This window comes from Oncorhynchus clarkii, chromosome 16, assembly GCF_045791955.1.
Source record: "Oncorhynchus clarkii lewisi isolate Uvic-CL-2024 chromosome 16, UVic_Ocla_1.0, whole genome shotgun sequence".
Taxonomy (NCBI): Eukaryota; Metazoa; Chordata; class Actinopteri; order Salmoniformes; family Salmonidae; genus Oncorhynchus; species Oncorhynchus clarkii.
This window is the reverse complement of record NC_092162.1, coordinates 3,962,874-4,034,962: the sequence shown is the minus strand read 5'-3', so window position 1 is coordinate 4,034,962 and position 72,089 is coordinate 3,962,874. Positions and strand designations below refer to the sequence as shown.

The following is a 72,089-nucleotide window of genomic DNA, read 5'->3' as shown; positions in this document are numbered from 1 at the left end:
GTGCATTATATAGGGAATAGTGCATTATATAGGGAATAGTGCATTATATAGGGACTAGTGCATTATATAGGGATTATGGTTCCTTATTTAGGGAATAGGGTGCATTATATAGGGACTAGGTGTCCCAATCCCATCAATTACATGTGTATTTAACCCTCAGTTCCTCCTCATGTCCTTGTCAGATATTGTTTGATTGTATGTTATGTGCACGTTATGTTCTGGTGTGCAACGGGTTCTGTACCCACTTTTATCAGCAGATGTATCTCACTGATCATCCCTAAAGCCAACACCCCCTTTGGCCGCCTTTCCTTCCAGTTCTCTGCTGCCTGTGACTGGAACGAATTGCAAAAATCGCTGAAGTTGGAGACTTTTATCTCCCTCACCAACTTCAAACATCTGCTATCTGAGCAGCTAACCGATCGCTGCAGCTGTACATAGTCTATCGGTAAATAGCCCACCCAATTTTACCTACCTCATCCCCATACTGTGTTTATTTATTTACTTTTCTGCTCTTTTGCACACCAATATCTCTACCTGTACATGACCATCTGATCATTTATCACTCCAGTGTTAATCTGCTAAATTGTAATTATTTGCCTACCTCCTCATGCCTTTTGCACACAATGTATATATAGACTCCCCTTTTTTTCTACTGTGTTATTGACTTGTTAATTGTTTACTCCATGTGTAACTCTGTTTTGTCTGTTCACACTGCTTTGCTTTATCTTGGCCAGGTCGCAGTTGCAAATGAGAACTTGTTCTCAACTTGCCTACCTGGTTAAATAAAGGTTAAATAAAAAATAAAACAATTATTTTGTTTTTCAGAGTTTTGTGAGCACGTATTAAACGACTGTGCATTATATAGGGACTAGTGCATTATATAGGGAATAGGGCATTATATAGGGAATAGGGCACTATATAGGAACTAGTGCATTATATAGGGAATACGGCACTATATAGGAACTAGTGCATTATATAGGGAATAGGGCACTATATAGGAACTAGTGTATTATATAGGGAATAGGGCATTATATAGGAACTAGTGCATTATATAGGGAATAGGGCACTATATAGGAACTAGTGCATTATATAGGGAATAGGGCACTATATAGGAACTAGTGCATTATATAGGGAATAGGGCACTATATAGGAACTAGTGCATTATATAGGGAATAGTGCACTATCTAGGAACTAGTGCATTATATAGGGACTAGTGCATTATATAGGAACTAGTGCATTATATAGGGAATAGGGCATTATATAGGGACTAGTGTGCCATTTAGGACATATAATATCAGTGGGGCATTGGTTATGTGTGGTGTGGAAGACAATAGCGGCTTTTGTTAACAGTTAATTAAACCACACCAGCAGTTATCTAGACTCCCTGATTCCTCATTGACTTAAACAGTTACATTTCCCCGCACTCCTCTCTAGCTTTCACTTAAATATTCATGTTGAAACAGCACCGAGCTCAGATTCAACAACACCCAAAAAAAATCAAATCAAATTTTATTTGTCACATACACATGGTTAGCAGATGTTAATGCGAGTGTAGCGAAATGCTTGTGCTTCTAGTTCCGACAATGCAGTAATAACAAGTAATCTAACTAACAATTCCAAAACTACTGTCTTGTACACAGTGTAAGGGGATAAAGAATATGTACATAAGGATATATGAATGAGTGATGGTACAGAGCAGCATAGGCAAGATACAGTAGATGGTATCGGGTACAGTATGTACAAATGAGATGAGTATGTAAACAAAGTGGCATAGTATAGTATAAAGTGGCTAGTGATACATGTATTACATAAGGATACCGTCGATGATATAGAGTACAGTATATACGTATGCATATGAGATGAATAATGTAGGGTAAGTAACATTTATATAAGGTAGCATTGTTTAAAGTGGCTAGTGATATATTTACATCATTTCCCATCAATTCCCATTATTAAAGTGGCTGGAGTTGAGTCAGTGTCAGTGTGTTGGCAGCAGCCACTCAGTGTTAGTGGTGGCTGTTTAACAGTCTGATGGCCTTGAGATAGAAGCTGTTTTTCAGTCTCTCGGTCCCAGCTTTGATGCACCTGTACTGACCTCGCCTTCTGGATGATAGCGGGGTGAACAGGCAGTGGCTCGGGTGGTTGATGTCCTTGATGATCTTTATGGCCTTCCTGTGACATCGGGTGGTGTAGGTGTCCTGGAGGGCAGGTAGTTTGCCCCCGGTGATGCGTTGTGCAGACCTCACTACCCTCTGGAGAGCCTTACGGTTGAGGGCGGTGCAGTTGCCATACCAGGCGGTGATACAGCCCGCCAGGATGCTCTCGATTGTGCATCTGTAGAAGTTTGTGAGTGCTTTTGGTGACAAGCCGAATTTCTTCAGCCTCCTGAGGTTGAAGAGGCGCTGCTGCGCCTTCTTCACGATGCTGTCTGTGTGAGTGGACCAATTCAGTTTGTCTGTGATGTGTATGCCGAGGAACTTAAAACTTGCTACCCTCTCCACTACTGTTCCATCGATGTGGATAGGGGGGTGTTCCCTCTGCTGTTTCCTGAAGTCCACAATCATCTCCTTAGTTTTGTTGACGTTGAGTGTGAGGTTGTTTTCCTGACACCACACTCCGAGGGCCCTCACCTCCTCCCTGTAGGCCGTCTCATCGTTGTTGGTAATCAAGCCTACCACTGTTGTGTCGTCCGCAAACTTGATGATTGAGTTGGAGGCGTGCGTGGCCACGCAGTCGTGGGTGAACAGGGAGTACAGGAGAGGGCTCAGAACGCAACCTTGTGGGGCCCCAGTGTTGAGGATCAGCGGGGAGGAGATGTTGTTGCCTACCCTCACCACCTGGGGGCGGCCCGTCAGGAAGTCCAGTACCCAGTTGCACAGGGCGGGGTCGAGACCCAGGGTCTCGAGCTTGATGACGAGCTTGGAGGGTACTATGGTGTTGAATGCCGAGCTGTAGTCGATGAACAGCATTCTCACATAGGTATTCCTCTTGTCCAGATGGGTTAGGGCAGTGTGCAGTGTGGTTGAGATTGCATCGTCTGTGGACCTATTTGGGCGGTAAGCAAATTGGAGTGGGTCTAGGGTGTCAGGTAGGGTGGAGGTGATATGGTCCTTGACTAGTCTCTCAAAGCACTTCATGATGACGGATGTGAGTGCTACGGGGCGGTAGTCATTTAGCTCAGTTACCTTAGCTTTCTTGGGAACAGGAACAATGGTGGCCCTCTTGAAGCATGTGGGAACAGCAGACTGGTATAGGGATTGATTGAATATGTCCGTAAACACACCGGCCAGCTGGTCTGCGCATGCTCTGAGGGCGCGGCTGGGGATGCCATCTGGGCCTGCAGCCTTGCGAGGGTTAACACGTTTAAATGTCTTACTCACCTCGGCTGCAGTGAAGGAGAGACCGCATGTTTTCGTTGCAGGCCGTGTCAGTGGCACTGTATTGTCCTCAAAGCGGGCAAAAAAGTTATTTAGTCTGCCTGGGAGCAAGACATCCTGGTCCGTGACTGGGCTGGGTTTCTTCCTGTAGTCCGTGATTGACTGTAGACCCTGCCACATGCCTCTTGTGTCTGAGCCGTTGAATTGAGATTCTACTTTGTCTCTGTACTGGCGCTTAGCTTGTTTGATAGCCTTGCGGAGGGAATAGCTGCACTGTTTGTATTCGGTCATGTTACCAGACACCTTGCCCTGATTAAAAGCAGTGGTTCGCGCTTTCAGTTTCACACGAATGCTGCCATCAATCCACGGTTTCTGGTTAGGGAATGTTTTAATCGTTGCTATGGGAACGACATCTTCAACGCACGTTCTAATGAACTCGCACACCGAATCAGCGTATTCGTCAATGTTGTTATCTGACGCAATACGAAACATCTCCCAGTCCACGTGATGGAAGCAGTCTTGGAGTGTGGAGTCAGCTTGGTCGGACCAGCGTTGGACAGACCTCAGCGTGGGAGCCTCTTGTTTTAGTTTCTGTCTGTAGGCAGGGATCAACAAAATGGAGTCGTGGTCAGCTTTTCCGAAAGGGGGGCGGGGCAGGGCCTTATATGCGTCGCGGAAGTTAGAGTAACAATGGTCCAAGGTCTTTCCTCCCCTGGTTGCGCAATCGATATGCTGATAAAATTTGGGGAGTCTTGTTTTCAGATTAGCCTTGTTAAAATCCCCAGCTACAATGAATGCAGCCTCCGGATAAATTGTTTCCAGTTTGCAGAGAGTTAAATAAAGTTCGTTCAGAGCCAGCTCATATTCAACAACACCCAGCTCAGATTCAACGACACCCAGCTCAGATTCAACAACACCCAGCTCAGATTCAACAACAACAGCTCAGATTCAACAACACCGAGCTCAGATTCAACAACACCCAGCTCAGATTCAACAACACCCAGCTCAGATTCAACAACACCCAGCTCAGATTCAACAACACCCAGCTCAGATTCAACAACACCCAGCTCAGATTCAACGACACCCAGCTCAGATTCAACAACACCCAGCTCAGATTCAACAACAACAGCTCAGATTCAACAACACCGAGCTCAGATTCAACAACACCCAGCTCAGATTCAACAACACCCAGCTCAGATTCAACAACACCCAGCTCAGATTCAACAACACCCAGCTCAGATTCAACAACACCCAGCTCAGATTCAACAACACCCAGCTCAGATTCAACAACACCCAGCTCAGATTCAACAACACCCAGCTCAGATTCAACAACACCCAGCTCAGATTCAACAACACCCAGCTCAGATTCAACAACACCCAGCTCGGATTCAACAACACCCAGCTCGGATTCAACAACACCCAGCTCAGATTCAACAACACCCAGCTCAGATTCAACAACACCCAGCTCAGATTCAACAACACCCAGCTCAGATTCAACAACACCCAGCTCAGATTCAACAACACCCAGCTCGGATTCAACAACACCCAGCTCAGATTCAACAACACCCAGCTCAGATTCAACAGCACCCAGCTCAGATTCAACAACACCCAGCTCAGATTCAACAACACCCAGCTCAGATTCAACAACACCCAGCTCAGATTCAACAACACCCAGCTCGGATTCAACAACACCCAGCTCAGATTCAACAACACCCAGCTCAGATTCAACAACACCCAGCTCAGATTCAACAACACCCAGCTCAGATTCAACAACACCCAGCTCAGATTCAACAACACCCAGCTCAGATTCAACAACACCCAGCTCAGATTTAACAGCACCCAGCTCAAATTCAACAACACCGAGCTCAGATTCAACAACACCCAGCTCAGATTCAACAACACCCAGCTCAGATTCAACAACACCCAGCTCAGATTCAACAGCACCCAGCTCAGATTCAACAACACCCAGCTCAGATTCAACAACACCCAGCTCAGATTCAACAACACCCAGCTCAGATTCAACAACACCCAGCTCAGATTCAACAACACCCAGCTCAGATTCAACAACACCCAGCTCAGATTCAACAACACCCAGCTCAGATTCAACAACACCCAGCTCAGATTCAACAACACCCAGCTCGGATTCAACAACACCCAGCTCGGATTCAACAACACCCAGCTCAGATTCAACAACACCCAGCTCAGATTCAACAACACCCAGCTCAGATTCAACAACACCCAGCTCAGATTCAACAACACCCAGCTCAGATTCAACAACACCCAGCTCGGATTCAACAACACCCAGCTCAGATTCAACAACACCCAGCTCAGATTCAACAGCACCCAGCTCAGATTCAACAACACCCAGCTCAGATTCAACAACACCCAGCTCAGATTCAACAACACCCAGCTCAGATTCAACAACACCCAGCTCAGATTCAACAACACCCAGCTCAGATTCAACAACACCCAGCTCAGATTCAACAACACCCAGCTCAGATTCAACAACACCCAGCTCAGATTCAACAACACCCAGCTCAGATTCAACAACACCCAGCTCAGATTCAACAACACCCAGCTCAGATTCAACAACACCCAGCTCGGATTCAAAATCCATACGAATGGTCCTTGTATTTGCATTTTCGTTGCATTTGTGGCAGTTTAGTGAGCTGGTGGGTGGGGGGTGGGGGGGTGGGGGGGGGGGGGGGCTTGAATTACTGGTAATAAGTCAGGAGGGGATGGGATGAAGAATGAAATGAGGATGGGAGTGTAGAGAGAGGCAAAGGGATGGAACAAGGCTCGTCTCTTCCAATCAGCTGCTCCCGTTTTCACACATGGTAATGGTGAAAGGATAATGCTGTTATTATCATTTCTCTCTGAGTAAATTATTCAGCTTGCACATGGCTCTCCGGGGTAGAGGATCGTGGGTTTCTGTTTCACACACAGTATATAGCCCAGTGTTTTCACATGCATTATACTCTCTTACACTAACGGCCAGGAAGGCATTGCCCTGGAGATATATTATATTATAGATAACATATTTGGTTTTAATAAGAAAATGTGAAATAATGAAGACGTCTGCCTCCTGAAGGGGAGTCAAAAAGAAAAGTCTTCTTCTAAAGGAATGAAAAAATATACATCTACACTCCTCTGTATAACACCATCTACACTCCTCTGTATAACACCATCTACACTCCTCTGTATAACACCATCTACACTCCTCTGTATAACACCATCTACACTCCTCTGTATAACACCATCTACACTCCTCTGTATAACACCATCTACACTCCTCTGTATAACACCATCTACACTCCTCTGTATAACACCATCTACACTCCTCTGAAAAACACCATCTACACTCCTCTGTATAACACCATCTACACTCCTCTGTATAACACCATCTACACTCCTCTGTATAACACCATCTACACTCCTCTGTATAACACCATCTACACTCCTCTGTATAACACCATCTACACTCCTCTGTATAACACCATCTACACTCCTCTGTATAACACCATCTACACTCCTCTGTATAACACCATCTACACTCCTCTGTATAACACCATCTACACTCCTCTGTATAACACCATCTACACTCCTCTGTATAACACCATCTACACTCCTCTGTATTACACCATCTACACTCCTCTGTATAACACCATCTACACTCCTCTGTATAACACCCTCTACACTCCTCTGTATAACACCATCTACACTCCTCTGTATAACACCATCTACACTCCTCTGTATAACACCATCTACACTCCTCTGTATAACACCATCTACACTCCTCTGTATAACACCATCTACACTCCTCTGTATAACACCATCTACACTCTATATAACACCATCTACACTCCTCTGTATAACACCATCTACACTCCTCTGTATAACACCATCTACACTCCTCTGTATAACACCATCTACACTCCTCTGTATAACACCATCTACACTCTGTATAACACTATCTACACTCCTCTGTATAACACCATCTACACTCCTCTGTATAACACCATCTACACTCCTCTGTATAACACCATCTACACTCCTCTGTATAACACCATCTACACTCCTCTGTATAACACCATCTACACTCTGTATAACACCATCTACACTCCTCTGTATAACACCATCTACACTCCTCTGTATAACACCATCTACACTCCTCTGTATAACACCATCTACACTCCTCTGTATAACACCATCTACACTCCTCTGTATAACACCATCTACACTCTGTATAACACCATCTACACTCCTCTGTATAACACCATCTACACTCCTCTGTATAACACCATCTACACTCCTCTGTATAACACCATCTACACTCCTCTGTATAACACCATCTACACTCCTCTGTATAACACCATCTACACTCTATATAACACCATCTACACTCCTCTGTATAACACCATCTACACTCCTCTGTATAACACCATCTACACTCCTCTGTATAACACCATCTACACTCCTCTATATAACACCATCTACACTCTGTGTAACACTATCTACACTCCTCTGTATAACACCATCTACACTCCTCTGTATAACACCATCTACACTCCTCTGTATAACACCATCTACACTCCTCTGTATAACACCATCTACACTCCTCTGTATAACACCCTCTACACTCCTCTGTATAACACCATCTACACTCCTCTGTATAACACCATCTACACTCCTCTGTATAACACCATCTACACTCCTCTGTATAACACCATCTACACTCCTCTGTATAACACCATCTACACTCCTCTGTATAACACCATCTACACTCCTCTGTATAACACCATCTACACTCCTCTGTATAACACCATCTACACTCCTCTGTATAACACCATCTACACTCCTCTGTATAACACCATCTACACTCCTCTGTATAACACCATCTACACTCCTCTGTATAACACCATCTACACTCCTCTGTATAACACCATCTACACTCCTCTGTATAACACCATCTACACTCCTCTGTATAACACCATCTACACTCTATATAACACCATCTACACTCCTCTGTATAACACCATCTACACTCCTCTGTATAACACCATCTACACTCCTCTGTATAACACCATCTACACTCCTCTGTATAACACCATCTACACTCTGTATAACACTATCTACACTCCTCTGTATAACACCATCTACACTCCTCTGTATAACACCATCTACACTCCTCTGTATAACACCATCTACACTCCTCTGTATAACACCATCTACACTCCTCTGTATAACACCATCTACACTCCTCTGTATAACACCATCTACACTCCTCTGTATAACACCATCTACACTGCTCTGTATAACACCATCTACACTCCTCTGTATAACACCATCTACACTCCTCTGTATAACACCATCTACACTCCTCTGTATAACACCATCTACACTCCTCTGTATAACACCATCTACACTCCTCTGTATAACACCATCTACACTCCTCTGTATAACACCATCTACACTCCTCTGTATAACACCATCTGCACTCCTCTGTATAACACCATCTACACTCCTCTGTATAACACCATCTACACTCCTCTGTATAACACCATCTATACTCCTCTGTATAACACCCTCTACACTCCTCTGTATAACACCATCTACACTCCTCTGTATAACACCATCTACACTCCTCTGTATAACACCATCTACACTCCTCTGTATAACACCATCTACACTCCTCTGTATAACACCATCTACACTCCTCTGTATAACACCATCTACACTCCTCTGTATAACACCATCTACACTCTGTATAACACCCTCTACACTCCTCTGTATAACACCCTCTACACTCCTCTGTATAACACCATCTACACTCTGTATAACACCCTCTACACTCCTCTGTATAACACCATCTACACTCCTCCATATAACACCAAAAGCATTCCTCTACGTGTAAGCCATGAGTATGTGAACTTGAGTAATTGTTCTGTAAAACACTTATTAAAAACCAGTAGTACCTGTTATTTACAATCTCAAGAAGTGGCTAGCAGTTGCTGGAACTAGTCAAGCACTGCATATCTAGACCAACCAATAGAGACACATGTAGCAATAAGACTGGCCTTTCTTTCAGGTTTCTCTGTTTGGCATTCCTAAGGCACAGAGAGATTAGACCAGGACGTATTCATGAAGATGTCTTCAGGATATTTAATCAGTAGAGAGGTCTTCCAGATCTTTAATCAGTAGAGAGGTCTTCAGGATCTTTAATCACTAGAGAGGTCTTCAGGATCTTTATTCAGTAGAGAGTCCTCAGGATCTTTAATCAGTAGAGAGGTCTTCAGGATCTTTAATCAGTAGAGAGGTCTTCAGAACCTGTAATCAGTAGAGAGGTCTTCAGGATCTTTAATCAGTAGAGAGGTCTTCAGGGTCTTTAATCAGTAGAGAGGTCTTCAGGATCTTTAATCAGTAGAGAGGTCTTCAGGATCTTTAATCAGTAGAGAGGTCTTCCAGATCTTTAATCAGTAGAGAGGTCTTCAGGATCTTTAATCAGTAGAGAGGTCTTCAGGGCCTGTAATCAGTAGAGAGGTCTTCAGAACCTGTAATCAGTAGAGAGGTCTTCAGGGCCTGTAATCAGTAGAGAGGTCTTCAGGATCTTTAATCATTAGAGAGATCTTTAGGATCTTTAATCAGTAGAGGTCTTCAGGATCTTTAATCAGTAGAGAGGTTTTCAGAACCTGTAATCAGTAGAGAGGTCTTCAGGATCTTTAATCAGTAGAGAGGTCTTCAGGGTCTTTAATCAGTAGAGAGGTCTTCAGGATCTTTAATCAGTAGAGAGTTCTTCAGGATCTTTAATCAGTAGAGAGGTCTTCAGGATCTTTAATCAGTAGCGAGATCTTCAGGATCTTTAGTCAGTAGAGAGTCTTCAGGACTCTTTAGGACCTACAATTGGATCTCTGTAAAACCACAGGGGAGATTCTTCATTCCATCCCCTCCTGACTTATTCCCAGTAGTTCAAGGCTTCGCTCAGGACACTAAATACCAATGGGCGGAGTCAGGGAGCCCCTCTCTTTCTTCCCTCAGGACACTAAATACCAATGGGCGGAGTCAGGGAGCCCCTCTCTTTCTTCCCTCAGGACACTAAATACCAATGGGCGGAGTCAGGGAGCCCCTCTGTTTCTTCCCTCAGGACACTACATACCAATGGGCGGAGTCAGGGAGCCCCTCTGTTTCTTCCCTCAGGACACTAAATACCAATGGGCGGAGACAGGGAACCCTGCTGTTTTGACAAGTTAAACGTAATGATGATGATGAGCTAGCTCTTGGATGTGTCCCAAACGGCACCCTAAGGTATTGCACTATAAGGTATTGCACTATATAGTGAATAGGATGTTATTTTGGAACACAAACCTTCTCCTCCCAAGCCGGTCTGTAGGCAGGTCTATGTGGTCTTAGTCTGTCTCTCCTCTTTCTCCCTGTCTGTGTCTGTTGTTGAATCCCAAGTGGCCGCCTATTCCCCAGTGCAATACTTTTGACCAAAGCCCTAATGTTGAATAGGGTGCGTTTAGGGCACACACAGTGTCTACTACTGCTGTTTCTGATTGCTACCACAACCCTATCTTTCAACGGCACCATCACCATCACAGTTCCCTCTCTTGAGGCTACATTTAAATGGGTTGTGTTGTTCAGTATTTTATTGACAGCGACTTCACAGAGTGTTGCTACAGGGACACCGGGGATAATTATTCACAGCAGATTTATTTCCCCCCCGACTTTCTCTCTCTCTCTCTCTCTCCCCCCCTCTCTCTATTTTTCTCTCTCTCTCTCTGCCTCTATTTCTCTCTCTCTCTCTCTCTCTCTCTCTCTCTCTCTCTCTCTCTCTCCTCTCTCTCTCTCTCTCTCTCTCTCTCTCTCTCTCTCTCTCTCTCCCCCCCCCCACTCGCTCTCTCTCTCTCCCCCCCTCTCTATTTCTCTCTCTCTCTCTCTTTCTCGCTCTCCCTCTCTCCTCCTCCTCTCTCTCTCTCGCTCTATTTCTCCCCCCTCTCTCTCTCTCTCTCTCTCTCTCTCCCAATCTTTCTCTTTCTCGCTCTCCCTCTCTCCTCCCCCTCTCTCTATCGTTCGTTCCTTCCTCCAAACCATCCTTCCATTCCTGTAGAGAATTAGTTCAGCATAAATTACCCAGTGGAATATTAAATTAGTCTCCAAAGGCGAGAGGTGAGTCTGTGTTGCTGGTTACTGAGGAGTGAAAACACACACTCATGGAGACAAGCAGCCTCCAAGCGAAGGGCTGACACAATTGCAGTAAAACAGAATCGGAGGGGGGGGGGGGGGGGGGGGGTAGAATCATCAGTATATCTGGTTCTACATGGACAGACTCAGTGGAGAGACCCATTCTAATTCCATGATAATAGATCCTCTAGAAACGCCTGCGGTCTACTCATGACCTAATCACTAGGGCGGCCATGGCTTTAAGAGAGCAAGCAAATCATCACAGGTGAATGATCCACCACCAACCTTTATGAAGCCAGTGTGCCTCTGTATATTGTACGCTAATTACTCAGGTTAATTACATAAATGGAGAAGCCGCATTGATCTGAAAATATATATTTTGTATTACGTAGAGGTAACAAAAGAAAACGTCAACATTGTTTCCACGTCTTTTCTACCCCCGAAATATATATATATATATGTGATGATATTGAGTCAACGTGGAAAAGAAATGGTGTTTGCACAAAAGTCAACAACATGAAAGGCATTGTATTTTTTTTCACCCAACTTTTAACCTAAATCGAATGAAATGGTGAAGTGTTATGTTGATTTTAAGTTGAATACACGTTAGTTGACAACTCAACCAAATGTCAATCAAAACTAGACCAATCCACTGCTTCTATAGATGAAAATGTATTGTTCTGCCCCTGAAACAAGGCAGTTAACCCACTGTTCCCCTGAACAAGGCAGTTAACCCACTGTTCCCCTGAACAAGGCAGTTAACCCACTGTTCCCCTGAACAAGGCAGTTAACCCACTGTTCCCCTGAAACAAGGCAGTTAACCCACTGTTCCCCTGAACAAGGCAGTTAACCCACTGTTCCCCTGAACAAGGCAGTTAACCCACTGTTCCCCTGAACAAGGCAGTTAACCCACTGTTCCCCTGAACAAGGCAGTTAACCCACTGTTCCCCTGAACAAGGCAGTTAACCCACTGTTCCCCTGAACAAGGCAGTTAACCCACTGTTCCCCTGAACAAGGCAGTTAACCCACTGTTCCCCTGAAAAAGGCAGTTAACCCACTGTTCCCCTGAACAAGGCAGTTAACCCACTGTTCCCCTGAAACAAGGCAGTTAACCCACTGTTCCCCTGAACAAGGCAGTTAACCCACTGTTCCCCTGAACAAGGCAGTTAACCCACTGTTCCCCTGAAACAAGGCAGTTAACCCACTGTTCCCCTGAAACAAGGCAGTTAACCCACTGTTCCCCGGTAGGCCATCATTGTAAATAAGAATTTGTTCTTAACTGACTTACCAAGTTAAATAAAGGTTACATTTTTACAATAATAAAACAAGTTTTAAAGAAACAACGTTCTTCTGTTGGATTTTTAGTACTTGAGCATAACGTTTTTTTTCTGCCTGTTTCCTCATGGTTCTATTTAAGAACATTGTCATCACTGTTCTCAGAACATTAAGAAAACGTTCCATATAAAAACCACAAGACAACTTTAGTAAACGTTCAAAGAACGTTCTAAGAATGTTAATTTTAAAACACGTACATTCCGTTCTCAGCGTTACAACAAACTCTCTCTCTATCCTCTAATCTTGTTAATTAAGTGTGTTCAGGTGTGTTGGCCGTAACCCACTAATTGTCCACAGCTGATCTTAATGAGTCCTTGTTTCCGTTGAAATGGGGTCTGTTTGAATAGACAAAAAATGAACAGCTTCGTATGAGTTAACAAAAAAAACACAGCATTCTATCTCCATCCTGGTGGTACAGTGGACTCAATCCATGGACAGAGAACAGATGATCATTGGTTTGGATCTCACTGATGCCGCGCCACAATGACAAATACATGTGGTCTTAATTGTGCTTGGAGTTCAAAACAGTTAACCACTGTTACTAACAGCCGTATTGAAACACGTTATCAGAGCGTTAACACAACCTTCAAATAATAACCTAGAATTTACGTTCTCGAAACGTTCATAAAATCTCCCGTGAAAACTTCCAGGGAACCATAGTGAATTCATCTTAGAACATCTCTGCAACCAAAAATGAACGTTCATGCAACATTTCTAGTTCCGTTCTCAGCATGTTTAACCAGTCAGGAAACCTGTGGCTTTGTTCCCAGAACCAATGGGGAACCAATGGGGAACCAATGGGAAACCAATGGGAAACCAATGGGGAACCAATGGGAAACCAATGGGAAACCAATGGGGAACCAATGGGAAACCAATGGGAAACCAATGGGGAACCAATGGGAAACCAATGGGAAACCAATGGGAAACCAATGGGAAACCAATGGGGAACCAATGGGAAACCAATGGGGAACCAATGGGAAACCAATGGGAAACCAATGGGAAACCAATGGGGAACCAATGGGAAACCAATGGGGAACCAATGGGAAACCAATGGGAAACCAGAGAACAAAAGATCATAGGTTTTGGATCTCACTGATCTCACTGATGTCGTGCCACTGTAACAAAATGAATGTGTTTGCATGATTAATACCTAAGGAAATTAATTCCATCTGTCCTATCTATTCTTGGAGTTAACCCAAACTAAGCTAGCCGTGTTATTACAAGTATAATTTAGGTGTGCTTGCTGAACTCAACATTTATTCTTCTCATATTACGTAGTGTATTGTTCTGTTTCTTCCTCCCGCTCTAGAGCTTTAAACACTTTCACGCCATTAACACGAAAGCAACTTTAAAATTGTGTAGACTGCCCCAATTTAGATTGCTTGAGAGAATATTTGATAACATTTATACTTTTTTTTGTACTACAATAATATTTAAATGAGCTCCCATTTCAATGGAAACGAAAGTGCCTTAGAAAAAGTTTGGACCGTAACTAGTCTTCAATCGTGTAAGCTACAAATGCCACTTTAAAACGTGCAGACCGGTCTGGAATCGTATATATTTGTCAAATTTAAAAATGTTAATAACAAACTCTGGTTTGAATTGGAAGTGTTTGTTTACTCCACCGCTGTCAAAACCAAACCGACGTTAAAAACTTATTCGGGATCGCTGTCCCTTCCACTGAAAATTAACAATTTTATCTCTCTCTTTCTCTCTCTCTCTTTCTCACACACTCTCTCTCTCTCCTTCCCTCTCTCTCTCTCGCTCTCTCTCTCTCTCTCTCGCCCCCCCTCTCTCTCTCTCTCTCTCTCCCTCTCCCCTCCTTCTCTCTCTCTCTCCCTCTCTCTCTCTCCCGTCCTTCTCTCTCTCTCTCTCCCTCTCTCTCTCTCTCTCTCTCTCTCTCTCTCTCCCTCTCTCTCTCTCTCTCTCTCTCTCCCCTCCTCTCTCTCCCCACTCCTTCTCTCTCTCTCTCTCTCTCCCCCTCCTTCTCTTTCTCTCTCTCTCTCTCTCCCCCTCCTTCTCTCCCTCTCTCTCTCTCTCGCCTCCCCCCTCTCTCTCTCTCTCTCGCCTTCCCCCCCTTCTCTCTCTCTCTCTCGCTCTCCCCCCTTCCTTCTCTCTCTCTCTCACTCTCTCGCTCTCCCCCCTCCTTCTCTCTCTCTCTCTCTCTCTCTCTCTCTCTTTCTCCTCCTCTCTCTTTCTCTCTCTCTCTCTCTTGCCGTCCCTCTCTGTCTCTCTCTCTCTCTCTCTCTGTCGCTCTCGCTCCCTTTCTCTCTCTCTCATTCCCTATCTTCCTCTCTCACTCTCATTCCCTATCTTCCTCTTTTTCTCTCTCTCTCTCTCTCTTTCCCTATCTCTTTTCTTTCTTTCTCTCTCTCTCGATCCCTCCATATTTTTCTCTCTATCCACCTTCCTCTCGATCTCTGATTTAATTTCTCCTCTGGGAGCAGGCTGGGTGTCTCCTGATGATCAGACAGACTGTGTCTGCAGGCTGTATCCCAAATAGCAACCCATTCCCTATTTAGTGCAAAAATAGTGCACCACACTAAACAGGGAATAGGGTGCTATTTGAGACACAGATTGTGTGTTTGGTTTGATTTCCTGTGTGTTTAATTCCCTGTGTGTTTGGTTTGTAAACTCGGAGGGAACCTTCGTTGTGATATGCTTTCAGGAGAAATGTCAGATCTTCTAGTTGTAAAACAGAATTAGCAGACCCACAGAACCACAGAGAATCTAAAAACATGATGTACTTCTCAGACTGATTTATTCTGCCAGGAACATGCTGTAGGTAGAGCAGGCTTTGTCCCTGGCGATGATTACCATTACCAGTGCAGCTATACCCATCTAGTGGTAGAAATTGAGATTGCAGTAGTTGATGTAATACTTGTTTCGTTCCCTAGAGGGCAGTTGTTGATGTAATACTTGTTGTGTTCCCTAGAGGGCAGTAGTTGATATTATACTTGTTGTGTTCCCTAGAGGGCAGTAGTTGATGTAATACTTGTTTTGTTTCCTAGAGGGCAGTAGTTGATGTAATACTTGTTGTGTTCCCTAGAGGGCAGTAGTTGATGTAATACTTGTTTTGTTCCCTAGAGGGCAATAGTTGATGTAATACTTGTTGTGTTCCCTAGAGGGCAGTAGTTGATATTATACTTGTTGTGTTCCCTAGAGGGCAGTAGTTGATGTAATACTTGTTGTGTTCCCTAGAGGGCAGTAGTTGATGTAATACTTGTTTTGTTCCCTAGAGGGCAATAGTTGATGTAATACTTGTTGTGTTCCCTAGAGGGCAGTAGTTGATATTATACTTGTTGTGTTCCCTAGAGGGCAGTAGTTGATGTAATACTTGTTTTGTTTCCTAGAGGGCAGTAGTTGATGTAATACTTGTTGTGTTCCCTAGAGGGCAGTAGTAGTGCAGTAGTTGATGTAATACTTGTTGTGTTCCCTAGAGGGCAGTAGTTGATGTAATACTTGTTTTGTTCCCTAGAGGGCAGTAGTTGATGTAATACTTGTTGTGTTCCCTAGAGGGCAGTAGTTGATGTAATACTTGTTGTGTTCCCTAGAGGGCAGTAGTTGATATAATACTTGTTGTGTTCCCTAGAGGGCAGTAATTGATGTAATACTTGTTTTGTTTCCTAGAGGGCAGTATTTGATGTAATACTTGTTGTGTTCCCTAGAGGGCAGTAGTAGTGCAGTAGTTGATGTAATACTTGTTGTGTTCCCTAGAGGGCAGTAGTTGATGTAATACTTGTTTTGTTCCCTAGAGGGCAGTAGTTGATGTAATACTTGTTGTGTTCCCTAGAGGGCAGTAGTTGATGTAATACTTGTTGTGTTCCCTAGAGGGCAGTAGTTGATGTAATACTTGTTGTGTTCCCTAGAGGGCAGTAATTGATGTAATACTTGTTGTGTTCCCTAGAGGGCAGTAGTTGATATTATACTTGTTTTGTTCCCTAGAGGGCAGTAGTTGATGTAATACTTGTTGTGTTCCCTAGAGGGCAGTAGTTGATGTAATACTTGTTGTGTTCCCTAGAGGGCAGTAGTTGATGTAATACTTGTTGTGTTCCCTAGAGGGCAGTAGTTGATATAATACTTGTTTTGTTCCCTAGAGGGCAGTAATTGATGTAATACTTGTTGTGTTCCCTAGAGGGCAGTAGTTGATGTAATACTTGTTGTGTTCCCTAGAGGGCAGTAGTTGATGTAATTCTTGTTGTGTTCCCTAGAGGGCAGTAGTAGTGCAGTAGTTGATGTAATACTTGTTTTGTTCCCTAGAGGGCAGTAATTGATGTAATACTTGTTGTGTTCCCTAGAGGGCAGTAGTTGATGTAATACTTGTTGTGTTCCCTAGAGGGCAGTAGTTGATGTAATACTTGTTTTGTTCCCTAGAGGGCAGTAGTTGATATTATACTTGTTGTGTTCCCTAGAGGGCAGTAGTTGATGTAATACTTGTTGTGTTCCCTAGAGGGCAGTAGTTGATGTAATACTTGTTTTGTTCCCTAGAGGGCAATAGTTGATGTAATACTTGTTTTGTTCCCTAGAGGGCAGTAGTTGATGTAATACTTGTTGTGTTCCCTAGAGGGCAGTAATTGATGTAATACTTGTTTTGTTCCCTAGAGGGCAGTAGTTGATGTAATACTTGTTGTGTTCCCTAGAGGGCAGTAATTGATGTAATACTTGTTTTGTTCCCTAGAGGGCAGTAGTTGATGTAATACTTGTTGTGTTCCCTAGAGGGCAGTAGTTGATGTAATACTTGTTTTGTTTCCTAGAGGGCAGTAGTTGATGTAATACTTGTTGTGTTCCCTAGAGGGCAGTAGTTGATGTAATACTTGTTTTGTTCCCTAGAGGGCAGTAGTTGATGTAATACTTGTTTTGTTCCCTAGAGGGCAGTAGTTGATGTAATACTTGTTGTGTTCCCTAGAGGGCAGTAATTGATGTAATACTTGTTTTGTTCCCTAGAGGGCAGTAGTTGATGTAATACTTGTTGTGTTCCCTAGAGGGCAGTAATTGATGTAATACTTGTTTTGTTCCCTAGAGGGCAGTAGTTGATGTAATACTTGTTGTGTTCCCTAGAGGGCAGTAGTTGATGTAATACTTGTTTTGTTTCCTAGAGGGCAGTAGTTGATGTAATACTTGTTGTGTTCCCTAGAGGGCAGTAGTTGATGTAATACTTGTTTTGTTCCCTAGAGGGCAGTAGTTGATGTAATACTTGTTTTGTTCCCTAGAGGGCAGTAGTTGATGTAATACTTGTTGTGTTCCCTAGAGGGCAATAGTTGGTTGTTCCTTATCACCATAGAGCACTCTTGACCTGGTTGTGTGCATATTGTTGTCATATGAATTCATGGTACATGTTCTTTCACATTTATCACAATTTTGACATTTCACATAACTGAGATTACACACGTTTCAAATCATTGTTCCAAACTCGTTTTTAAAAAACAGATAGGAGATTTTGTATATTAACCTTCACCTTCCCCTTCCACAGACAGACAAAGCTGAAGCACTAGTGTTTAAGGCGTTAAGTGGTGTTTCCAACTGTCACACTGTAGACTACTCTACAGACCACCCTACTCATCAGATTAGACCCTAGACTACTCTAGAGACCACCCTACTCAATATATTAGACCCTAGACTACTCTACAGACCACCCTACTCATCAGATTAGACCCCAGACTACTCTACAGACCACCCTACTCACATATTCAACCCTAGACTACTCTACAGACCACCCTACTCATCAGATTAGACCCTAGACTACTCTACAGACCAAACCTACTCATCAGATTAGACCCTAGACTACTCTACAGACCACCCTACTCATCAGATTAGACCCTAGACTACTCTACAGACCAAACCTACTCATCAGATTAGACCCTAGACTACTCTAGGAGGGTATAGTTACCGAGTAGCTGTGTCGCCTAGGCGAAGGTGTATATCTACCTAGTGGGGCTGTATCTGCATTGGACTTCGTGGTTCACTTTGTGGTTCACTATGAACAGACGAATACACAGGAAGTTGAAACTGGTCCTATCTGGCATGTCGCCTGGTACTATCTGGTCGGCTGACTGGTCCTATCTGGTCGGCTGACTGGTCCTATCTGGTCGGCTGACTGGTCCTATCTGTCTGGCTGACTGGTACCATCTGTCCGGCTGACTGGTCCTATCTGGTCGGCTGACAGGTCCTATCTGGTCGGCTGACTGGTCCTATCTGGTCGGCTGACTGGTCCTATCTGGTCGGCTGACTAGTCCTATCTGTCCGGCTGTCTGGTCCTATCTGGTCGGCTGTCTGGTCCTATCTGGTCGGCTGACTGGTCCTATCTGGTCGGCTGACTGCTACCATCTGTCCGGCCAACTGTTACTATCCGGGTCGGCTGACTGGTCCTATCTGGTCGGCTGACAGGTCCTATCTGGTCGGCTGACTGGTCCTATCTGTCCGGCCGACTGGTCCTATCTGTCCGGCTGACTGGTCCTATCTGGTCGGCTGACTGGTCCTATCTGGTCGGCTGACTGGTCCTATCTAGTCGGCTGACAGGTCCTATCTGGTCGGCTGACTGGTCCTATCTGGTCGGCTGACTGGTCCTATCTGGTCGGCTGACTGGTCCTATCCGGGTCGGCTGACTGGTCCTATCTGTCCTGCTGACTGGTCCTATCTGGTCGGCTGACTGGTCCTATCTGGTCGGCTGACTGGTCCTATCTGGTCGGCTGACAGGTCCTATCTGGTCGGCTGACTGGTCCTATCTGGTCGGCTGACTGGTCCTATCTGGTCGGCTGACTGGTCCTATCTGGTCGGCTGACTGGTCCTATCTGGTCGGCTGACTGGTCCTATCTGGGTCGGCTGACTGGTCCTATCTGGTCGGCTGACTGGTCCTATCTGGTCGGCTGACTGGTCCTATCTGGTCGGCTGACTGGTCCTATCTGGTCGGCTGACTGGTCCTATCTGGTCAGCTGACTGGTCCTATCTGGTCGGCTGACTGGTCCTATCTGGTCGGCTGACTGGTACCATCTGTCCTGCCGACTGGTACCATCTGGTCGTCTGACTGGTCCTATCCGGTCGGCCGACTGGTCCTATCTGGTCAGCTGACTGGTCCTATCTGTCCGGCTGACAGGACCTAACTGGTCGGCTGACTGGTCCTATCCGGGTCGGCTGACTGGTCCTATCTGGTCGGCTGACTCGTCCTATCTGGTCGGCTGACTGGTCCTATCTGGTCGGCTGACTGGTCCTATCTGGTCGGCTGACTGGTCCTATCCGGGTCGGCTGACTGGTCCTATCTGGTCGGCTGACTGGTCCTATCCGGGTCGGCTGACTGGTCCTATCTGGTCGGCTGACTGGTCCTATCTGGTCAGTTGACTGGTCCTATCTGGTCGGCTGACTACTGTACACAATCAAAAGGTGTTGTAGACAAAATATTGAAAATTGCTGTCTGGTAGCCTCAATAAATAGACAAAGATTGACCTCTTCCCATTTTAGTTGCCCATTGTGTTTTTATGTTTCGACCATGATATCTTGCTATCCAGGGTGACACCCAGCAGTGTATTCTCTTCAACTTGCTCAGTAACCACATAATTCATATAAAGATCCAGATGAGGTTTAGGGTTGAGCGTGTGATTTGTCCCAAAAATTGTGCTTTTAGTTCATTACATTTTTATCACCATCCTATTGCTAGTTACCCATTCTATAACTGACTGGAGCTCTGTGTTAAAGCTATTGTTGGTTACCTATTCTATAACTGACTGGAGCTCTGTGTTAAACCTATTGTTGGTTAGCTATTCTATAGCTGACTGGAGCTCTATGTTAAACCTATTGCTAGTTACCCATTCTATAACTGACTGGAGCTCTGTGTTAAACCTATTGTTGGTTACCTATTCTATAACTGACTGGAGCTCTGTGTTAAACCTATTGTTGGTTAGCTATTCTATAACTGACTGGAGCTCTGTGTTAAACCTATTGCTAGTTACCCATTCTATAACTGACTGGAGCTCTGTGTTAAACCTATTGTTGGTTACCTATTCTATAACTGACTGGAGCTCTATGTTAATAACTTCTTATGGCTGCAGGGGCAGTATTGAGTAGCTGGGATGAAAGGTGCCCAGAGTAAACGGCCTGCTCCTCAGTCCCAGTTGCTAATATATGCATATTATTATTAGTATTGGATAGAAAACACTCTGAAGTTTCTAAAACTGTTTGAATGATGTCTGTGAGTATAACAGCTCATTTGGCAGGTGAAAACCTGAGAAGAAATCCAACCAGGAAGTAGGAAATCTGAGGTTTGTCAATTTTCAACCCAGCCCCTATTGAATACACAGTGGGATATGGATGAAGCTGCACTTCCTAGGGCTCTACAGACAAAGGATTTCTCCGGTTGTAACGTTATTGAAGATTTATAATAAAAACATCCTAAAAAATTGATTCTATACTTAGTTTGAAATGTTTCTAAGACCTATAATATAACTTTTTGAAGTTTTTGTCCGACGTTATGCTGGACCTGCACGAGCGTTTGGATTTGTGTACCTAAGCCCTAACAAAATAGCTACTTGGACATAAATAATGGACATTATCGAACAAATCAAGCATTTATTGTGGAACTAGGACTCCTGGGAGTGCATTCTGATGAAGATCATCAAAGGTAAGTGAATATTTATAATGTTATTTCTGATTTCTGTTGTCTCCAACATGGCGGATATATATATTTTTTTTTCTGAGCGCCGTCTCAGATTATTGCATGGTTTGCTTTTTCCGTAAAGTGTTTTTCAAATCTGACACAGCGGTTGCACTAAAGAACCCAACATGAAATGTAAAATGTATATGTAACAAAAACCTGTAAAAACAAACTAATGCAAAACTGATAATAAAGAACACAACATAATGCTGCGATACTCCCAGGTCACTTCCCTCCACCAGGGTCCATGTCACAGTACACCTGGACAGGTGTCAAAGTTGGGTAGATGGTGTAGACAGCCAGTCTCTGTCGAGGTGTTGGTGTAGATTTCGTCACAGCTCAGCTCCAGGTTGAGGTCACGACAGCCAAAAGTAACACAGCCATCACGTAAGAGAGAGAGGAGAGACAGAGTCCAGAGTTTGTAGAATCTCTCTGGACAATTTTTTATTTTATGTTTAACCTTTTTTTTTTTAACTAGTCAGTGATGAACAATCTCTTATTTACAATGACGACCTACCCCGGCCAAACCTGGACGACGCTGGGCCAATTGTGCACCACCCGATGGGATTCCCAATCACGTCCAGATGTGATACAGCCTGAATTTGAATCAGGGACTGTAGTGACACCTCTTGCACTGAGATGCAGTGCTTTAGACCGCTGTGAAACTCCGGGCCTATAGGGAACCTTTTAAACAATCACATATGAATATCATTGGCTGTTTGCCAGAATACCTGCAGTTGAAGTTGGAAGTTTACAAACACTTAGGTTGGAGTCATTAAAACTAGTTTTTCAACCACTCTACCAAATACTAATTGAGTGTATGTAAACTTTTGACCCACTGGGAATGTGATGAAATAAATATAAGCTGAAATAAATCATTCTCTCAACTATTATTCTGACATTTCACATTCTTAAAATAAAGTGGTGATCCTAACTGACCAAAGACGGGAATTTTTACTAGGATGAAATGTCAGGAATTGTGAAAAACTGAGTTTAAATGTATTTGACTAAGGTATATGTAAACTTCCTACTTCAACTGTATATCAAGTTGTACAGGTGAAGAGTCAGAATATTTTTCTCAGTGTCTGCATTATGTCTGCAAGTGATAATGTTTTCATTTAGTTTTTTTTAGGAAAGTATACCATCTCAGATCATAGTTGGTATCTGTTCCTTTAAAGCCTTCAACACCACAAAGACGAAATGGTTGAAAACTGCGGTGGTTTCTCCTATCTGACCAGAAAATCAGCCAACACTTTCTATTTAATTACAGACGGTTCTACATGTTCAAAGAGACACCGTAGTTTGACGCCCAGGAGTTGATTGCTTACACAGCGCCGCCATCCACGGCTTTTAGGCTTCATGTCTTCGCTGTCTGAGCTATTAAAGATATGTTGTTTGTGACACAGGTAGAACAACCTGCAAACAGTCATAGTGAAAGAGGTCAATCATAGGCACACCTGAATGAGTGGGGACATTTTGAGAAAACAGGTTATGTCTTATACTTGTAGGTCTACCAGGGAGGGCTGGGTAGTAAATTGGAACTGGCTGTACTAGTTGAACCTCAACTAGTAGTTTAACTCTAGTGGGACTAGTTGAACTTCAACTAGTAGTTTAACTCTAGAAGGACTAGTTGGACTTAAACTAGTAGTTTAACTCTAGAAGGACTAGTTGGACTTAAACTAGTAGTTTAACTCCAGTAGGACTAGATGGACTTAAACTAGTAGTTTAACTCTAGAAGGACTAGTTGAACTTAAACTAGTAGTTTAACTCCAGTAGGCCTAGTTGAACTTAAACTAGTAGTTTAACTCCAGTAGGCCTAGTTGAACTTGAACTCTAGTAGTTTAACTCCAGTAGGCCTAGTTGAACTTAAACTCTAGTAATTTAACTCTAGTAGGCCTAGTTGAACTTAAACTAGTAGTTTAACTCCAGTAGGCCTAGTTGAACTTGAACTCTAGTAGTTTAACTCTAGTAGGCCTAGATGAACTTAAACTAGTAGTTTAACTCTAGTAGGCCTAGTTGAACTTCAACTAGTAGTTTAACTCCAGTAGGCCTAGTTGAACTTCAACTAGTAGTTTAACTCTAGTAGGCCTAGTTGAACTTAAACTCTAGTAATTTAACTCTAGTAGGCCTAGTTGAACTTAAACTAGTAGTTTAACTCCAGTAGGCCTAGTTGAACTTGAACTCTAGTAGTTTAACTCTAGTAGGCCTAGTTGAACTTAAACTAGTAGTTTAACTCTAGTAGGCCTAGTTGAACTTGAACTCTAGTAGTTTAACTCTAGTAGGCCTAGTTGAACTTAAACTAGTAGTTTAACTCCAGTAGGCCTAGTTGAACTTGAACTCTAGTAGTTTAACTCTAGTAGGCCTAGTTGAACTTAAACTAGTAGTTTAACTCTAGTAGGCCTAGTTGAACTTGAACTCTAGTAGTTTAACTCTAGTAGGCCTAGTTGAACTTGAACTATAGTAGTTTAACTCTAGTAGAACTAGTTGAACTTAAACTAGTAGTTTAACTACAGTAGGCCTAGTTGAACTTAAACTAGTAGTTTAACTCCAGTAGGCCTAGTTGAACTTCAACTAGTAGTTTAACTCCAGTAGGCCTAGTTGAACTTGAACTCTAGTAGTTTAACTCCAGTAGGCCTAGTTGAACTTGAACTCTAGTAGTTGATCTCTAATAGTTAAATGGTGGTCAGACAAAGAGCCATGCCAGTAAGAGGAAGTACAAAGTACAAACATTCCCGTGGAGTGTCAATAATGGCTTGTCACCTGATCACCTGTCCTGGCAGAGGAAAATGTAGCTGAGGTTTAATCCAGAACTTTTGTTGCTGCAGAAATGGGCTGAGCCGTTGTAACTTCTCAAGGGTAATGTTATTGATCTGTGTGCGACTGTGATGTTATGTCTTTCAAAGCCTCCTGTAATGTTTGAAACCTTAAACACAAGGCCATTGTGTTCTGGAACTGTTGCTTGTATAAAATAACTGTTGTGTAAACAATATGATTGTATTATCACCTCTCTCTATATAAGGGACATGTAGCCATGTACTCTGGGAGCTCCTTCTCTGACTGTGATCTGAGAGGGATCTACCTTGCAGCTGCTTGGATAAAAATATCCACTATTACACAATACAATTAGTCTCTGCCTAATCTTTTGATAACATTTTTTACAACAACTTGTTGGATCAGATGTTGTCTCCCCCCCTCTTTTCTTCCTCCTTCAGTCCTGTTTATGTGGCTCAAGCAAAAACACCTTAATGATTGGTTGGCAATAAAAACACCTTAATGATTGGTTGGTAATAAAAACGCCTTAATGATTGGTTGGCAATAAAAACACCTTAATGATTGGTTGGCAATAAAAACACCTTAATGATTGGTTGGTAATAAAAACACCTTAATGATTGGTTGGTAATAAAAACACCTTAATGATTGGTTGGTAATAAAAACGCCTTAATGATTGGTTGGTAATAAAAACACCTTAATGATTGGTTGGTAAGAAAAACACCTTAATGATTGGTTGGTAATAAAAACACCTTAATGATTGGTTGGTAAGAAAAACACCTTAATGATTGGTTGGTAATAAAAACACCTTAATGATTGGTTGCTAATAAAAACACCTTAATGATTGGTTGGTAATAAAAACACCTTAACGATTGGTTGGCAATGAAAAACACCTTAATGATTGGTTTGCAATAGTACCTTCCACAATGTAGGCGATGGGTGCAGTTGGTGGGTCCATGTGTTGTCTGGGGTCGGCAGCAGTACCGCAAGACCAGAGTCCAGCAGTGTCAAAATACCATCTAAGTTCCTGGTTGGCATCTGTTCCTTTAGAGCTCAAACACACTGGACTTGAAAACAACCATTCTCTCAACCAGCTTCATGAGGTAGTCACCTGGAAGATGTCATCAAGGCAAAGGGTGGCTACTTTGAAGAATCTAAAATATATTTTGATTTGTTTAACACTTTTTTGGTTACTACATGATTCCATATGTGTTATTTCATAGCTTTGATGTCTTCACTATTATTCTACAATGTAGAAAATAGTACAAATAAAGAAAAACCCTGGAATGAGTAGGTGTGTCCAAACTATTGACTGGTACTGTAAATATAATATAATAATATAATAATATAATATAATATATATATATATATACATATATATATTTAAATGGACGCCACCAGGAGGCGTTTTTGTGACAGCTCCATTTCTGAAAATGTTCAGGGCCCCAAACTTTACAAGTGTACCAAGTTTAGGGAACATAATTTTCATATCGCCTGGACTATATGGAAAAACTATCTGTAACTATCTGTTATCATTGTCTACTGGGATTTTGACTAGTTGACCCAGAGTGAGTATGTTTAAAGGCACACTAATAATAGGATATTAAACTGATTATGGCTGGTAGGCCGAGTCTGGCATTAGTCATGCAAACAACTTACTCTGCTTATCTTATTCGGCGTAACGTCATAGTCAAAGTAAACACATGCTGATTAAAATACCCGGTGCTTGCATCAGCTTCCCTCTTTTGATCGAAAGTGAAGTGAGTTCCTGAAAAAAACTGAAATGATGCATTTTAGAAATAGTTTTTATATGTCCGAACTATGATCTCAAAGACTTCCCAAAAGACTTCACTGGTTGAATCAACGTTGTTTCCACGTAATGTCTACAAGCAAAATGATATGTTTTGACGTTGAACCAAAGTGGAAAACCGATTGTAATTGCAAAAAGTATTTTTTCACTCAACTTTGAACCTATATCCACTGACAGGGTGACATTTTTGGGTTGATTTCATATTGAATTCACGAAACCTGACAACTCAACCAAATGTAAATCAAACTAGACTTTGAACTGACGTCTGTGCCCAGTGGGATGTTTACAGACAAGAGTGATTCCAGGAATGATTAGTTATCTTTATTAAAGAGGCGTGTACCAGGTAATGTACTGAGTGTTGCAATGAGCTCTGGTTGTCTTTATAAAAGAGGTGTGCCTCTTCGTGGGGCAGACATCTTGCTCAGTCACTCATACAGGTAAGCTCATACACTCACTTATTTTCTTATTTCTTTCTGCTTCGGGATCGGGGAGCTAACTGTAGGCTAATGTGATTAGCATGAGGTTGAGCTAACTGTAGGCTAATGTGATTAGCATGAGGGTGAGCTAACTGTAGGCTAATGTGATTAGCATGAGGGTGAGCTAACTGTAGGCTAATGTGATTAGCATGAGGGTGAGCTAACTGTAGGCTAATGTGATTAGCATGAGGTTGAGCTAACTGTAGGCTAATGTGATTAGCATGAGGGTGAGCTAACTGTAGGCTAATGTGATTAGCATGAGGTTGAGCTAACTGTAGGCTAATGTGATTAGCATGAGGTTGAGCTAACTGTAGGCTAATGTGATTAGCATGAGGGTGAGCTAACTGTAGGCTAATGCGATTAGCATGAGGTTGAGCTAACTGTAGGCTAATGCGATTAGCATGAGGTTGAGCTAACTGTAGGCTAATGTGATTAGCATGAGGGTGAGCTAACTGTAGGCTAATGCGATTAGCATGAGGTTGAGCTAACTGTAGGCTAATGCGATTAGCATGAGGTTGAGCTAACTGTAGGCTAATGTGATTAGCATGAGGGTGAGCTAACTGTAGGCTAATGTGATTAGCATGAGGTTGAGCTAACTGTAGGCTAATGCGATTAGCATGAGGTTGAGCTAACTGTAGGCTAATGCGATTAGCATGAGGTTGAGCTAACTGTAGGCTAATGCGATTAGCATGAGGTTGTAAGTAACAAGTATATTTCCCAGAACATAGACATATCTGATATGCGACAATTTAGATTTTGGCCACTAGATGGCAGCAGTGTATGTGCAAAGTTCTACACTGATCCAATGAACCATTGCATTTCTGTTCGAAATGTTGTATCAAGACTGCCCAAATATGCCTAATTTGTTCATTAATAACTTTTCATGTTCAAAACTGTGCACTCTCCTCAAACAATAGCATGATATTATTTCACTGTAATAGCTACTGTAAATTAGACAGTGCAGTTAGATTAACAAGAATGTAAGATTTCTGCCAATATCAGATTTGTCTATGTCCTGGGAATTTTTCTTGTTACTTACAACCTCATGCTACCGGTCCAGTAGACTTATTTGTACCTAATGAACATGATACGATTGTTTTGCTCAGGGGAAAAGTAATTCTAGGGGGTCGGAAATGGGTGGTTTGATCCGATGGCACAACCTTAACTATTTAACCAATAGTAGCTTTGACCTGAAGAATACTGTTGTAAATATCCTTCACATCCATTCAACTTACTCTTTTTTTTTTGTCAACATTTTTTTAGTAAACTATACAAAAGTTTCCTTCAAAGGCAAACGGACATCTATCTCAACAATGATGGTAGGTGTTAATAAACCATTATTAGAATAAGCAGAAAACATTCGTAGACACTAATGTGAATATGAAATATGTATCTTTACTGAACCATCATTAGACAGTATTTACATTAAAACTGTTATATCCATCTACCCTGTTGTGCAGTTCAGCTTGATGCTGGTTCTGCTGGTCCCCGTGGCGGTACAGTCCTCTCTGCATCCAGTGGACTGTAACGAGGTGTACCAATCAGGTTCTGGACAGAATGGGGTTTACACTATTTATCCTGCAGGATCCACCTCACCTGTCCAGGTGTTCTGTGAGATGTCGATGGACAGTGCATTTTCAGGAAAGTGGACGGTCAGTATCCAATATTTCTACCAATATTTAAATACATGTATGTATTTACTTGTGTTTGTTCAATAACACTGTTAGCAATAGCTGTACGTTTGTACGGTAATTCTACTGTAAATTAACTTACTTACGATTACATTTACATTTATGACACAAACTGTTAAAAAAAGTACCAGTCATTTTACAGTAAGTTACTGGCTTTTGAGTTGCAGTAAAAATACAGTAATATGTTTTTACATTTAAACTGTATTTTTGTTCAGTAAATATACAACAACTAACTGTATTTTTACAGCTAAATGTAAGGTGTTATAGCTGTAAAATGACAGTATGCTGCTGTATTCAGAAATTGTTTTACATCCCTGTTAGTGAGCAGTTCTCCTTTGCCAAGATAATCCATCCATCTGACAGGTGTGGCATATCAAGAAGCTGATTAAACAGCACGATCTTTATACAAGTGCACCTTGTGCTGGGGACAATAAAAGGCCACTCAAAAATATGCAGTTTTGTCACAACACAATGCCACAGATATCTCAACTTTTGATGGAGCGCGCAATTGACATGCAGGAATGTCCTCCAGAGCTGTTGCCAGAGAATTGAATGTTAATTTCTCTACCATAAGCCGCCTCCAATGTAGTTTTAGAGAATTTGGCAGTACGGCCTCACAAACACGTGTATGGCGCCGTGGGCGAGCAGTTTGTTGATGCCAGCGTTGTGAACAGAGTGACCCATGGTGGTGGTGGGGTTATGGTATGGGTAGGCATACTCTATGGACAATGAACACAATTGCATTTCATCAATGGCGATTTGAATGCATAGAGATACAGTGATGAGATCCTGAGTCCCATCGTGAGGCCCATTTTTTTCAAGGCATCTGTGACCAACAGATGCATATCTGTATTCCCAGTCATGTTAAATCCATAGATTAGGACCTAATGAGTTAATTTCAATTGACTGATTTCCTTATATGAACTGTAACTAGGTAACATGTTCGAAATTGTTGCGTGTTGCGTATATATTTTTTTGCTCAGTATAAATGTAATATTTAATATAATTTTACTGTAATTGTACAGCAACTCAGTAGTCTGTAAATTCTTGAAATTTTACAGGATAACAATTACAGTAAAATGTAATACAATTATTTACTGTAGGCACACTTGGGACTCAACCTCACCTGGGTTTGGACTCATAACCTCTTGGTTGCCAGTGACCTGAATGTCTTGCTATGCAGGTAGATCTGCGGGCTTGACAAAGGTTTGTCCACAGATTTAATGGCAATAATACATTTCTGCACTGAGGTAAATAGCAGTGCTCAAGGAGTCCCCCGCCAGTACATCACCATCCATCTACATTTCAAAGTGCCAGGGAACAACATGGTACCCTAACAGAACCCTTATTTTTGGGAGTGTGTTGATATTCAGTGCCTTCGCAAAGTATTCAGACCCATTGACATTGTTTTGTTCGGTTACAGCCTTATTCTAAAATGGATTAAATAGGGGTTTTTTTTAAATTCCTTATCAATCTACACACCCCATAATGACAAAGCAAAAACATATATATTTAGTTTTACATTTTTTTTTTACATTGCTAATTTATTACAAATAATAACAGAAATATCACATTTACATAAGTATTCAGACTCTTCTTCTTTAGAATCAGTATTTGTATTTTTGCTGTTGTTTATGTATTTATTTGATATTTTTTAGGGGTATTATTGACTATTTGTATTAAGTGTTGGAGCTCTGGAGGGTGACGAGGTAATAACTTGGCTGGAACAGCTGGGGGGGTCCCTGAGGAGAGAACTGAGACCCTCTGGGATAGCTGGGGGGTCCCTGAGGAGAGAACTGAGACCCTCTGGGATAGCTGGGGGGTCCCTGAGGAGAGAACTGAGACCCTCTGGGATAGCTGGGGGGGTCCCTGAGGAGAGAACTGAGACCCTCTGGGATAGCTGGGGGGGTCCCTGAGGAGAGAACTGTGACCCTCTGGGATAGCTGGGGGGGTCCCTGAGGAGAGAACTGAGACCCTCTGGGATAGCATGTCTAGGGGGTAACAGACGCACAAATATCATACCCCCAAGACATGCTAACCTCTCACCATTACAATAACAGGGGATGTTAGCATTTTATATCATACCCCCAAGACATGCTAACCTCTCACCATTACAATAACAGGGGATGTTAGCATGTCTAGGGAGTAACAGACGCACAAACATCATACCCCCAAGACATGCTAACCTCTCACCATTACAATAACAGGGGATGTTAGCATTTTATATCATACCCCCAAGACATGCTAACCTCTCACCATTACAATAACAGGGGATGTTAGCATTTTATATCATAACCCCAAGACATGTTAACCTCTCACCATTACAATAACAGGGGATGTTAGCATGTCTTGGGGATATGATATTTGTGCGTCTGTTACGTTCTCACTCATCATTATTCAAATTACGGATGAACCTTAAATCACGGTAGAATCCACATTAATGTAGAAGTGTTACTTACAATAAAAGTGACTCCAAAAATGACACAATACATTACCAATAATTTATATTGGTCACAAAATAATCTGAAAAACACAACCAAAAACCAACACCAAATGCATCCAACAACGTGGTGACATCACAAGCGTGTTGAGAACTGAGACCCTCTGGGATAGCTGGGGGGGTCCCTGAGGAGAGAACTGAGACCCACTGACTTAGTCAACGGTTCTCAAACGACACAAGACCATAATGTGAGTCTTTCACAACACACTACTACACTACTACACTACTACTGGCCGTAGTCATATACAGAGAGCTCCAAAAGTATTGGGACACATTGTTTGTTGTTTTGGCTCTGTACTCCAGCACTTTGGATTGGAAATGACGCAATGACTATGAGGTTAAAGTGCAGGACTGTCAGCAAACAAACAAACAAACTGACCTGCTTAAGGTACGGCGTGGTCGTTGGAGCCCATTCCCTCAGCTCGCAGTCTGCCGGTGGCTATGCTAGCAGTGATTCCCCCTGACATTCTGACAGGATTTTTTTATTTTACCTTTATTTAACTAGGCAAGAACAAATTCTTATTTTCAATGACGGCCTAGGAACAGTGAACAAGTTAACTGCCTGTTCAGGGGCAGAACGACAGATTTGTACCTTGTCAGCTCGGGGGGTTTGAACTTGCAACCTTCCAGTTACTAGTCCAACGCTCTAACCACTAGGCTACCCTGCCGTCCCAGGATATACAGTGAGTTCCAAAAGTATTGGGACTGTGACCCATTTTTTTTGTTCTCTAGCACTTTGGATTGGAAATGATACAATGACAAAAGTGCAGGACTGTCAGCTTTAATTCAAGGGTATTTTCATCCATATCAGGTGAACCGTTTTACATAGTACCCCCCCCCCCCCCATTTCAGGGACCCAAAGGTTTTGGGATACATTCACTGAAATGTGTATTCAAGTAGTAAAACAGTAAGTATTCGCACCCATATTCCTAGTACACAATGACCTCAAACACGCTTGTGATGTCACCACGTTGTTGGATGCATTTGGTGTTGGTTTTTGGTTGTGTTTTTCAGATTATTTTGTGACCAATATAAATTATTGGTAATGTATTGTGTCATTTTTGGAGTCACTTTTATTGTAAGTAACACTTCTACATTAATGTGGATTCTACCGTGATTTAAGGTTCATCCGGAATTTGAATAATGATGAGTGAGAACGTAACAGACGCACAAATATCATATCCCCAAGACATGCTAACATCCCCTGTTATTGTAATGGTGAGAGGTTAGCATGTCTTGGGGGTATGATATAAAATGCTAACATCCCCTGTTATTGTAATGGTGAGAGGTTAGCATGTCTTGGGGGTATGATGTTTGTGCGTCTGTTACTCCCTAGACATGCTAACATCCCCTGTTATTGTAATGGTGAGAGGTTAGCATGTCTTGGGGGTATGATGTTTGTACGTCTGTTACTCCCTAGACATGCTAACATCCCCTGTTATTGTAATGGGGAGAGATTAGCATGTCTTGGGGGTATGATATTTGTGCGTGTTACCCCCTAGACATGCTAACATCCTCTGTTATTGTAATGGTGAGAGGTTAGCATGTCTTGGGGGTATGATATTTGTGCGTCTGTTACCCCCATCGGAGCAGCGAAGTGTCGTAGAGCAATGAATTCAGATTTCCTCCGTCTCGCAAAGATTGCGTCAGCATCCCCGTCATTTGAGGAAGTTCGACTGATTAAATATGTTTTTATAGGAACGTTAAAATAACTTTCACGTTACCCATTTACTGATGACAAAATGCATTTTAAACTTCAAGCACAATAAAAAAAGTGTCTATGACTTTAATACAATGATTTTATTGATAGAAGTGGGAAAAAAGGTGCTTGCGCATTGATAGGCACACAAACGACGGCATTAACGATAAGTGGGATATGACGATAAGTAATAAAATAAAGATGACTCTATTTCACACCGTAGCCTGTTGACGTGCACGCGCAGTTACGAAACCGCTAGAGTTTGCTTCATGCGGACGAGCAATATCTATCGGCTTAGTACAGATGAAGCCTGAGCTGGAATGTGAAGCTAACTGAAGCTGGCTAGCTTTAGAAAACCCTGACTAGATCTAGCTTCAATCCTAGTATATCCATCAGGTGACATAGCAGGATATTCAGGTCTCTGGTAACCAAGAGGTTTCCAGTCCAACTTCCAGGTGTGGTTGAGTCCCAAGTGTATTCCTAGTGAAGGAGTAGAGATTCTTCTGTCAAACTTATCCTGTAAAAATTACAATAACTTACGCATTGTCATCATTTACAAGCGTGTACTGTAATCAGAATACAGCAGCATACTGTCATTTTATATTAATTCAGATACAGAAAAAAATACAGTAAGTTGTTGTATATTTACTGTGTTTTTACTGCAACTTTTAGCTAAGTTCATAAATGTGTTCTTGGTAAAAAGACTGTGGCCAATCGCTACCATTAACACACCTGGTGGTGTAGCATAAAACTCAGGTCACTGGCAGCCAAGAGGTTATGAGTTCATATCCCACGAGAGGATGAGTCCAAAGTCATATCCCAAGAGAGGTTGAGTCCCAGGTCATCTGAATACAGCAGCATACGGTCACTTTACAGCAGTAATACCATTATTCAGCAGCAATAATACAGTTACTTGTTGTATTTTCACTTCAACCAGTAGCTGGTAGTGTAGCGTAAAATTACAGGATTGTTTTACAGTGTAGTTTTTCCTGACAAAACCAGCACCAGGACATAGACACAGTGTAGTTGAACCAGGACATAGACACAGTGTAGTTGAAGCAGGACATAGACACAGTGTAGTTGAACCAGGACATAGACACAGTGTAGTTGAACCAGGACATAGACACAGTGTAGTTGAAGCAGTACCAGGACATAGACACAGTGTAGTTGAACCAGGACATAGACACAGTGTAGTTGAACCAGGACATAGACACAGTGTAGTTGAACCAGGACATAGACACAGTGTAGTTGAACCAGGACATGGACACAGTGTAGTTGAACCAGGACATAGACACAGTGTAGTTGAACCAGTACCAGACCATAGACACAGTGTAGTTGAAGCAGTACCAGGACATAGACACAGTGTAGTTGAACCAGGATATAGACACAGTGTAGTTGAACCAGGACATAGACACAGTGTAGTTGAACCAGGACATAGACAGAGTGTAGTTGAAGCAGTACCAGGACATAGACACAGTGTAGTTGAACCAGGACATAGACACAGTGTAGTCGAACCAGGACATAGACACAGTGTAGTTGAACCAGTACCAGGACATAGACACAGTGTAGTTGAACCAGGACATAGACACAGTGTAGTTGAACCAGGACATAGACACAGTGTAGTTGAACCAGGACATAGACACAGTGTAGTTGAACCAGGACATAGACACAGTGTAGTTGAACCAGGACATGGACCATAGACACAGTGTAGTTGAACCAGGACATAGACACAGTGTAGTTGAACCAGGACATAGACCAGACCACTGTGTAGTTGAACCAGGACATAGACACAGTGTAGTTGAACCAGGACATAGACACAGTGTAGTTGAACCAGGACATAGACACAGTGTAGTTGAACCAGGACATAGACACAGTGTAGTTGAACCAGGACATAGACACAGTGTAGTTGAACCAGGACATAGACACAGTGTAGTTGAACCAGGACATAGACCAGACCACTGTATAGTTGAACCAGGACATAGACACAGTGTAGTTGAACCTGGACATAGACACAGTGTAGTTGAACCAGGACATAGACACAGTGTAGTTGAACCAGGACATAGACCAGACCACTGTGTAGTTGAACCAGGACATAGACACAGTGTAGTTGAACCAGGACATAGACACAGTGTAGTTGAACCAGGACATAGACACAGTGTAGTTGAACCAGGACATAGACACAGTGTAGTTGAACCAGGACATAGACACAGTGTAGTTGAACCAGGACATAGACACAGTGTAGTTGAACCAGGACATAGACACAGTGTAGTTGAACCAGGACATAGACACAGTGTAGTTGAACCAGGACATAGACACAGTGTAGTTGAACCAGGACATAGACCAGACCACAGTGTAGTTGAACCAGGACATAGACCAGACCACAGTGTAGTTGAACCAGGACATAGACACAGTGTAGTTGAACCAGGACATAGACACAGTGTAGTTGAACCAGGACATAGACACAGTGTAGTTGAAGCAGGACATAGACACAGTGTAGTTGAACCAGGACATAGACACAGTGTAGTTGAACCAGGACATAGACACAGTGTAGTTGAACCAGGACATAGACACAGTGTAGTTGAAGCAGGACATAGACACAGTGTAGTTGAACCAGGACATAGACACAGTGTAGTTGAAGCAGTACCAGGACATAGACACAGTGTAGTTGAACCAGGACATAGACACAGTGTAGTTGCACCAGGACATAGACACAGTGTAGTTGAACCAGGACATAGACACAGTGTAGTTGAACCAGGACATAGACACAGTGTAGTTGAACCAGGACATGGACACAGTGTAGTTGAACCAGGACATAGACACAGTGTAGTTGAACCAGTACCAGACCATAGACACAGTGTAGTTGAAGCAGTACCAGGACATAGACACAGTGTAGTTGAACCAGGATATAGACACAGTGTAGTTGAACCAGGACATAGACACAGTGTAGTTGAACCAGGACATAGACAGAGTGTAGTTGAAGCAGTACCAGGACATAGACACAGTGTAGTTGAACCAGGACATAGACACAGTGTAGTCGAACCAGGACATAGACACAGTGTAGTTGAACCAGTACCAGGACATAGACACAGTGTAGTTGAACCAGGACATAGACACAGTGTAGTTGAACCAGGACATAGACACAGTGTAGTTGAACCAGGACATAGACACAGTGTAGTTGAACCAGGACATAGACACAGTGTAGTTGAACCAGGACATAGACACAGTGTAGTTGAACCAGGACATGGACACAGTGTAGTTGAACCAGGACATAGACACAGTGTAGTTGAACCAGTACCAGACCATAGACACAGTGTAGTTGAAGCAGTACCAGGACATAGACACAGTGTAGTTGAACCAGGACATAGACACAGTGTAGTTGAAGCAGTACCAGGACATAGACACAGTGTAGTTGAACCAGGACATAGACACAGTGTAGTCGAACCAGGACATAGACACAGTGTAGTTGAACCAGTACCAGGACATAGACACAGTGTAGTTGAACCAGGACATAGACACAGTGTAGTTGAACCAGGACATAGACACAGTGTAGTTGAACCAGGACATAGACACAGTGTAGTTGAACCAGGACATAGACACAGTGTAGTTGAAGCAGTACCAGGACATAGACACAGTGTAGTTGAACCAGGACATAGACACAGTGTAGCTGAACCAGGACATAGACACAGTGTAGTTGAACCAGGACATAGACACAGTGTAGTTGAACCAGGACATAGACACAGTGTAGTTGAACCAGGACATAGACACAGTGTAGTTGAAGCAGTACCAGGACATAGACACAGTGTAGTTGAACCAGGACATAGACACAGTGTAGTTGAACCAGGACATAGACACAGTGTAGTTGAACCAGGACATAGACACAGTGTAGTTGAACCAGGACATAGACACAGTGTAGTTGAACCAGGACATAGACACAGTGTAGTTGAACCAGGACATAGACACAGTGTAGTTGAACCAGGACATAGACACAGTGTAGTTGAACCAGGACATAGACCAGACCACTGTGTAGTTGAACCAGGACATAGACACAGTGTAGTTGAACCAGGACATAGACACAGTGTAGTTGAACCAGGACATAGACACAGTGTAGTTGAACCAGGACATAGACACAGTGTAGTTGAACCAGGACATAGACACAGTGTAGTTGAAGCAGTACCAGGACATAGACACAGTGTAGTTGAACCAGGACATAGACACAGTGTAGTTGAACCAGGACATAGACACAGTGTAGTTGAACCAGGACATAGACACAGTGTAGTTGAACCAGGACATAGACCATAGACACAGTGTAGTTGAACCAGGACATAGACACAGTGTAGTTGAACCAGGACATAGACCAGACCACTGTGTAGTTGAACCAGGACATAGACACTGTGTAGTTGAACCAGGACATAGACACAGTGTAGTTGAACCAGGACATAGACACAGTGTAGTTGAACCAGGACATAGACACAGTGTAGTTGAACCAGGACATAGACACAGTGTAGTTGAACCAGGACATAGACACAGTGTAGTTGAACCAGGACATAGACACAGTGTAGTTGAACCAGGACATAGACACAGTGTAGTTGAACCAGGACATAGACACAGTGTAGTTGAACCAGGACATAGACACAGTGTAGTTGAACCAGGACATAGACACAGTGTAGTTGAACCAGGACATAGACCAGACCACTGTATAGTTGAACCAGGACATAGACACAGTGTAGTTGAACCTGGACATAGACACAGTGTAGTTGAACCAGGACATAGACACAGTGTAGTTGAACCAGGACATAGACCAGACCACTGTGTAGTTGAACCAGTACATAGACACAGTGTAGTTGAACCAGGACATAGACACAGTGTAGTTGAACCAGGACATAGACACAGTGTAGTTGAACCAGGACATAGATACAGTGTAGTTGAACCAGGACATAGACACAGTGTAGTTGAACCAGGACATAGACACAGTGTAGTTGAACCAGGACATAGACACAGTGTAGTTGAACCAGGACATAGACACAGTGTAGTTGAACCAGGACATAGACACAGTGTAGTTGAACCAGGACATAGACACAGTGTAGTTGAACCAGGACATAGACCAGACCACAGTGTAGTTGAACCAGGACATAGACCAGACCACAGTGTAGTTGAACCAGGACATAGACACAGTGTAGTTGAACCAGGACATAGACACAGTGTAGTTGAACCAGGACATAGACACAGTGTAGTTGAAGCAGGACATAGACACAGTGTAGTTGAACCAGGACATAGACACAGTGTAGTTGAACCAGGACATAGACACAGTGTAGTTGAAGCAGGACATAGACACAGTGTAGTTGAACCAGGACATAGACACAGTGTAGTTGAAGCAGTACCAGGACATAGACACAGTGTAGTTGAACCAGGACATAGACACAGTGTAGTTGCACCAGGACATAGACACAGTGTAGTTGAACCAGGACATAGACACAGTGTAGTTGAACCAGGACATAGACACAGTGTAGTTGAACCAGGACATGGACACAGTGTAGTTGAACCAGGACATAGACACAGTGTAGTTGAACCAGTACCAGACCATAGACACAGTGTAGTTGAAGCAGTACCAGGACATAGACACAGTGTAGTTGAACCAGGATATAGACACAGTGTAGTTGAACCAGGACATAGACACAGTGTAGTTGAACCAGGACATAGACAGAGTGTAGTTGAAGCAGTACCAGGACATAGACACAGTGTAGTTGAACCAGGACATAGACACAGTGTAGTCGAACCAGGACATAGACACAGTGTAGTTGAACCAGTACCAGGACATAGACACAGTGTAGTTGAACCAGGACATAGACACAGTGTAGTTGAACCAGGACATAGACACAGTGTAGTTGAACCAGGACATAGACACAGTGTAGTTGAACCAGGACATAGACACAGTGTAGTTGAACCAGGACATAGACACAGTGTAGTTGAACCAGGACATGGACACAGTGTAGTTGAACCAGGACATAGACACAGTGTAGTTGAACCAGTACCAGACCATAGACACAGTGTAGTTGAAGCAGTACCAGGACATAGACACAGTGTAGTTGAACCAGGACATAGACACAGTGTAGTTGAAGCAGTACCAGGACATAGACACAGTGTAGTTGAACCAGGACATAGACACAGTGTAGTCGAACCAGGACATAGACACAGTGTAGTTGAACCAGTACCAGGACATAGACACAGTGTAGTTGAACCAGGACATAGACACAGTGTAGTTGAACCAGGACATAGACACAGTGTAGTTGAACCAGGACATAGACACAGTGTAGTTGAACCAGGACATAGACACAGTGTAGTTGAAGCAGTACCAGGACATAGACACAGTGTAGTTGAACCAGGACATAGACACAGTGTAGCTGAACCAGGACATAGACACAGTGTAGTTGAACCAGGACATAGACACAGTGTAGTTGAACCAGGACATAGACACAGTGTAGTTGAACCAGGACATAGACACAGTGTAGTTGAAGCAGTACCAGGACATAGACACAGTGTAGTTGAACCAGGACATAGACACAGTGTAGTTGAACCAGGACATAGACCAGACCACTGTGTTGTTGAACCAGGACATAGACACAGTGTAGTTGAACCAGGACATAGACACAGTGTAGTTGAACCAGGACATAGACACAGTGTAGTTGAACCAGGACATAGACACAGTGTAGTTGAACCAGGACATAGACACAGTGTAGTTGAACCAGGACATAGACCAGACCACTGTGTAGTTGAACCAGGACATAGACACAGTGTAGTTGAACCAGGACATAGACACAGTGTAGTTGAACCAGGACATAGACACAGTGTAGTTGAACCAGGACATAGACACAGTGTAGTTGAACCAGGACATAGACACAGTGTAGTTGAAGCAGTACCAGGACATAGACACAGTGTAGTTGAACCAGGACATAGACACAGTGTAGTTGAACCAGGACATAGACACAGTGTAGTTGAACCAGGACATAGACACAGTGTAGTTGAACCAGGACATAGACACAGTGTAGTTGAACCAGGACATAGACCATAGACACAGTGTAGTTGAACCAGGACATAGACACAGTGTAGTTGAACCAGGACATAGACCAGACCACTGTGTAGTTGAACCAGGACATAGACACTGTGTAGTTGAACCAGGACATAGACACAGTGTAGTTGAACCAGGACATAGACACAGTGTAGTTGAACCAGGACATAGACACAGTGTAGTTGAACCAGGACATAGACACAGTGTAGTTGAACCAGGACATAGACACAGTGTAGTTGAACCAGGACATAGACACAGTGTAGTTGAACCAGGACATAGACACAGTGTAGTTGAACCAGGACATAGACACAGTGTAGTTGAACCAGGACATAGACACATTGTAGATGAACCAGGACATAGACACAGTGTAGTTGAACCAGGACATAGACCAGACCACAGTGTAGTTGAACCAGGACATAGACCAGACCACAGTGTAGTTGAACCAGGACATAGACACAGTGTAGTTGAACCAGGACATAGACACAGTGTAGTTGAACCAGGACATAGACACAGTGTAGTTGAAGCAGGACATAGACACAGTGTAGTTGAACCAGGACATAGACACAGTGTAGTTGAACCAGGACATAGACACAGTGTAGTTGAACCAGGACATAGACACAGTGTAGTTGAAGCAGGACATAGACCAGACCACAGTGTAGTTGAACCAGGACATAGACACAGTGTAGTTGAACCAGGACATAGACACAGTGTAGTTGAACCAGGACATAGACACAGTGTAGTTGAAGCAGGACATAGACACAGTGTAGTTGAACCAGGACATAGACACAGTGTAGTTGAACCAGGACATAGACACAGTGTAGTTGAACCAGGACATAGACACAGTGTAGTTGAAGCAGGACATAGACACAGTGTAGTTGAACCAGGACATAGACACAGTGTAGTTGAACCAGGACATAGACACAGTGTAGTTGAACCAGGACATAGACACAGTGTAGTTGAACCAGGACATAGACACAGTGTAGTTGAACCAGGACATAGACCAGACCACAGTGTTGTTCACGTGTTCTCTTTTTCTTCCTTCTTTACACATAAGATCTGTTTTCCAGTCAATAAATTAAACAATATCTCTCTCTTAATCAGGTGATTCAGAACAGACAGGATGGATCAGTGAACTTCCACAGGAAGTGGAATGAGTACAAGAGTGGGTTTGGGAGCGCAGCTGGAGAGTACTGGCTGGGTAAGAACTGATTAAATGTCTAGCCTCCGGAACATTCTCCTCTTAGAACCCTGTTCGGCAAATGAGCTCATCCTGTTTGTCCTAATGCATGTAAGTTCATTTGTCGTTGTATTCCAACAACACGGTGTGCTTCTATGCTGGTACTATTCTCCAGGACTGGAGACGATGCATCTCCTGACTATGAAAAAGACCTATGAGCTGAGGGTGGACATGGAGGACTTTGAGGGGAATGAGGTCTATGCTCAGTACTCCACCTTCTCTGTTGGACCAGAGGCTGAAGGGTACCCGCTAAAACTGGGTTCATTCAAAGATGGAGGAGCAGGTGGGTGACAACTTATATTGTCCAAAAAAAAAACAATTCTAAGAAAAAGTTCCAAGAATATAGCACCAGACAATAGTACCAGAAACAAATTCTGAAGAAAAACAGTCCAAGAAAATCTGTCATTAAGGGTTCGTAACTGAAGATTTGCCAGTGGAAGTATTATCATTAGGTTATCAAGTGTGGCTTTCCTTGTGTTGCTGGGCTGTGTACGTATTCTATGACATCACAGTGGTCAGAAATCTCTGTTCTTATCCTCAGGAGATTCTATGACTGATCACAGTGGTCAGAAATTTACAACGTTAGATAAGGATCAGGACCTTAATGACAGCAACTGTGGCCAGATATACTACGGTGGATTTTGGTACAACAACTGCCATTGGACTAATCCCAATGGGATATACGCGTGGGGGGAGTCTGCCTACGGTGTTGGCATCAACTGGAGAACATGGAAAGGCTTCACATACTCCCTGAAAAGAATGACCATGAAGATCAGACCAGTCACTGGATAGAAGGGAAACACCTTAACTGTTAATTAAGCATCTCTATTTTCTAACAACATTTCTAAATCAACATTTTTAATAACAATGATTGCCATACAAAACATTTTCCCCACCACTTGCACACATTACGTTTACCTGGGAGGGGGTGTCTTTATTTCTAAGTAAAGTTTGTGTTTGGGTCTTCGGGGGGTATCAGTGGGTGCTGCTTTGCCATAGCAACAGAAACCTGACTGCAGTGGGGATGATGTGACTCCTACCCATCCTCTAACTCTCTCTGTTTCCTACCCTAACCCACAGTATCTCTGTGTCATACCCTAACCAACTGTCTGTTTCCTACCCTAACTCCCTGTCTATCTGTTTCATACCCTAACCCACTGTCTGTCTGTTTCATACCCTAACCCACAGTCTGTCTGTTTCATACCCTAATCAACTGTCTGTTTCCTACCCTAACTCACTGTCTATCTGTTTCATACCCTAACCAACTGTCTGTTTCATACCCTAACCCATGGTCTCTCTGTTTCTTACCCTAACCCACTGTCTGTCTGTTTCATACCCTAACACACGGTCTCTCTGTTTCCTACCCTAACCCACTGTCTGTCTGTTTTATACCCTAACCCACTGTCTGTCTGTTTCCTACCCTAACCCACTGTCTGTTTCCTACCCTAACCAACTGTCTGTTACCTACCCTAACCAACTGTCTGTTTCCTACCCTAACCAACTGTCTGTTTCATACCATAACCAACTGTCTGTTACCTACCCTAACCAACTGTCTGTTTCCTACCCTAACCAACTGTCTGTTTCATACCATAACCAACTGTCTGTTTCCTACCCTAACCCACTGTCTGTCTGTTTCCTACCCTAACCCACTGTCTGTCTGTTTCCTACCCTAACCAACTGTCTGTTACCTACCCTAACCAACTGTCTGTTTCCTACCCTAACCAACTGTCTGTTTCATACCCTAACCAACTGTCTGTTTCCTACCCTAACCCACTGTCTGCCTGTTTCCTACCCTAACCCACTGTCTGTCTGTTTCCTACCCTAACCCACTGTCTGTTACCTACCCTAACCAACTGTCTGTTTCCTACCCTAACCAACTGTCTGTTTCATACCATAACCAACTGTCTGTTACCTACCCTAACCAACTGTCTGTTCCTACCCTAACCAACTGTCTGTTACCTACCCTAACCAACTGTCTGTTACCTACCCTAACACACTGTCTGTTACCTACCCTAACCAACTCTCTGTTTCCTACCCTAACCAACTCTCTGTTTCCTACCCTAACCCACTGTCTGTTTCCTACCCTAACCAACTCTCTGTTTCCTACCCTAACCAACTCTCTGTTTCCTACCCTAACCCACTGTCTGTTTCCTACCCTAACCAACTCTCTGTTTCCTACCCTAACCCACTGTCTGTTTCCTACCCTAACCAACTCTCTGTTTCCTACCCTAACCAACTCTCTGTTTCCTACCCTAACCAACTCTCTGTTTCCTACCCTAACCCACTGTCTGTTACCTACCCTAACCAACTCTCTGTTTCCTACCCTAACCCACTGTCTGTTTCCTACCCTAACCAACTCTCTGTTTCCTACCCTAACCCAGTCACTGCTCATCCATATATTTTATACTTATATATTCTCATTCCATTCCTTTACTAGATAGTGTGTATTAGGTTTTGTTGTGGAGTTGTTAGATATTAGGTTGTGTTGTGGAGTTGTTAGATAATAGGTTGTGTTGTGGAGTTGTTAGATATTAGGTTGTGTTGTGGAGTTGTTAGATATTAGGTTGTGTTGTGGAGTTGTTAGATATTAGGTTGTGTTGTGGAGTTGTTAGATATTAGGTTGTGTTGTGGAGTTGTTAGATATTAGGTTGTGTTGTGGAGTTGTCAGATATTAGGTTGTGTTGTGGAGTTGTTAGATATTAGGTTGTGTTGTGGAGTTGTTAGATATTAGGTTGTGTTGTGGAGTTGTTAGATATTAGGTTGTGTTGTGGAGTTGTTAGATATTAGGTTGTGTTGTGGAGTTGTCAGATATTAGGTTGTGTTGTGGAGTTGTTAGATATTAGGTTGTGTTGTGGAGTTGTTAGATATTAGGTTGTGTTGTGGAGTTGTCAGATATTAGGTTGTGTTGTGGAGTTGTCAGATATTAGGTTGTGTTGTGGAGTTGTTAGATATTAGGTTGTGTTGTGGAGTTGTTAGATATTAGGTTGTGTTGTGGAGTTGTTAGATATTACCTGTTAGATCCTGCTGCACTGTTGGATCTAGAAACAAACATTTCACTACACTCACAATAACATCTACTAACCCTAACCATAACCATGTGTATGTGACCAATAACATCTACTAACCATGTGTATATGACCAATAACATCTGCTAACCATGTGTATGTGACCAATGACATCTGCTAACCATGTGTATGTGACCAATAACATCTGCTAACCATGTGTATGTGACCAGTAACATCTGATAACCATGTGTATATGACCAGTAACATCTGATAACCATGTGTATGTGGCCAGTAACATCTGATAACCGTGTGTATGTGACCAGTAACATCTGATAACCATGTGTATGTGGCCAGTAACATCTGATAACCATGTGTATGTGGCCAGTAACATCTGCTAACCGTGTGTATGTGACCAGTAACATCTGATAACCATGTGTATGTGGCCAGTAACATCTGCTAACCGTGTGTATGTGACCAGTAACATCTGATAACCATGTGTATGTGACCAGTAACATCTGATAACCATGTGTATATGACCAATAACATCTGCTAACCATGTGTATGTGACCAATAACATCTGCTAACCATGTGTATAGAACCAATAACATCTGCTAACCATGTGTATAGAACAAATAACATCTGATAACCTATATACAGTTGTATATAGTCAACATTTCACTCTTCTTAAATAATTCTCTATTTCTTCTCAAATCAGTTTAAAATGAAAAACATTCCAGACTTTGTTTTGTTATTAGAGTTTCAACATTGCGGAACCAACTGTATTTTTGTAAATTTCAGTTTACTATTTTTATTTAGAAAATAAAGACGAATGGACTAAATTATTGCCACCCCAGAGCTAGTACTTGGTTGCCAAGGTAACTGCTGACAAACACTTCTGGGAGCCGTCAATGAGCTTCTTACACCTTTCTACAGTCAATTTGGTCCACTCTTTTATTTATTTTATTTTACCTTTATTTAACTAGGCAAGTCAGTTAAGAACAAATTCTTATTTTCAATGACGGCCTAGGAACAGTGGGTTAACTGCCTGTTCAGGGGCAGAACGACAGATTTGTACCTTGTCGGCTCGGGGGTTTGAACTTGCAACCTTCCGGTTACTAGTCCAACGCTCTAACCACTAGGCTACCCTGCCGCCCCTCTTCAGTGGTAACCTCTTCAAATTCTTCAAAGTTTGAGGGGTGTCCTTCACCAACTGCCGTTTTCAGATCTCACCATAGGTTCTGGTCGGAACAGAACAGTCCAAGTGTCCTTCTTTGAAAACCATTCCAGGGTGATTTTTTGATGTGTGTTTGAGGTCGTTGTCCTCCTGGGAAGACACCTCCAACCTTCAATGGAGACTTAGTTTTTTTGGACACTGGGGTTGTCCAAACCCCTGATAATCGGCTGATATTTGTGATGCTTTGGGCACGTTCAAGGCCCCCTCCAGTACTAGAGGCAGCAAAACAACTCAACAGCGTTAGCAACCCCCCCCCCCCCCCCATGTTTGACTGTAGGGAAGGTGTTCTTTTCAATAGTCTAAATGCTTATTTTTGGTGATCTGGAATCACAGTGTTGATCTGTATTGCCAAAAATATCTACTTTTGTTTCATTGGTCCACAGAATATTTTCCCAGAATTTAGTTTTTTTTTTTTTCAATCAGGCTTTCTTATGTCTCCTTCAGCAGTGGGGTCTTTACCAACGACCAAAGAAAAATAACACCCTCCCTACAATCAAACTTGGAGGAGGTTCGATTTGTCATGTTTTGAAATTGTAAACTTAAGTTTGAAAATCAAATAACAATGTGTGGAATATATATATATTTTTTTTAATTCCTGCAACTTATTTTAGAATAAATAGGGAATTACAAAAGTTCAAGTTCAGTCGGAGAGGATGAGGAAGGGATGCGGTCAACAGTCAAGACACATACATATTCATATACATTTACATGAAAGTTATTGGTGTTTAATATTTCATATTAAACCACTAACAATGGTAAGCCAAGCTTTTGGAAGGACCAGAACAGTACAGTAGCCTATTCTTGATCAAAGACTTGCTACTGTGTAAATCGATCAAGGGTTGACAAGCAGATCATTGGAATGTGGAGGCGTGATAATAATTGTCACTGCAATAGCAATATTCTACCACTAGATGGGGCAATAACATTATTTGTATTATTATTGCCGTTGTTATTATTATTGCTATTGTTAATATTACTAGAACTACACAGAGTTTGAACCTAATTCCTCTTGATCATAAATGGCATTAAATGCTTCGTTTATTTATCTTGGAACAAAACAGTATTCAAGCATCACCAGGCGAGCCAGCACAACATAACATAAAGGGGTTAGTTAGCCCAAACCCTTCGAGCATCACCAGGCGAGCCAGCACAATAGAGTTCTAGAGAGAGCCAGCACAATAGAGTTCTAGAGAGAGCCAGCACAATAGAGTTCTAGAGAGAGCCAGCACAATAGAGTTCTAGAGAGAGCCAGCACAATAGAGTTCTAGAGAGAGCCAGCACAATAGAGTTCTAGAGAGAGCCAGCACAATAGAGTTCTAGAGAGAGCCAGCACAGCACAATCGAGTTCTAGAGAGAGCCAGCACAATAGAGTTCTAGAGAGAGCCAGCACAATAGAGTTCTAGAGAGAGCCAGCACAATAGAGTTCTAGAGAGAGCCAGCACAATAGAGTTCTAGAGAGAGCCAGCACAATAGAGATCTAGAGAGAGCCAGCACAATAGAGTTCTAGAGAGAGCCAGCACAATAGAGTTCTAGAGAGAGCCAGCACAATAGAGTTCTAGAGAGAGCCAGCACAATAGAGTTCTAGAGAGAGCCAGCACAATAGAGTTCTAGAGAGAGCCAGCACAATAGAGTTCTAGAGAGAGCCAGCACAATATAGTTCTAGAGAGAGCCAGCACAGCACAATAGAGTTCTAGAGAGAACCAGCACAATAGAGTTCTAGAGAGAGCCAGCACAATAGAGTTCTAGAGAGAGCCAGCACAATAGAGTTCTAGAGAGAGCCAGCACAATAGAGTTCTAGAGAGAGCCAGCACAATAGAGTTCTAGAGAGAGCCAGCACAATAGAGTTCTAGAGAGAGACAGCACAATAGAGTTCTAGAGAGAGCCAGCACAATAGAGTTCTAGAGAGAGCCAGCACAATAGAGTTCTAGAGAGAGCCAGCACAATAGAGTTCTAGAGACAGCCAGCACAATAGAGTTCTAGAGAGAGCCAGCACAATAGAGTTCTAGAGAGAGCCAGCACAGCACAATAGAGTTCTAGAGAGAGCCAGCACAATAGAGTTCTAGAGAGAGCCAGCACAATAGAGTTCTAGAGAGAGCCAGCACAATAGAGTTCTAGAGAGAGCCAGCACAATAGAGTTCTAGAGAGAGCCAGCACAATAGAGTTCTAGAGAGAGACAGCACAATAGAGTTCTAGAGAGAGCCAGCACAGCACAATAGAGTTCTAGAGAGAGCCAGCACAATAGAGTTCTAGAGACAGCCAGCACAATAGAGTTCTAGAGAGAGCCAGCACAATAGAGTTCTAGAGAGAGCCAGCACAGCACAATAGAGTTCTAGAGAGAGCCAGCACAATAGAGTTCTAGAGAGAGCCAGCACAATAGAGTTCTAGAGAGAGCCAGCACAATAGAGTTCTAGAGACAGCCAGCACAATAGAGTTCTAGAGAGAGCCAGCACAATAGAGTTCTAGAGAGAGCCAGCACAATAGAGTTCTAGAGAGAGGTAGTGCTGTGCAAGGGTCGTTGTTTTCTCTGGCAAATGTAAAAATTCTCAATGAACCTACAACATACTTTCCACGTGGTTTATTTTCCCTTCTTTGACGAGATCTCAACTCTATGTCGTTCTTGCTGTGACACAGTGAGGAGGGCAAAGTTGTAGAACATTGACCTAGAGCGCATGATTGTTTTTACTGAAAAGCGCCACAAAGTGCTTACATGTCAATTAGAGCTCACCTGTAAAAGATGATTCTCAATTAGGATGTAATATATATTTTGATACTTAGCTACTTACTGTCTTATACCCTAATTATGAAATGTGAAGCGTTATTCTTAACATTATCACTATTACTGGTATAAAAACATTTTTAAAAATTGGGTATTTCAAATGATTTGTAGATCTTGAATTTTATGTGCTGTGTTGAAACAGTATTTTACAGGATGTGTTGCTGATCCAAAGGTTGAACCAATAGAAACAGTATTTTACAGGAAGTGTTGCTGATCCAAAGGTTGAACCAATAGAAACAGCATTTTACAGGATGTGTTGCTGATCCAAAGGTTGAACCAATAGAAACAGTATTTTACAGGATGTGTTGTTGATCCAAAGGTTGAACCAATAGAAACAGTATTTTACAGGATGTGTTGTTGATCCAAAGGTTAAACCAATAGAAACAGTATTTTACAGGATGTGTTGCTGATCCAAAGGTTGAACCAATAGAAACAGTATTTTACAGGATGTGTTGTTGATCCACAGGTTGAACCAATAGAAACAGTATTTTACAGGATGTGTTGCTGATCCAAAGGTTGAACCAATAGAAACAGTATTTTACAGGATGTGTTGCTGATCCAAAGGTTGAACCAATAGAAACAGTATTTTACAGGATGTGTTGCTGATCCAAAGGTTGAACCAATAGAAACAGTATTTTACAGGATGTGTTGTTGATCCAAAGGTTGAACCAATAGAAACAGTATTTTACAGGATGTGTTGTTGATCCACAGGTTGATCCAATAGAAAGAGTATTTTACAGGAAGTGTTGTTGATCCAAAGGTTGAACCAATAGAAACAGAATTTTACAGGATGTGTTGTTGATCCACAGGTTGAACCAATAGAAACAGTATTTTACAGGATGTGTTGTTGATCCAAAGGTTGAACCAATAGAAACAGTATTTTACAGGAAGTGTTGTTGATCCAAAGGTTGAACCAATAGAAAACAGAATTTTACAGGATGTGTTGCTGATCCAAAGGTTGAACCAATAGAAACAGTATTTTACAGGATGTGTTGCTGATCCAAAGGTTGAACCAATAGAAACAGTATTTTACAGGATGTGTTGTTACAGTTGTTTTGTGGTCCATGAGTGAGGGTGTTGTTGTACTGATCTCTCTGGTCACCATAGCAACACCCACCTGTAGCACGCGCTCCAGCAGGTATATCTCTCTGGTCACCCCCAAAACCAATTCTTTCTTTGGCCGCCTCTCCTTCCAGTTCTCTGCTGCCAATGACTGGAACGAACTACAAAAATCTCTGAAACTGGAAACACTTATCTCCCTCACTAGCTTTAAGCACCAACTGTCAGAGCAGCTCACAGATTACTGCACCTGTACATAGCCCACCTATAATTTAGCCCAAACAACTACCTCTTTCCCTACTGTATTTAATTAATTTATTTATTTTGCTCCTTTGCACCCCATTATTTTTATTTCTACTTTGCACATTCTTCCACTGCAAATCTACCACTCCAGTGTTTTACTTGCTATATTGTATTTACTTTGCCACCATGGCCTTTTTTTGCCTTTACCTCCCTTATCTTACCTCATTTGCTCACATCGTATATAGACTTGTTTATACTGTATTATTGACTGTATGTTTGTTTTACTCCATGTGTAACTCTGTGTCGTTGTATGTGTCGAACTGCTTTGCTTTATCTTGGCCAGGTCGCAATTGTAAATGAAAGCTTGTTCTCAACTAGCCTACCTGGTTAAATAAAGGTGTTCTCAACTAGCCTACCTGGTTAAATAAAGGTGTTCTCAACTGGCCTACCTGGTTAAATAAAGGTGTTCTCAACTAGCCTACCTGGTTAAATAAAGGTGTTCTCAACTAGCCTACCTGGTTAAATAAAGGTGTTCTCAACTAGCCTACCTGGTTAAATAAAGGTGTTCTCAACTAGCCTACCTGGTTAAATAAAGGTGTTCTCAACTAGCCTACCTGGTTAAATAAAGGTGTTCTCAACTAGCCTACCTGGTTAAATAAAGGTAAAATAAATACATTTCCCTGTTTCTCTTAAAATGTAATATAATACAACATTGTACTATAATCTACAACGCAGTGATATTGCAGTATTTCTACAGGACTACACCAGCCAGTACAGTGTTGTAGGTGCTCATCCTGAATGAATGTATCCAGCATTTGATTCAAGCTTATTGAGCTAACAGGGGCTGTACTGGTGTTATTGAGCTGACAGGGGCTGTACTGGTATTATTGAGCTGAAAGGGACTGTACTGGTGTTATTGAGCTGACAGGGGCTGTACTGGTGTTATTGAGCTAACAGGGCTGTACTGGTGTTATTGAGCTGACAGGGGCTGTACTGGTATTATTGAGCTGAAAGGGACTGTACTGGTGTTATTGAGCTGACAGGGGCTGTACTGGTGTTATTGAGCTGACAGGGGCTGTACTGGTATTATTGAGCTGACAGAGGCTGTACTAGTGTTATTGAGCTGACTGGCTGTACTGGTGTTATTGAGCTGACAGAGGCTGTACTGGTGTTATTGAGCTGACAGGGGCTGTACTGGTATTATTGAGCTAACAGGGGCTGTACTAGTGTTATTGAGCTGACATGGGCTGTACTAGTGTTATTGAGCTGACAGGGACTGTACTGGTGTTATTGAGCTAACAGGGGCTGTACTGGTGTTATTGAGCTGACAGGGGCTGTACTGGTATTATTGAGCTGAAAGGGACTGTACTGGTGTTATTGAGCTGACAGGGGCTGTACTGGTGTTATTGAGCTGACAGGGGCTGTACTGGTATTATTGAGCTGACAGAGGCTGTACTAGTGTTATTGAGCTGACTGGCTGTACTGGTGTTATTGAGCTGACAGAGGCTGTACTGGTGTTATTGAGCTGACAGGGGCTGTACTGGTATTATTGAGCTAACAGGGGCTGTACTGGTATTATTGAGCTAACAGGGGCTGTACTAGTGTTATTGAGCTGACATGGGCTGTACTAGTGTTATTGAGCTGACAGGGACTGTACTGGTATTATTGAGCTGACAGGGACTGTACTGGTATTATTGAGCTAACAGGGGCTGTACTAGTGTTATTGATCTGACATGGGCTGTACTAGTGTTATTGAGCTGACAGGGACTGTACTGGTATTATTGAGCTGACAGGGGGTGTACTGGTGTTATTGAGCTGACAGAGGCTGTACTAGTGCTATTGAGCTGACAGGGGCTGTACTGGTATTATTGAGCTGACAGGGGCTGTACTAGTGTTATTGAGCTGACTGGCTGTACTGGTGTTATTGAGCTGACAGGGGCTGTACTAGTGTTATTGAGCTGACAGGGGCTGTACTAGTGTTATTGAGCTGACAGGGACTGCACTGGTGTTATTGAGCTGACAGAGGCTGTACTCGTGTTATTGAGCTGACAGAGGCTGTACTGGTGTTATTGAGCTGACAGAGGCTGTACTAGTGTTATCGAGCTGACAGGGGCTGTACTGGTGTTATTGAGCTGACAGGGGCTGTACTGGTGTTATTGAGCTGACAGAGGCTGTACTGGTGTTATTGAGCTGACAGAGGCTGTACTAGTGTTATTGAGCTGACAGGGGCTGTACTGGTATTATTGAGCTTACAGAGGATGTACTGGTATTATTGAGCTGACAGAGGATGTACTGGTATTATTGAGCTGACAGAGGATGTACTGGTATTATTGAGCTGACAGGGGCTGTACTGGTATTATTGAGCTGACAGAGGATGTATCGGTATTATTGAGGTGACAGAGGATGTACTGGTGTTATTGAGCTGTCAGGATAACTCTTATGTTATTGAGCTGTCAGGCTAACTCTGATGTTATTGAGCTGACAGGATGTGCTGGTGTTATTGAGCTGAAAGCCACGCCCCTACTAAGCCACACCTCCAGTTCAGGGTTGAAACATCAAAGGTTTCTCCATGAACCCCTCAACCAACCGAAGACGCAAATATGAACCATTAACTATCAATGGTTCCTTGAGTATCTCCAAGGTTTCCTTGAATCACCTCTAATTCTCAGAGTGTAAGGAAAAATAAAATCCTCTTGCTGTGTAGAAACACAAGTTACGTAGCCAAACAAAATTGTTTCACATTTTACATTTTAGTCAGGGCTGTACTAGTGTTATTGAGCTGACTGGCTGTACTGGTGTTATTGAGCTGACAGGGGCTGTACTAGTGTTATTGAGCTGACAGGGGCTGTACTAGTGTTATTGAGCTGACAGGGACTGTACTGGTATTATTGAGCTGACAGGGACTGTACTGGTGTTATTGAGCTGAAAGGGGCTGTACTGGTGTTATTGAGCTGACAGAGGCTGTACTAGTGTTATCGAGCTGACAGGGGCTGTACTGGTGTTATTGAGCTGACAGGGGCTGTACTGGTGTTATTGAGCTGACAGAGGCTGTACTGGTGTTATTGAGCTGACAGAGGCTGTACTAGTGTTATTGAGCTGACAGGGGCTGTACTGGTATTATTGAGCTTACAGAGGATGTACTGGTATTATTGAGCTGACAGAGGATGTACTGGTATTATTGAGCTGACAGAGGATGTACTGGTATTATTGAGCTGAAAGGGGCTGTACTGGTGTTATTGAGCTGACAGGGGCTGCACTGGTGTTTTTGAGCTGACAGGGGCTGTACTAGTGTTATTGAGCTGACAGGGACTGTACTGGTATTATTGAGCTGACAGGGACTGTACTGGTGTTATTGAGCTGACAGAGGCTGTACTGGTGTTATTGAGCTGACAGAGGCTGTACTAGTGTTATCGAGCTGACAGGGGCTGTACTGGTGTTATTGAGCTGACAGGGGCTGTACTGGTGTTATTGAGCTGACAGAGGCTGTACTGGTGTTATTGAGCTGACAGAGGCTGTACTAGTGTTATTGAGCTGACAGGGGCTGTACTGGTATTATTGAGCTTACAGAGGATGTACTGGTATTATTGAGCTGACAGAGGATGTACTGGTATTATTGAGCTGACAGAGGATGTACTGGTATTATTGAGCTGACAGGGGCTGTACTGGTATTATTGAGCTGACAGAGGATGTATCGGTATTATTGAGGTGACAGAGGATGTACTGGTGTTATTGAGCTGTCAGGATAACTCTTATGTTATTGAGCTGTCAGGCTAACTCTGATGTTATTGAGCTGACAGGATGTGCTGGTGTTATTGAGCTGAAAGCCACGCCCCTACTAAGACACACCTCCAGTTCAGGGTTGAAACATCAAAGGTTTCTCCATGAACCCCTCAACCAACCGAAGACGCAAATATGAACCATTAACTATCAATTGTTCCTTGAGTATCTCCAAGGTTTCCTTGAATCACCTCTAATTCTCAGAGTGTAAGGAAAAATAAAATCCTCTTGCTGTGTAGAAACACAAGTTACGTAGCCAAACAAAATTGTTTCACATTTTACATTTTAGTCAGGGAACAGGGCAGGGAACAGAGAACAGAGCAGGGAACAGGGCAGGGAACAGGGTAAAGGACAGAGAACAGAGCAGGGAACAGAGAACAGAACAGGGAACAGGGAACAGAACAGAGAACAGGGCAGGGAACAGGGCAGGGAACAGAGAACAGAACAGGGAACAGGGAACAGAACAGAGAACAGAGCAGGGAACAGGGAAAAGCACAGAGAACAGAGCAGGGAACAGAGAACAGAACAGGGATCAGGGTAAAGCACAGAGAACAGAGCAGGGAACAGAGCAGGGAACAGGGCAGGGAACAGGGCAGGGAACCGGGAACAGAGCAGGGAACAGGGAAAAGCACAGAGAACAGAGCAGGGAACAGAACAGAGAACAGGGCAGGGAACAGGGCAGGGAACAGAGAACAGAACAGGGAACAGGGAACAGAACAGAGAACAGGGCAGGGAACAGGGAAAAGCACAGAGAACAGAGCAGGGAACAGAGCAGGGAACAGGGAACAGAGCAGGGAACAGGGAACAGAACAGAGAACAGAGCAGGGAACAGGGCAGGGAACCGGGAACAGAGCAGGGAACAGGGAACAGAACAGAGAACAGGGCAGGGAACAGAGCAGGGAACAGAGAACAGAACAGGGAACAGGGTAAAGAACAGAGAACAGAGCAGGGAACAGAGAACAGAACAGGGAACAGGGCAGGGAACAGAGAACAGAACAGGGAACAGGGTAAAGAACAGAGAACAGAGCAGGGAACAGAGAACAGAACAGGGAACAGGGTAAAGAACAGAGAACAGGGCAGGGAACAGAGCAGGGAACAGGGAACAGAACAGGGAACAGGGTAAAGAACAGAGAAGAGAGCAGGGAACAGAGAACAGAACAGGGAACAGGGTAAAGAACAGAGAACAGAGCAGGGAACAGAGAACAGAACAGGGAACAGGGTAAAGAACAGAGAACAGGGCAGGGAACAGAGCAGGGAACAGGGCAGGGAACCGGGAACAGAGCAGGGAACAGGGAACAGAACAGAGAACAGAGCAGGGAACAGGGCAGGGAACAGAGAACAGAACAGAGAACAGGGAACAGAACAGAGAACAGAACAGAGAACAGGGCAGGGAACAGAGCAGGGAACAGAGAACAGAACAGGGAACAGGGCAGGGAACAGAGCAGGGAACAGAGCAAGGAACAGAACATGGAACATAACAGGGAACAGGGCAGGGAACAGAGCAGGGAACAGAGAACAGAACAGAGAACAGAACAGGGAACAGAACAGAGAACAGGGCAGGGAACAGAGAACAGAACAGAGAACAGAGCAGGGAACAGGGCAGGGAACAGAGAACAGAACAGGGAACAGGGAACAGAACAGAGAACAGGGCAGGGAACAGAGCAGGGAACAGAGAACAGAACAGAGAACAGAACAGGGAACAGGGCAGGGAAGAGAGCAGGGAACAGAGCAAGGAACAGAACATGGAACATAACAGGGAACAGGGCAGGAAAAGAGCAGGGAACAGAGAACAGAACAGAGAACAGAACAGGGAACAGGGCAGGGAACAGAGCAGGGAACAGAGCAAGGAACAGAACATGGAACAGAACAGGGAACAGAGCAGGGAACAGGGCAAGGGACAGAACATGGAACATAACAGGGAACAGAACAGGGCACAGAGCAGGGAACAGGGAACAAGGCAATGGAACAGAACATGGAACAGAACAGGGAACAGAACAGGGAACAGATTAAGGAACAGAGCAGGGAACAGGGAACAGGGCAAGGAACAGAGCAGGGAACAGAACATGGAACAGAACAGGGAACAGAACATGGAACAGAGCAGGGAAAGGAGCAGGGAACAGAGCAGGGAACAAGGAACAGAGCAGGGAACAGAGCAGGGAACAAGGAACAGAGCAGGGAACAGAGCAGGGAACAGAGCAGGGAAGAGGGAACAGGGCAGGGAACAGAGCAGGGAACAGGGCAGGGAACAGAGCAGGGAACAAAGCAGGGAACAGAGCAGGGAACAGGGAACAGGGCAGGGAACAAAGCAGGGAACAGAGCAGGGAACAGGGAACAGAGCAGGGAACAGAACAGGGAACAGAGCAGGGAACAGGGAACAGAGCAGGGAACAGAACAGGGAACATAGCAGGGAACAGAGCAGGGAACAGAGCAGGGAACAGTGAACGGAACAGAACAGTGAACAGAACAGGAAACAGGGCAGGGAACAGAACAGAACAGGGAACAGAGCAAGGAACAGAGCAGGGAATAGGGAACAGAACAGGGAACATAGCAGGGAACAGAGCAGGGAACAGAGCAGGGAATAGGGCAGGGAACAGAGCAGGGAACAGAGCAGGGAACAGGGCAGGGAACAGAGCAGGGAACAGATCAGGGAACAGAGCAGGGAACAGAATAGGGAACAGGGCAGGGAACAGGGCAGGGCACAGGGCAGGGTACAGGGCAGGGAACAGGGCAGGGAACAGGGAACAGAGCAGGGAACAGGCAACAGGGCAGGGAACAGGGCAGGGAACGGGGAACAGAGCAGGGAACAGGGCAGGGAACAGGGAACAGAGCAGGGAACAGGGCAGGGAACAGGGAACAGAGCAGGGAACAGGGCAGGGAACAGGGCAGGGAACAGTGAACAGGGCAGGGAACAGGGCAGGGAACAGGGAACAGATCAGGGAACAGGGCAGGGAACAGGGCAAGGAACAGGGCAGGGAACAGGGCAGGGAACAGGGCAGGGAACAGGGAACAGAGCAGGGAACAGGGCAGGGAACAGGGCTGGGAACAGGGAACAGATCAGGGAACAGGGCAGGGAACAGGGCAGGGAACAGAGCAGGGAACAGGGCAGGGAACAGATCAGGGAACAGGGCAGGGAACAGAGCAGGGAACAGGGCAGGGAACAGGGCAGGGCACAGGGCAGGGAACAGGGCAGGGAACAGGGAACAGAGCAGGGAACAGGGCAGGGAACAGGGCACAGGGCAGGGAACAGGGCATTGAAAAGGGAACAGGACAGGAAACAGGGCAGGGCACAGGGCAGGGAACAGGGAACAGGGCACAGGGCAGGGAACAGGGCAGGGAACAGGGAACAGGGCAGGGAACAGGTTAGGGGCAGAGACAGGGTAGGGCACTGAGCGAACAGTGTTGTCTGCGAGTAGCAGTCCTCTCATCATTGTTTATGTTAAATGCCTGTACAGTACGTCTTTGATAATGTCTCAGACAGCTCTCTCAACACTGCACTGTTTATCTTGAAACCTGTACAGTATGTCTGTGTTGCAGTGTTAAAAGGGATTGTTTTAATCACTGTTATCATTTCATAGAGCAACATAATTACGAAGAACTATTCATCTGAAGGGAAAAGAAAGATGGCAACATGGATCATCATCTAATCTCTGAGGTAGAACCTGGGGTTCCAATCAATATTCCCTCTGAGCTGAGGATATCTGAGGTAGAACCTGAGGTTCCAGTCAATGTTCCCTCTGAGCTGAGGATATCTGAGGTAGAACCTGGGGTTCCAGTCAATGTTCCCTCTGAGCTGAGGATATCTGAGGTAGAACCTGGGGTTCCAGTCAATGTTCCCTCTGAGCTGAGGATATCTGAGGTAGAACCTGAGGTTCCAGTCAATGTTCCCTCTGAGCTGAGGATATCTGAGTTAGAACCTGGGGTTCCAGTCAATGTTCCCTCTGAGCTGAGGATATCTGAGGTAGAACCTGGGGTTCCAGTCAATGTTCCCTCTGAGCTGAGGATATCTGAGGTAGAACCTGGGGTTCCAGTAAATTTTCCCTCTAAGCTGAGGATATCTGAGGTAGAACCTGGGGTTCCAGTCAATGTTCCCTCTGAGCTGAGGATATCTGAGGTAGAACCTGAGGTTCCAGTCAATGTTCCCTCTGAGCTGAGGATATCTGAGGTAGAACCTGAGGTTCCAGTCAATGTTCCCTCTGAGCTGAGGATATCTGAGGTAGAACCTGGGGTTCCAGTCAATGTTCCCTCTGAGCTGAGGATATCTGAGGTAGAACCTGGGGTTCCAGTCAATGTTCCCTCTGAGCTGAGGATATGTGAGTTAGAACCTGGTGTCCGATTAACGTTCCTAGGGTTCCGGTCAAAATCTGCCCCTGCAGAGAAGCGCCAGATTGAACTTCACTCAACTTTCTACAGTTTTCCTAATTAGTTTTCAATTTCTGCCTAGAATTACGTACCCAAATCTAACTTACCCCCAGCTCAGGACCCAAATCTAACTGCCTGTATTTCAGGACACAAATCTAACTGCCTGTAGCTCAGGACCCAGATCTAATTGCCTGTAGCTCACGACCCAAATCTAACTGCCTGTAGCTCAGGACCCAAATCTAACTGCCTGTAAATCAGGACCCAAATCTAACTGCCTGTACCTCAGGACCCAAATCTAACTGCCTGTATCTCAGGACCCAAATCTAACTGCCTGTAGCTCAGGACCCAAATCTAACTGCCTGTAACTCAGGACCCATATCTAACTGCCTGTACCTCAGGACCCAAATCTAACTGCCTGTAACTCAGGACCCAAATCTAACTGCCTGTAACTCAGGACCCAAATCTAACTGCCTGTAACTCAGGACCCAAATCTAACTGCTTGTAACTCAGGACCCAAATCTAACTGCCTGTAGCTCAGGACCCAAATCTAACTGCCTGTAGCTCAGGACCCAAATCTAACTGCCTGTAACTCAGGACCCAAATCTAACTGCCTGTAGCTCAGGACCCAAATCTAACTGCCTGTAGCTCAGGACCCAAATCTAACTGCCTGTAACTCAGGACCCAAATCTAACTATCTGCCTGTCGCTCAGGACCCGAAGCAAGGATATACATATTCTTGATACCATTTGAACGGAAACACTTTGAAGTTTGTGGGAATGTGAAATGAATGTAGGATAATGTAACACGTTGTATTTGGTAAAATATAATACAAATGTCTTCTTGGAAATGCAAGAGAAAAGCCATTCATTTGAGATAGGATTCTATGTGTAATTTAGATGTTGTCCACAAGATGGCAGCCTCCACCACCACCTCCTCATCCTCCTCCACCACCACCTCCTCTTCTCCTCATCCTCCTCCTCCTCTTCCACCACCACCACCTCCTCTTCTTCCACCACCACCACCTCCTCTTCTCCTCATCCTCCTCCACCACCACCTCCTCTTCTCCTCATCCTCCTCCACCACCACCTCCTCCTCCTCCATCACCACCTCCTCATCCTCCTCCTCCTCCTCCTCTTCCACCACCACCTCCTCTTCTCCTTCTCCTCCTCCTCCTCCTCCTCATCCTCCTCCTCCTCCACCTCCTCTTCTCCTCATCCTCCTCCTCCTCCTCCTCCACCACCACCTCCTCTTCTCCTCATCCTCCTCCACCACCACCTCCTCTTCTCCTCATCCTCCTCCACCACCACCTCCTCCTCCTCCATCACCACCTCCTCATCCTCCTCCTCCTCCTCCTCTTCCACCACCACCTCCTCTTCTCCTTCTCCTCCTCCTCCTCCTCCTCCTCATCCTCCTCCTCCTCCACCACCACCTCCTCTTCTCCTCATCCTCCTCCTCCTCCACCACCACCTCCTCTTCTCCTCATCCTCCTCCACCACCACCTCCTCTTCTCCTTCTCCTCCTCCTCCTCCTCATCCTCCTCCTCCTCCTCCACCACCTCCTCTTCTCCTCATCCTCCTCCACCACCACCTCCTCATCCTCCTCCTCCTCCACCACCACCTCCTCTTCTCCTCCTCCTCCTCCTCTTCCACCACCACCTCCTCTTCTTCTCCTCCTCCTCCACCACCACTTCCTCCTGCTCCACCACCACCTCCTCCTTCTCCAGCAGCACCACCTCTACACGGCAAGTGGAACCGATGCTCAAGTCTGGAACCAACAGGACCCTGAACAGCTTCTACCTCCAAGCCATTTGACTCATCACATACGCTGCTCCTACTGTTTATTATCTATCCTGTTGCCTAGTTACTGTAGCCCTACCTATAGGTATAGTTACCGACCTCAATTACCTCGTACCCCTGCACATCGACTCAGTACTGGTACCCTGTGTACAATGGCAAGGAAAAGTATGTGAACCCTTTGGAATTACCTGTATTTCTGGATAAATTTGTCATAAAATTAGATCTGATCTTCATCTTCGTCACAACAATAGACACACAATGTGCTTTAAACTAATAAAACACAAATTATTGTATTTTTCTTGTCTATATTGAATAGATTATTGAAAAATTCACAATGTAGGTTGGAAAAGGTATGTGAACCGCCTAGGCTAATGACTTTTACAAAAGCAAATTGGAGTCAGGAGTCAACTAACCTGGAGTCCGACAATGAGACGAGATTGGAGATGGTTGGTTAGAGCTGCCCTGCCCTATGAAAAAAACACTCCCAAAATCAGAGTTTGCTATTCACAAGAAGCATTGCCTGACGTGAACCATGCCCCGAACAAAAGAGATCTCAGAAGACCTAAGATTAAGAATGGTTGACTTGCATAAAGCTGGAAAAGGGGTTACAGAAGTATCTCTAAAAGACTTGATGTTTGATCTGCAACTACAGAAAAGGTTTGGTTGAGTTTATTGTTGCCATATAATTGTTTGTGTTATTATTAGCTCAAGCGGACTGTGTTTGTCTGTTGCTGCCATTAAAATGAAGATCAGATCAAATGTTATGACTAATTTATGCAGAGATCCAGGTAATTCCAAATGCCACTGTATATAGTCAAGTTGTCGTTACTCTTCGTGTATTTATTCCCGGTGTTATTATTTTTCTATTACTTCTCTATGTTTCTCTCTGGATTGTTGGGAAGGGCCCATAAGTAAGCATTTCACTGTTAAACTACACCTGTTGTTTACAAAGCATTTGACAAATAACATTTTATTTGACACACACACGCACGCACGCACGCACACACACACACACACACACACACACACACACACACATACAGTTACCGTCCCCTGATCTAATGCTCTGGTCTGTCTTTTGAGTCAAACACCTTCTCATCTGTTCCACAAACTGCTCCTCTATTCTGACTGAAAGGTCACAACAAACTCCTTAAACCCTTCTTCAAAACAGAACAGAAACTAACTTTAACCCTCCTTAAAAAAATAGATAATAATATAGACAGTAATAGCTACTGTAAATTGGACTGTGCAGTTAGAACAACAGTAATTTAAAGTTTCTGCCCATATCAGACATGTCTATGTCCCTCTAACAATGTTCTTGTTCCTTAGAACCTCATGCTAATCACACTAGCGCACGTTAGCTCAACCCTCCCGAGGGGGGACCACCGGTCCCGTAGAGGTTAGTTAAGGAGGGTTAAGGAGTTAGTTTGTGTTCTATTGTGGGTTAAGGAGTTAGTTTGTGTTGTATGGTGGGTTAAGGAGTTAGTTTGTGTTGTATGGTGGGTTAAGGAGTTAGTTTGTGTTCTATTGTGGGTTAAGGAGTTAGTTTGTGTTGTATGGTGGGTTAAGGAGTTAGTTTGTGTTGTATTGTGGGTTAAGGAGTTAGTTTGTGTTCCATTGTGGGTTAAGGAGTTAGGTTGTGTTCTATTGTGGGTTAAGGAGTTAGTTTGTGTTGTATGGTGGGTTAAGGAGTTAGTTTGTGTTCTATTGTGGGTTAAGGAGTTAGTTTGTGTTGTATTGTGGGTTAAGGAGTTAGTTTGTGTTCCATTGTGGGTTAAGGAGTTAGTTTGTGTTCTATTGTGGGTTAAGGAGTTAGTTTGTGTTCTATTGTGGGTTAAGGAGTTAGGTTGTGTTCTATTGTGGGTTAAGGAGTTAGGTTGTGTTCTATTGTGAGTTAAGGAGTTAGTTTGTGTTCTATTGTGGGTTAAGGAGTTAGTTTGTGTTGTATTGTGGGTTAAGGAGTTAGTTTGTGTTGTATTGTGGGTTGAGGAGTTAGTTTGTGTTCTACTGTGTGTTAAGGAATTAGTTTGTGTTCTATTGTGGGTTAAGGAGTTAGTTTGTGTTCTATTATCTACTATAGGTGGAGCAGCAGAGGACACAGGAGGCTGCATGGAGGTACTATAGGTGGAGCAGCAGAGGAGGAGGCTGCATGGAGGTACTATAGGTGGAGCAGCAGGGGAGGAGGCTGCATGGAGGTACTATAGGTGGAGCAGCAGCTGAGACAGGAGGCTGCATGGAGGTACTATAGGTGCAGCAGCAGGGGAGGAGGCTGCATGGAGGTACTATAGGTGGAGCAGCAGAGGAGGAGGCTGCATGGAGGTACTATAGGTGGAGCAGCAGAGGAGGAGGCTGCATGGAGGTACTATAGGTGGAGCAGCAGAGGAGGAGGCTGCATGGAGGTACTATAGGTGGAGCAGCAGAGGAGACAGGAGACTGCATGGAGGTACTATAGGTGGAGCAGCAGAGGAGACAGGAGGCTGCGTGGAGGTACTATAGGTGGAGCAGCAGAGGAGGAGGCTGCATGGAGGTACTATAGGTGGAGCAGCAGAGGAGACAGGAGGCTGCATGGAGGTACTATAGGTGGAGCAGCAGAGGAGACAGGAGGCTGCGTGGAGGTACTATAGGTGGAGCAGCAGAGGAGCCCGGAGGCTGCATGGAGGTACTATAGGTGGAGCAGCAGAGGAGACAGGAGGCTGCATGGAGGTACTATAGGTGGAGCAGCAGAGGAGACAGGAGGCTGCATGGAGGTACAATATGTTTATATAGACTAGACTGTATCAAGGAAGCATGAGAATAGAATAGAATATGTTTATATAGACTAGACTGTATCACGGAGGCATGAGAATAGAATACAATAGAATATGTTTATATGAACTAGACTGTATCACGGAGGCATGAGAATAGAATAGAATATGTTTATTTAGACTAGACTGTATCACGTAGGCATGAGAATAGAATAGAATATGTTTATATAGACTAGACTGTATCACGGAGGCATTAGAATAGAATAGAGTAGAATATGTTTATATAGACTAGACTGTATCACGGAGGCATGAGAATAGAATACAATACAAGATGCCAGAGTAGCCTACATAAATTGAGCCTTCCGCACGGTCTGTTAAAGTGACCATTTGTTTTTGGGAAGTGTGCTATCGGGAACTGAAAGGAAATCCTACTGGCTATACAACCTGACACCACAGTGGCCCGGTCCTTTGAAGAGGGCAATAAACAAACAAAGTGCTTGAGAGGTGATCAGCCTCTCACACACCATTTGAATTGCTGAGGTGCAAAGCAGCCACACCATTCACCATGGCGTGCAGTAGAGCAGGAAATAGACACACATGCAAATAGCAGAGTCAGTCACCCACTGTAGCCTAGCAGTAACAGAGTCAGTCAGTCACCCACTGTAGCCTAGCAGTAACAGAGTCAGTCAGTCACCCACTGTAGCCTGGCAGTAACAGAGTCAGTCAGTCACCCACTGTAGCCTGGCAGTAACAGAGTCAGTCACCCACTGTAGCCTGGCAGTAACATAGTCAGTCACCCACTGTAGACTAGCAGTAACAGTGTCAGTCAGTCACCCACTGTAGCCTGGCAGTAACAGAGTCAGTCAGTCACCCACTGTAGCCTGGCAGTAACAGAGTCAGTCACCCACTGTAGCTTGGCAGTAACAGAGTCCAGTCAGTCACCCACTGTAGCCTGGTAGTAACAGAGTCAGTCACCCACTGTAGCCTAGCAGTAACAGAGTCAGTCAGTCACCCACTATAGCCTAGCAGTAACAGAGTCAATCAGTCACCCACTGTAGCCTAGCAGTAACAGAGTCAGTCAGTCACCCACTGTAGCCTAGCAGTAACAGAGTCAGTCAGTCACCCACTGTAGCCTGGCAGTAACAGAGTCAGTCAGTCACCCACTATAGCCTAGCAGTAACAGAGTCAGTCAGTCACCCACTGTAGCCTGGCAGTAACAGAGTCAGTCAGTCACCCACTATAGCCTAGCAGTAACAGAGTCAGTCAGTCACCCACTGTAGCCTAGCAGTAACAGAGTCAGTCAGTCACCCACTGTAGCCTGGCAGTAACAGAGTCAGTCAGTCACCCACTATAGCCTAGCAGTAACAGAGTCAGTCAGTCACCCACTGTAGCCTGGCAGTAATAGAGTCAGTCAGTCACCCACTATAGCCTAGCAGTAACAGAGTCAGTCAGTCACCCACTGTAGCCTAGCAGTAACAGAGTCAGTCAGTCACCCACTGTAGCCTGGCAGTAACAGAGTCAGTCACCTACTGTAGCCTGGCAGTAACAGAGTCAGTCACCCACTGTAGCCTGGCAGTAACAGAGTCAGTCACCTACTGTAGCCTGGCAGTAACAGAGTCAGTCACCTACTGTAGCCTGGCAGTAACAGAGTCAGTCACCCACTGTAGCCTGGTAGTAACAGAGTCAGTCAGTCACCCACTGTAGCCTGGCATTAACAGAGTCAGTCACCTACTGTAGCCTGGCAGTAACAGAGTCAGTCACTCACTGTAGCCTGGCAGTAACAGAGTCAGTCACCTACTGTAGCCTGGCAGTAACAGAGTCAGTCACTCACTGTAGCCTGGCAGTAACAGAGTCAGTCACCTACTGTAGCCTGGCAGTAACAGAGTCAGTCACCCACTGTAGCCTGGCAGTAACAGAGTCAGTCACCTACTGTAGCCTGGCAGTAACAGAGTCAGTCACCTACTGTAGCCTGGCATTAACAGAGTCAGTCACCTACTGTAGCCTGGCAGTAACAGAGTCAGTCACTCACTGTAGCCTGGCAGTAACAGAGTCAGTCATTCACCCACTGTAGCCTAGCAGTAACAGAGTCAGTCAGTCACCCACTGTAGCCTAGCAGTAACAGAGTCAGTCACCTACTGTAGCCTGGCAATAACAGAGTCAGTCAGTCACCCACTGTAGCCTGGTAGTAACAGAGTCAGTCAGTCACCCACTGTAGCCTGGCAGTAACAGAGTCAGTCACCTACTGTAGCCTGGCAGTAACAGAGTCAGTCACCCACTGTAGCCTGGCAGTAACAGAGTCAGTCAGTCACCCACTGTAGCCTGGTAGTAACAGAGTCAGTCACCCACTGGAGCCTAGCAGTAACAGAGTCAGTCAGTCACCCACTATAGCCTAGCAGTAACAGAGTCAATCAGTCACCCACTGTAGCCTGGCAGTAACAGAGACAGTCAGTCACCCACTGTAGCCTAGCAGTAACAGAGTCAGTCAGTCACCCACTGTAGCCTGGCAGTAACAGAGTCAGTCATTCACCCACTGTAGCCTGGCAGTAACAGAGTCAGTCACCCACTGTAGCCTAGCAGTAACAGAGTCAGTCAGTCACCCACTGTAGCCTAGCAGTAACAGAGTCAGTCAGTCACCCACTGTAGCCTAGCAGTAACAGAGTCAGTCATTCACCCACTGTAGCCTGGCAGTAACAGAGTCAGTCAGTCACCCACTGTAGCCTGGCAGTAACAGAGTCAGTCATTCACCCACTGTAGCCTGGCAGTAACAGAGTCAGTCACCCACTGTAGCCTGGCAGTAATAGAGTCAGTCAGTCACCCACTGTAGCCTAGAAGGCTGGCGACACAATTCGTTTTGCTAATGTAGCATAATAGCTTCAATGTATCATGTATCATTTGTAATATCTTCACTTTTAAAGTCAATATGATCAGTTAATGCAATAACATCGAGCACATATGCAGATGCCGGGCTACAGAGTGTCCAGTGGGTTGACTGTGGCTTGCATGTTATCAGCGCCATGCTGAGTTGCATTGCCACCGTCCCTCCCGTGTCACCGGCGCTGAAAGGATAGAAAGGGTTAAATTAAGAAACGGGGGGGGGAGCTTGACAGCAAACCAGAAGAGGGGCGTATACAAACACTTTCGCCTACAGGAGAGTCCTGCGAGAGAAAAACAGCGTGTATACAGTGTGGAGAGGCTCTCGTTTGGTTTCCACTTTTTGGACACGGTGAGAGCTGAGGGACGCACTTGACGCTTGGATCGGAAGGCTACTGGTTTTACACTGCGGAGAATAGCCAGCAGCATGTCTGGATTCGCGACTGGATGGATAACGGTTGTGCTTGAAAGGGAGAACTCCTCAAACTAGTTGTTTTTTCTTCTTCCGGGAGATCCACTTTTTGGGTGGTGTGATGGTGTGCCAAAGGTGTACCACACCAACGCGTTAATCACCATCTGCGAACTCAATATGACGCTTTTGGATAGATGATAGCCCAGATAATGGGCGGGAGGGAGAATGTGTCCAAAATATCAAAACCAAGGAGTCTTGCGTACCACAGATGAGAGAGAAGAGAGCAAGACGGTTTGATTGTAAGGCGAGGAAAAGGTTTAATTCTGGTTTAAAAAAAAGGTGGAGAACGTGGCGCCGGAAACACCGGGCTGGAAGTCTCTTGATAGAAGACTCTACCTGGAGTGCAACACGCGATAAGACTACATTATTTTTAACATAGTATACACGTTGGGCGCAACAAACAAACAAATAATTCCGTAGTTATTTCATTACTTTACCCATGGGCAGTTTTACACAGTCGCCCTGACAGCATTTTGGAGAAATAACTTTGGAGATCCACTCCGACATAGAAGAAGCATATCATCCACGGGGATACCAAAGGAAACCTGAACCTCGCTTTAAGGACCTTTTTAACTTTGATCGTTTTTACACATTGAATCTGAACCCACTTTTTGTTCCACTTGAAGACCGCTCTCCACCGACGCTGATCTGATGTTAATGAACCTAACATAACCACGTGGTCCCAAACTTGACATTTTGACCGATTTGTTTTTCTTGATTCCTCTATTCTCCTTTAACCCCCCCACCCCTTTCCCCTTAAAATTGTAATTCTGAATCCAGAAGTGGCTCCGAAGTGGTGTTGCGGCTCCTCGCCCGCAGCGGATCCGGAGCTGGGAGTGTCTGCAACGGGAGGAGCTGGCGGAGGACCCCCTGCATCACCGCAGGGACCCAAGACCGGTCGGGTGAAAAGGATGGTTCGATTGGCGGCAGAACTCTTGTTGCTTTTAGGACTTTTACTTCTTACCTTACATATCACCGTGTTACGGAGCAGCCCGTTGCACCAAGGGAATTTTACGTTGAGCCAGGATCAGCAGGATACGTTGCTCGCAGAGGTGAGTGCTATTTATTAATCGGTGTCATTCTATCAGAATCTGTAATATATATTGATGGGGCTCTTTCGGGCTTTTGAGTTTGGGGTTAGAGCTTAAAATGGGGAATAAACCTCTAACTTCTATTCTATTCTGCAGAAGTTGATATACCTCAGCATCAGTTGACAGGGGCTCTTTGACTACACTGTAAAGGGGTAATGACTACACTGTAAAGGGGCAATGACTACATGGTAAAGGGGTAATGACTACATTGTAAAGGGGGTAATGACTACATTGTAAAGGGGCAATGACTACGTTGTAAAGGGGTAATGACTACACTGTAAAGGGGTAATGACTATATTGTAAAGGGGTAATGACTACATTGTAAAGGGGTAATGACTACATTGTAAAGGGGGAATGACTACACTGTAAAGGGGTAATGACTACACTGCAAAGGGGTAATGACTACACTGTAAAGGGGTAATGACTACGTTGTAAAGGGGTAATGGCTACACTGTAAAGGGGTAATGACTACACTGTAAAGGGGTAATGACTACGCTGTAAAGGGGGTAATGACTACGCTGTAAAGGGGGTAATGACTACACTGTAAAGGGGTAATGACTACGCTGTAAAGGGGGTAATGACTACACTGTAAATGGGTAATGACTACACTGTAAATGGGTAATGACTACGCTGTAAAGGGGGTCATGACTACGTTGTAAATGGATAATGACTACACTTTTAAGGGGTAATGACTACGCTGTAAAGGTGTTACTATGAGTTTGACAGCAATTTACAGGCAAGTAACATTCTGTATTTAATATTACAGTACAACAACTGTTATATATATATATATATATATATATATACACACACACACACACACAGACACACACACACAAACACACATACACACACACACACATACGGTATTAAAGCAAGTAATGTGTAATGACACACAGTAAAATACTGTAAAATTGACTGTATTATACTGTAAACAAAAAAGACAAGTAGTTGCTACTGTAATCGTAGTTAATGGATGAATGAAATTCATTGAGGGGAGGGGTTTTGTATTTCACAGATTTTCCTGTAATTACAAGTTATTGGCGCTAGCTAGGTAAAGTGTTCACACATTACAGCGTATTAATGAATAATTTGTGTTTTTATATCACTTGGCCCTTTCTAGAGGCCTTAACAACGTCTTCCAAACTGGCAGCGACTACAGGGCAAAACAGACCGACAGGACACAACAAAATGCTCAACCGGTAAAAATTGAAGACTAGCTGCCTTGTACATTGTAAATTGATTGGGCACTTTAACCACACAGGAGTTAAGGCCAGGCACCAAAGCCAGAAATGACATCTATCCATTTATTTATTCATTTTGAGATTTGTTGGTATTTTCATAAAGTAAACATGTAAATATCAACAATGTAATAAAAAAAATTTTTATTTGTTTCTTTAGTTTATCATGCTACAATCATACAGATGCTCGTGAATTTTTAACCACGCTTAAAATGGACATTACATCAAACATTTTAAAGTTTCACATCGTTTAAAAGCCCATTTCACAAAGAATGTTTACAAACTCACTGTATTTAGTATCTTCTTTGGAGAGATGGTGATTGGTTTTAAATAGGCGTCTGGTCGTCTAAATTCAGTGTACAATTGGCCCAGCGTCGTCCGGGTTTGGCCGGGGTAGGCCGTCGTCCGGGTTTGGCCGGGGTCCGGGTTTGGCCGGGGTAGGCCGTCGTCCGGGTTTGGCCGGGGTAGGCCGTCGTCCGGGTTTGGCCTGGGTAGGCCGTCGTCCGGGTTTGGCCGGGGTAGGCCGTCGTCCGGGTTTGGCCGGGGTAGGCCGTCGTCCGGGTTTGGCCTGGGTAGGCCGTCGTCCGGGTTTGGCCGGGGTAGGCCGTCGTCCGGGTTTGGCCGGGGTAGGCCGTCGGCTGGGGTAGGCCGTCGTCCGGGTTTGGCCTGGGTAGGCCGTCGTCCGGGTTTGGCCGGGGTAGGCTGTCGTCCGGGTTTGGCCGGGGTAGGCCGTCGTTGTAAATAAGAATTTCTTCTTAACTGACTTTCCTAGTTAAATAAAGATTATTTAAATAAATAAATCAAAATATTATAATTCAGTTAAAACTGTGAAAGATAACCCTCAATGTAGCCTATAGATATAAATTGCACAAGAATTATACATTTATGGATTTTTTTTTTAAGGTATCGTTTTGTCTTTATTCAACCCACTGGGGGTTATGAGTCAACTCGCGCATCACTTATTAATAAAAAATTAAATAAAAACTGCATAGAACCGTTTAAAGGGATAGTTTGGGATTTTGGCATTTCCTTCAGAAAGGATTCATCCCCCCCTGATTTATTACACATTTTGTTGTGTTATACCCTGAAATCTAAAAGGATTACATATGTTTTGTTGTTGTTGTACCCATTTACACACAATACCCCATTATGACAAAGCGAAAACATGTTTTTAGATATTTTAGCAAATGTATTTAAAATGAAATACAGAAATATCTAATTTACATAAGTATTCACACCCCTGAGTCAATACTTCGTTGAATCACCTTTGGCAGCGATTACGGCTGTGAGTCTTTCTGGGTAATTCTCTAAGAGCTTTCCACACCTGGATTGTGCAACATTTGCCCATTTATTAATTTTGAAATTCTTAAAGTTCTGCCAAGTTGGTTGTTGATAATTTCTAGACAGCCATTTTCAGCTCTTACCAAGTAGATTTATATCATAACTGTAACTCTGCCACTCAGAAACATTCACTGTTTTCTTGGTAAGCCCTTCAGTTGGAGCCCTTCAATTGGAGCACTTCTGTTAGCCCTTCAGTTGGAGCTATTCAGTTGGAGCTCTTCAGTTGGAGCCCTTCAGTTGGAGCCCTTCAGTTGGAGCCCTTCAGTTGGAGCCCTTCAGTTAGAGCCGTTCAGTTAAAGCCCTTCAGTTGGAGCCCTTCAGTTAGAGCCCTTCAGTTAGAGCCCTTCAGTTGGAGCCCTTCAGTTAGAGCCGTTCAGTTAAAGCCCTTCAGTTAGAGCCCTTCAGTTGGAGCCCTTCAGTTAGAGCCCTTCAGTTAGAGCCCTTCAGTTAGAGCCCTTCAGTTGGAGCCCTTCAGTTAGAGCCCTTCAGTTAGAGCCCTTCAGTTAGAGCCCTTCAGTTGGAGCCCTTCTGTTAGAGCCCTTCAGTTAGAGCTGTTCAGTTAGAGCCCTTCAGTTGGAGCCCTTCTGTTAGAGCTGTTCAGTTAGAGCCCTTCAGTTGGAGCCCTTCTGTTAGAGCTGTTCAGTTAGAGCTGTTCAGTTAGAGCTGTTCAGTTAGAGCTGTTCAGTTAGAGCTGTTCAGTTGGAGCTGTTCAGTTGGAGCTGTTCAGTTAGAGCTGTTCAGTTAGAGCTGTTCTGTTAGAGCTGTGGTAGGTAACCTAGTGGTTAGAGTATAGGAATGGCAGGTAGCCTAGTGGTTAGAGCGTTGGGTCAGTACAGGACAGGACTGAGGGTTAGACGTCTGTAGCAACCAGAAGGCTGGTTTAACTCTTCAGTAGAGGACAGGACAGGACTGAGGGTTAGACGTCTGTAGCAACCAGAAGGCTGGTTTAACTCTTCAGTAGAGGACAGGACAGGACTGAGGGTTAGACGTCTGTAGCAACCAGAAGGCTGGTTTAACTCTTCAGTAGAGGACAGGACTGAGGGTTAGACGTCTGTAGCAACCAGAAGGCTGGTTTAACTCTTTAGTAGAGGACAGGACTGAGGGTAGACGTCTGTAGCAACCAGAAGGCCTGGTTTAACTCTTCAGTAGAGGACAGGACAGGACAGAGGGTTAGACGTCTGTAGCAACCAGAAGGCTGGTTTAACTCTTCAGTAGAGGACAGGACTGAGGGTAGACGTCTGTAGCAACCAGAAGGCTGGTTTAACTCTTCAGTAGAGGACAGGACAGGACAGAGGGTTAGACGTTTGTATTAGCCAGTATTGCACTATACATGGAATAGGATGCTATTTGGGAGACAGCCCAGAATCCAACCTCAGGGTTAAGAGGGGTCTAGAATCAACAGGGCGGTTCTGAGGGATGCTGTTACATTAAGCAGCCCCCCCCCCCTCCTCTCTCTCTCTCTCCCTCAGCTCTGTTACATTAAGCAGCCCCCCCTCCTCTCTCTCTCTCTCTCCCTCAGCTCTGTTACATTAAGCAGTCCCCCCCCTCCTCTCTCTCTCTCTCCCTCCCTCAGCTCTGTTACATTAAGCAGTCCCCCCCTCCTCTCTCTCCCTCCCTCAGCTCTGTTACATTAAGCAGTCCCCCCCTCCTCTCTCTCTCTCCCTCCCTCAGCTCTGTTACATTAAGCAGTCCCCCCCCTCCTCTCTCTCTCTCTCCCTCCCTCAGCTCTGTTACATTAAGCAGTCCCCCCCTCCTCTCTCTCTCTCTCCCTCCCTCAGTTCTGTTACATTAAGCAGTCCCCCCCTCTTCTCTCTCTCTCTCTCCCTCCCTCAGCTCTGTTACATTAAGCAGTCCCCCCCCTCCTCTCTCTCTCTCTCCCTCCCTCAGCTCTGTTACATTAAGCAGTCCCCCCCTCCTCTCTCTCTCTCTCCCTCAGCTCTGTTACATTAAGCAGTCCCCCCCTCCTCTCTCTCTCTCTCCCTCCCTCAGTTCTTTTACATTAAGCAGTCCCCCCCTCCTCTCTCTCTCTCTCCCTCCTCAGCTCTGTTACATTAAGCAGTCCCCCCCTCTTCTCTCTCTCTCTCCCTCCCTCAGCTCTGTTACATTAAGCAGTCCCCCCCTCCTCTCTCTCTCTCTCCCTCCCTCAGCTCTGTTACATTAAGCAGCCCCCCCCTCCTCTCTCTCTCTCCCTCCCTCAGTTCTGTTACATTAAGCAGTCCCCCCCTCCTCTCTCTCTCTCTCTCTCCCTCCTCAGCTCTGTTACATTAAGCAGTCCCCCCCTCCTCTCTCTCTCCCTCCCTCAGCTCTGTTACATTAAGCAGTCCCCCCCTCCTCTCTTTCTCTCTCCCTCCCTCAGCTCTGTTACATTAAGCAGTCCCCCCCCTCCTCTCTCTCTCTCTCCCTCAGCTCTGTTACATTAAGCAGCCCCCCCCTCCTCTCTCTCTCTCTCTCCCTCAGCTCTGTTACATTAAGCAGTCCCCCCCTCCTCTCTCTCTCTCTCCCTCAGCTCTGTTACATTAAGCAGTCCCCCCCTCCTCTCTCTCTCTCTCCCTCCCTCAGCTCTGTTACATTAAGCAGTCCCCCCCTCCTCTCTCTCCCTCCTCAGCTCTGTTACATTAAGCAGTCCCCCCCTCCTCTCTCTCCCTCCCTCAGCTCTGTTACATTAAGCAGTCCCCCCCTCCTCTCTCTCCCTCCCTCAGCTCTGTTACATTAAGCAGTCCCCCCCTCCTCTCTCTCTCTCTCCCTCCCTCAGCTCTGTTACATTAAGCAGTCCCCCCCTCTTCTCTCTCTCTCTCCCTCCCTCAGCTCTGTTACATTAAGCAGTCCCCCCCTCCTCTCTCTCCCTCCTCAGCTCTGTTACATTAAGCAGTCCCCCCCTCCTCTCTCTCTCTCTCCCTCCTCAGCTCTGTTACATTAAGCAGTCCCCCCTCCTCTCTTTCTCTCTCCCTCCCTCAGCTCTGTTACATTAAGCAGTCCCCCCCTCCTCTCTCTCTCCCTCCCTCAGCTCTGTTACATTAAGCAGTCCCCCCCTCCTCTCTTTCTCTCTCCCTCCCTCAGCTCTGTTACATTAAGCAGTCCCCCCCCTCCTCTCTCTCTCTCTCCCTCAGCTCTGTTACATTAAGCAGCCCCCCCCTCCTCTCTCTCTCTCTCTCCCTCAGCTCTGTTACATTAAGCAGTCCCCCCCTCCTCTCTCTCTCTCTCCCTCAGCTCTGTTACATTAAGCAGTCCCCCCCTCCTCTCTCTCTCTCTCCCTCCCTCAGCTCTGTTACATTAAGCAGTCCCCCCCTCCTCTCTCTCCCTC

General features: G+C 44.3%; 2 protein-coding genes across 4 annotated transcripts in view; both read left to right on the top strand.

Moving 5' to 3' along the window:
* Positions 1-24,367: 24,367 nt before the first annotated feature.
* On the top strand, positions 24,368-44,552 carry LOC139367875 (microfibril-associated glycoprotein 4-like). Of its 2 annotated transcripts, none has more exons than XM_071106226.1 (6): positions 24,368-24,390; positions 27,853-27,908; positions 28,050-28,241; positions 40,644-40,740; positions 40,895-41,062; positions 41,321-44,552. In XM_071106226.1, the coding sequence occupies exons 2-6, from the start codon at positions 27,903-27,905 to the stop codon at positions 41,569-41,571; spliced, it is 714 nt and encodes a 237-aa protein (XP_070962327.1). In that variant the 5' UTR covers positions 24,368-24,390; positions 27,853-27,902; the 3' UTR covers positions 41,572-44,552. The 2 variants fall into 2 exon arrangements, with proteins under 2 accessions (XP_070962327.1, XP_070962326.1); XM_071106225.1 differs by lacking the exon at positions 24,368-24,390 and adding an exon at positions 25,962-26,550.
* Positions 44,553-64,921: 20,369 nt separating this feature from the next.
* Positions 64,922-72,089, top strand: part of LOC139367874 (isthmin 1) — a 60,772-nt gene continuing 53,604 nt past the window's right edge. The window contains exon 1 of one of the 2 annotated variants that reach the window (XM_071106224.1): positions 64,922-66,167. In XM_071106224.1, coding sequence (XP_070962325.1) covers positions 66,027-66,167 — 141 coding nt within the window. In that variant the 5' untranslated portion in view covers positions 64,922-66,026. The remainder of the gene's footprint in view (positions 66,168-72,089) is intronic. The other variant, XR_011626892.1, reaches the window with a different exon arrangement.

Excerpts from the sequence above, each read along its gene's own strand:
- LOC139367875 (XM_071106226.1), top strand. Across the intron at positions 28,242-40,643 it reads CATTTTCAGGAAAGTGGACG|GTGATTCAGAACAGACAGGA; the intron begins GTCAGTATCCAA and ends TCTCTTAATCAG. Across the intron at positions 40,741-40,894 it reads AGCTGGAGAGTACTGGCTGG|GACTGGAGACGATGCATCTC; the intron begins GTAAGAACTGAT and ends ACTATTCTCCAG.